The 72,089-nt window shown below is 35.2% G+C and overlaps 1 protein-coding gene across 1 annotated transcript; it reads right to left on the bottom strand.

The window, feature by feature from the left end:
* Window positions 1-28,037: 28,037 nt before the first annotated feature.
* Window positions 28,038-54,938, bottom strand: SLC6A15 (solute carrier family 6 member 15). Its single transcript, XM_060164752.1, has 11 exons — window positions 54,635-54,938; window positions 51,511-51,668; window positions 51,017-51,143; window positions 49,803-49,984; window positions 42,615-42,725; window positions 39,258-39,499; window positions 38,967-39,159; window positions 37,881-38,073; window positions 34,883-35,042; window positions 30,394-30,556; window positions 28,038-29,281 (listed from the first exon to the last, which is right to left on the bottom strand). The coding sequence occupies exons 1-11, from the start codon at window positions 54,921-54,923 to the stop codon at window positions 28,901-28,903; spliced, it is 2,199 nt and encodes a 732-aa protein (XP_060020735.1). The 5' UTR covers window positions 54,924-54,938; the 3' UTR covers window positions 28,038-28,900.
* Window positions 54,939-72,089: the final 17,151 nt, after the last annotated feature.

Raw genomic sequence — 72,089 nt, 5'->3', positions numbered from 1 at the left:
CCATGTGATGACTTTAGCCAGCTGTGTGAATTTTCCTTGGACTGAACCAGACTTTTGGCAATACCAATTCCTCATTAGTAGAACTCTGGGCATGCACCTTTTGGAGCCAAGAAAATGAGATGGGATGGGGGGAGGGAGACTCTGAGTACCTGGGAGCTTTTTGGCAAGCAAACCAGCTGGACACAATCATAATCTAAACTTTGCTTGGTCATAGCATAAATGTTGGGAATAAATGTCTAACTGATTTGTTTGCCCTTGCTTGCTTGAATAACAGAGCATTAAATCAGCCATGAACACCAGACAATGTTTCTCTATCCAGAGAAATGTAAAACAGCAATTATTCATTACATTATAGCAATGCAGAGAAGCTAACATATCTTTATACTCCCCCCTTTTTAAAAAGAGTCAACAAATATTTATTACCCATCTACTCTGTGCTAGGAGGTGTTATGTTTGCTAAGTACATACCTCTGAAATAATACCACTGTCCTTAAAAAATTTATGTTCTAATAATAAACTCAAAAACAAATAAAAATAATGTATGTGTATACATGTGGAGGGAGAGAGAGAAGGGGAGAGAGAGAGCCTAAGGAATATATAATAAGCTAGTGTAATAGGCTACTGTAATAAAGAGGGATGAAGATAGGACATTTGAAGGTGGGTACTTCTTTTACAGGGGCAGTCACAGAAGACCTCTCCGAAGTGACATCTGAGTTTATATGTTTTCATTCATTTATCAAACACATGCTATGGTATAGGAATTTCCTATCAGTTTGGCAATATCTGTGAACAAAGATCCCCTACATCACTACCTTCTAGTGATGGTAAAGAGGAGTGAGAACAGAAATTGATTAGTAAACGTAATAAATAATGTGATAGAATGTGATATGTGCTATAGAAAAAGTGATGCAAAAAAGGAAGATCAGAAGAGCTAGTGGCAAGTTGTCATTTGAATGGGGTGATCAGAAGGCTTACTGAGGAGACAATATTTGATCAAATACTTGAAAAAGTAAGAGATCTGCTAAGGGATATTTGGGGTAAAATTATTCCAGGCTGAAGAAACATTTAGTGCAAAATTTGGGGGTGGTTTGCTTAGGGATTTTCAGAAACAACAAGGAAGCCAGTTATGACCAGAGCAGAGTTGGGGAAGGGAAGAGAATTGAGAAATGATTTCAGAGGTCTCTGGGTTTAGTTCTGAATAATGACAATGTGTGACATTGTGTCAGATTTTTACGTCACCAATCGGTACTTCTCTGGGAGGAAAGAAACTTTGAGAGGAGGAGGTTCACCTGCTCAGAATAAAACTCTCCTCTTCTTTCTTATCCGTAAAAAACTTCCACCCTTAAACCCCATCCACATGCCTCCCCAACACACACCTATACCTGTGTGCACTCTCGGCAGAGAGAAACATTAGTCTAAGCCCGTGGTTTGCCACCTTAGCTGAGACTCAGAATCAGCGGTGCAGCTTATTAACTGCACACATGTCAGGGGCCCACTGGGTGATCCAGATTCAGATCTGTGTTATGGCACAGGCCTCTCTTTTGGTGTAGAATCTCCCCGAGGTGACTTTGATGGGGAGTCAGGCATAGAATCCAGTGCTCTACATGTACTTGCTGTGTGGTCTGAGCAATGTGAGTGTTATCTGGGAGCTTGTTACAAATGTAAAATCTCAGACCTCATCAGAGAACTGTGGAATCAGAATCTGTGTTTTAACAAACTCAAGAGATATGTATGCACATCCAAGTTTGAGACACACATCTCCACATCGTTGCCTTAATTCTCTAGTCTTTTATACCTAGTCTGTGTAGATATGCCCAAGTACTTCAGACCTGTTTCTTAGAGGGAAGTAAGCATAGCCCAACGAAATAGAATAATCTTCCCCCCAAGAGGAACTCTTCATGGGACTTCCTGTGTAAATCTGTTCTGCTCACAGTATTTTTATAACCTGGAAACAATTTGTAAAATAGTGTATGTGGCCAGAAATCCATGATGCTAATTATATGTAATTTGATATCATAATAATATAAGTATTCGTTAATTCATTGGTTAAACATTTTTTATAAAGTTTTTCAGAAGTATTCTTGAAATTGAAAATTTCTTTTCTCTCAGCTTGAAAGTATGAGTAGGCTCTTCTGAATGTGTGAAATTAGAAAATGATCACATTCATACGAAAAATTTATGGGGTACATTTTCAGGGTCTGGTAAACAATATGTTTTCTTTTTCAGTTTGTTTTTTTCCCTCTCTCTTTGCTTTTAATAAGTGGACATGAGTATTAAAGCTATGGGCTCAGAATTTCTTTATGTAAGTTTTTAAGAGTAAATAATAGCCTATAGATGAAATAAAATATTTTTAATTAAAAAATAAATCAAAAGTATTTAAGGTCCCTTCTTCATATATATGTGTATACATATATGTGTTAAATGCAATAACATATCCAACAGAAATAATAAACTTCAAAACCATATATAATTATGCCCACATAATTTCCACAGCTGTAAGAGTAATATCTCATGAACTCCAAAACCACCACCAAGGAACAAATAAATACATCAAAGGATATTTTTCTCTTTAGGTTCATGGTAAAGAAGATTTATGATTCTATTTGAACATCACATCTGAAAGTGAATATATTGCAGAAATAGGAACCTGCAATATCAGCTGTTGTTGACAATGAATTGAAGCCATTCCCAATGACTCATATCTTTTTTTCTGCACTGGCAGTCAGTTGAAAAACCGGGTAGTCTATTTAATATCTAATTTTGAAGCTAGATGTGTTTCCATCATTAAGGGTCCATGCTTTATGACATGGGAAAAACTTCATTTGGAAAAGGGCAAAGCTGATTTGTTAAGTGATATTTAGTCCAATTCTGTATGGTACACTAAAGAATATCAGCCTTTGGTAGGGTCACCTCTAAAGATGAAAGATCATTAATTGAGCCACAAATCAGCAAAACAAGTCATTTGTTCAGGACAGCAAAGTAAGTAATACTTTGCAAGGAACATCAAAACACTGTCACAAATTTTAACAACTAGCCTGTGTCTTCTAAATCTAAACTTGACTTAAAACTTTGTCAGATAAAATGTACCGCATATAAAAAGTGTTATTGGAAAACAATTCATAGATTTCATGTACAATATTTCATTTCAGCTACACTATAATTCTGTGAATTCAGAAGGACAGAAGTTTGATTGCTTCTCAGAAAACCATTTATTAACAAATCTTCCATCTAAATGTACACATTTCTGAAATAACTCCCTTCTCTGGTTCTTTCCACATCTTCTAAAGATCCAGTGGTATAGAAGGCATGGAAGGATGAGAGAAGGCATGATATCTGTAATATGATCTATTGGCGTACTGAGGATTCAAAAGGAAATGCCACTATTCCATTTTTAATACTACAGAAATTGTTCATTATAGTTAAATTAAATTACCCTTATTTTAACTAAAACCATCAGAACGTCTAAGACACAGTCATGATAGCATAAATTAGAAAAAATATGCAGTTTTCAATATGCTATTAAGGTAGTTTGGATAATTCAGGCAAAAAAAAAACTTTTACTGAATTATCTTGGTAAAAGAAAAATATGGGTTATATCTGTTTTCTTGAGTTGCCTGGAAATTGGAGAGATAAGAGACTAATTAAAGATGACTTATTTTTAGCAAATCTAAACAGTAATATCAAATCTTTCCTCAAAATGGAGCCACTGCAAGAGTAAAAATATATCAGTTTGAGTCAATTACAATCAAAAGGCTGTCATCTGGGGAACAAAATTCTGGAAAGAAGTTCAAATATTTTGAAAACTATTTTTAAAGGAAAACAACTTTTTAGGGACACCCTCATCTTTTTGTCCTATTTCAATCATTCCCAAACTTGGCCACACACTAGAGTTACTCGTGTTATTTAATAAAAATAAAGAATTCAGAGGTTAATCCCTGGAGATTCTGACTCAGTGGAGAGAGTTCTAGAAGTGAAAAAAATTTTAAAGACCTCAACAGACTTGGATGGGGCTAGTCTAGATACAAGGATTTAAGATCAATGCCAACAGATACAAATATAAAGGACCATGTTAAGGAAACTATAAACAAACCAATCAACAACAAAAACAAAAACAGGTAATAGGTAAGGATTGGCTAAAAGTATACCAGTATTGTATTTAAGTGCTGTTACTAGTCGGAGATTTAGATAAATCACACTTTTTTCTATAAACTATTAAATCTAACTTGCTTTAAGCATTTTATTGTCTCTGAGATCAACCATATCGACCACTAAGTGCAACTGGGCATCCCTACTAATGTCCTGTGGTAAACAGGATCATTTCAGGCAAGAAGAAAACCTCAAGTAAATGTCTCGGCTATTATTATATTCCACACTCTATTATGTCATGTTCATTCTTACTGGTCTTTCCTATGCGATTGCTTGGGAAATAAAGGAATAAAGTGATTGCTGTAGAGATATTAGGGTTGTAAATAAAGGAATAAAGTGATTGCTGTAGAGATTTTAGGGTTGTAAATAAAGGAATAAAGTGATTGCTGTAGAGATTTTAGGGTTGTAAATAAAGGAATAAAGTGATTGCTGTAGAGATTTTAGGGTTGTTGAGAAAAAGTTTATTAAAAACTTTTCCAGATTATTTTCTGGTTTGTGGTATTATGGGTGATTTTATTTACTTTTATAATTTTTCAGTATTTTCCAAGTTTATATACTGTATATAAATTACTTTCAAAATTAGAAAAAATAATATTTCAAAAATATACCAAATGGGAATTATAAGTGGAATGAATATTGTTATAATGATCAAAGATATCAATACCAGTAGATTTACTCAGTAGCATGATAATATATTGTGTTGATAATTTGTGCATTTTCATTCTTGTTAATTTCTTTTTATTAAGTCATGACTTTGGGCTCAAAAGCAAAGCAAAAGTTCCTTGCAGCCCTGCTATCCTACCCTTCTTTCACACAGAAATTTTAGTTCATGGAGGGTGTAGAGATTGAGGGCTTGAGGAGAAAGAAAGCAGAGAAAGTGTCTTTGCAAGGGGAGAGAATAAAAGAAAGCCTGTGTGGTGGATCTAAGGGAGCCAGATTGTTTCGACACAGGTGTTTCACAGTGTGCTGGAGCTAAGAGCATTTGTTAAAGTTTGAAATAATTTGTGCATCTGAGTTAGTGGAATATGACATCTATTCACTACACTGTTTGCTTCATATATTTACACCTGATGGTAGCATATTTCTCATAGTAAATGATGCAGATCTTTTGTATCCAGATCTGCAAAAATATCCATTAAAAATAATGTCAATCACTGAGTCCTTCCCAGACTTATTAAATCAGAATATCTGAGAACTAGAAAGTAGTAATTTAAATAAGCTTCCTAAGTCATTTTAATCACAGTAAAGCTTGAATACTATTATTTAAAGGCATAAATTAATATTTATTAAAGACTTTTATCTTTAGAAATTAGCATTTATCATATCATTACACATCTAATTTTAACACTGGGAACAAATCTCTCATATTTCCCTCAAACAGAAAGTCTCCTTTGGTCCACAACAAGATGGGGAAATGAGGATCAAGCAGTGAATATGTAACTGAGACACCATGCTTCTCCCTTCCCTCATTCTTGACCCACCAGAGAATTGATTCTGATGGACAGAAGGATAATAACTCCTTCTTTTACCCCGTTCACTGACATCCATTTGCTTCTGTCTAATCTAAGGTAAGTAAACATATTTTTTTCTTCCAAAAGGACTTTTTGTGGAAGCAGATACCCACAAAAGACAGATGCTTGGAAAATGCACAGCAATTAGCACTATTTTTCATTGGCCCATAGCCCTCTGAATATGGTTTTGGAATTGGGAAGAGGATCGTAGGCGTGACTGATAACACTTTGGTATCTACAGGATAGGCGAAGTAGCCTAGAGAGAATAAAGTGTGTTTAATGTGAATCTGGACCACACTCCCTCTGAATTATTATTTGTCAAGGTATATGTGCATGTAAACATTTTACACAAAATTTCCACTAACAACTACCCATCTCCAGTCCATCCTAGTAGAGAGTCCTCAGAGGATACTGAAAATTGGAGTACCAAAATCTGACCCAGACCTGTGAGCTATACCTAAATTCCCATGTCTCACCCACAACAGTTCTGTTAAAGCCTCTTCTTCTACACTTGCTATTCATAGGTTGTTTTAAACAGAAAAACAGACCCATGATATTTACTCAGGTTCTTTTATTGAGTCCCCCAGATTGCACTAGTGGAGGGGAAGAACTGATTCTAGAATAAGACTGGAATCTACAGTTTTGAGTGGAGTTTTCTAAGAGGGGGCTGGAGGGAATGGACCCTAAAAAGGAAAATCTCTCAGGAGATGGAGAAAGCAACAGGGTTTGACGTAGGGGAGCACGACTAGCTTCCAGGAGTCTGGCCATGGGAAATGGGATTCTTCTGAAAATCTCTTGGTTAAATAGTTTATAATAGCATGAAAGTTTCCCTAATACTCATCATAAAAAGACATTTTTCTCTTATTCTCACAGGGTAGAGGTGATATTAGGAACGTCTGATTATTAACAATTGACTTTAATATCTGTGTGAACTTCAGGGGGGGGCAGGAAGGGGGGAGATAAATTAACCATAATACAAGCAACATGTAATGATTCCTTGCTATTCTAATGTTGTTCTTAGAGAATAGAGAGGGACCACATGTTCATTGAATCCATCTCAATGAAGTGATAGAATTACGATTGCCTTTTATCACTACTCATTGTTTCTGCCCAAGAAGAAGTAATAAAAATGGCCAGAATCCCTCTCCCCTTTGCAAGTCACCCATTGTAAGCAAAACCCTCTGGGGACATTCAGAACAGCTCAGAGTTTTAGAAAAGAAAAGGAGTCATTTTAATTAGGACTAAGGGATGAAACCTATGGGGATAGAACCTAAATGTGTTTAATACTGTTTGAGGGTAAATAGTAAGAGGCACTGTGGATTCGTCTCTGCCTCTATGTAACCTCTGTTTATTTTAAAAGGACCAAATTAAAATTATACGCTGTCTGAGATTTGCTTTAAAATACTCCAGAAAAAAAAATAGCTGTGAAATAGATTAAACAAGATTGGCCAGTCCTTTAAAATTATTCAAGTTGGGTGAATGAAATACATGAGGATTTATTATATCTTTCTCTCTTTTTTGTGTATGTTTTAATATTATATAATAAAAAAATTAATTGTGTTTTAGCCCAGAAAATGGTGCTATCTCTGATTTTTCCACACTGAACTAGAAGAAACTATACTCGGTGTGCAGTTTTTGTATTTTTTCTTCTATGCTTTCATGGTTAAGTTTCCTAGTTAACCCTGATTTCTCAGTAAAGCCGTATTAACTCATAGTCTTTAATGGACAAATGCAGCACAGTAAAGTCTGACCTTTTGCATATCAACATTTCTGTTGAAAATATTGTAGCATTATCCTGGGAGGAAATGGTCCTGAAGCTTTAGGCCATAATCAGCAAAGAAGTTGCAGTGTGGCAGTCCATTTTAGAAGTGGGAGAAAGTAATTGGTAGACACACACACACACACACACACACACACACACACACACACACACACACACAACATGCTTAGGAAAACATGCATAACTGCTACAGCGCTTGTTTTTGTAATAAGCCATGAAGTCATAGTTGATGTCAGGCCCTGACTTGCAGCATTTGCTGATTTTTGTGCTGTACATGCTTCCAAAGGCTGATTTCCAGCTTCCAAGGTGATGTCACAGATGCAGAGCTGAGAAATGAACCACGTAGTTCTCAGGAGCCCACATGTGCCTTCTCTAGAACACCCCTGCTTTCATAGTACCGGAAGCTGAGACTGTACCTTTCTAGTTTGCACTGGGCCATTTTGCATTCCTCATGCCACTCAAACAAGAGGCAAATGGGAGGAGCTTCCCTGGTGGCGCAGTGGTTAAGAATCCACCTGCCAATGCGGGGGACACGGGTTCGATCCCTGGTCCGGGAAGATCCCACATGCTGCGGAGCAACTAAGCTCGTGAGCCATGGCCGCTGAGCCTGTGCTCTGGAGCCCATGGGCCACAGCTGCTGAGCCCACGTGCCACAACTGCTGAAGCCCACGTGCCTAGAGCCTGTGCTCTGCAACAAGAGAAGCCGCCGCGATGAGAAGCCCTGCGCAGCGCCAACGAAGAGTCGCTCGCCGCGACTAGAGAAAAGCCCTCGCACAGCAGCGAAGACCCAATGCAGCCAAAAATAAATAAATAAATAAATATTTTTTTAAAAAAAAGGCAAATGGGATAGTATCCTGGTGGGGGTGATAAATCCTAATTAACAAGGATAAACTGTGGTTGTTGCTACACATCGGGAACCTCTGGGATGCTCGTTACTTCCATCCCAATCAGCAAAGTTAATGGGAAATTAGGGCAAAACAAACATATGAACAAACAAGTCGGCAAACAGACAGATAAACGAGGCAGGTCCACACATGATTTAGACCCCTTAGGAACAAACCTTTAGATCACTAACAGGTAAAGAACTTCAAGTAGCTCAGATCCTGACAGTAAGCAAAGGGCAGTGGAATGCGCAGTGGATTAAGATCATTGACTATTAATTTTTGTGCCCCCCCCAAACCTAATAGAGTTTCTGACACATTTAAGTGCTCCATACGTATTTGGCAACTGAATAAAATTCATCTACCTGGTTAATTATGTAAATTGTCTTTAAACCAAGTGCTGTTTCTGAACTAAATTATCAAATATATTAATGACTTTGGATTTGAAATTCCATTGTTTGTTCCCCATAAATGTATACTGAAGCATAACAAAATTGACCTAGTTAACTTTGCCATCTTGATAAAAATCTTCTGGGTAATCCTGATTAGAGATTCCCAAATTCCTCACTTTATGTTTCATTATACTGATATAAGGAATTCTGGAGAAGTAAATAGCAACTGACTTTAATAACAGGTGCAGAGAAATAACAAACCGTTCATTTGGATACTGAGCTCAAAGAAAGAAAAACATCCATCTACCCGTGATAGATATGATTTGCTAGTTCTCAGTACCATCCCTGTCCTTCAAACCTCTCTCCAAGACTGCAGGGGAAGAAAACTAAAAACCATTTTTCCCAGACTCACTCACCATGTGGGAGGTGAAGAAGGACAGGAGGAGAAGTGAGTATCCCACAGCAGCTGCAGACAGATATGTGGGCACGAGCAGTCAAGCAGCAGATGAAGGGTATTGTCGGCAGCCACTGGAATTTCTCCTGAGTATATTCATTTCAGTGCTCTATGCCTTTAAGATCATTACTGGAAGCTTCCCAAGGCTTTCCCGAGCCATCCTGAAAAGAACCTACTGATACTGCAAGCAGCTAAGGTCACTCATGTTGATTTCCCTGATCCTTCACTTCTCCAATTCCTGAGGGTGTCTTTACTGACCGTCACATCCTCTGCCCTTGCAATGGTTTGGAAAGCCTCTAGTTACCCATTTAAATGCCTTTCCTGTCTCACACTAATGAGCATCACCTCTGAATAATACACCATCCTATCCCATACTTTTTTCTTCATAAATGGCATGATGGAGAAGGATGAAGCAGAAAGAAGAAACGAAAGAGAAGGAAGCAGAGATCAATATTTGTTGATCTGTCTTTGAAATTAATGCAAAGATTTCCTAGGCCCACGGATCCTTAGAGAAGGATTAGATGAACGTTTGTCAGAAAATACTGAAATAGCGTATTTCTTTAGGAGTCTAGTAGTCACTTCTAAAATTACTTTTAATGCTGCAATGTTGTCTAATAGTCACTTCTGAAGTTACTTTTAATGCTACAATACTGTAATTCTATGAACCATCAGGTAGCAGCCAAGGAATGGGAGTTCTGAATCACTATGGAATTATTATCAAATTATCTATAATGTGATAGAATAATAGCAGTAATCACATTGATAGCGCACATTATCACTTAAAAATGCTTCAAGGTACAAGGCTGCATAATTTCCTCATTAAAGCATTCATTATGGAAGCTTTATTCTGTAATTATGTCCACTTTTCTAATAATTTTCAAATGATATAAAAATTATCAATCAATATATATACAATATACATTGAATATATCATGTATGCCAGACCCTATGCTACGCATGTACTTTGGAACATACCAAAGAGCATAATTTATATGCTCCCTGATTTTACAGAGAACCTGAGTCATCCTTAATCCCTTCATTCAATCCATCAGCCTGTAGCTGTAGGTCCCGACTCCAAAATACATACCAAATCTATCTACTCCTTTTCATCTACATCAGAGTCGCATGCGCTAAGCAGTTTCTCCCAGGAAACTGCCTCTTCACTCCTGCTTCTGCATTTCCTCACCACCACCAATCCAATCGACACTCAGAACACACAGTGTAGTTTTTAAAACATAAATCAGGTCATGTCAGTTACCTGTTTTACAACTTTCAGGACTTTTTCTTTCTTTCACAATAAAAATTAAATGCCTTTGGACAGTGAAGCCCTGCAACATACAGCTCCTGCATCCTTTTCAAGCCTCATGTGATGCATACCACACCCCTTCCCTCACTGTGCTAAGCCACACAGCCATTCTGTCTCTGGCCCCCTTCTCTGTTTTAGTGCCTTAGCTTTTACTGTTTTCTCTCCCTGGTACACTCTTCCCTAGTGGGGTTTTTTTTTTTTTCACTTTTGATTTTAAAATAATTTCAAACATACATAAAAGTCATTGGATAGTATTAAGAGCTCCCATGTACCCTTTTTCCAGATTAGGACACTTGCTTTCATAACCCCAGGAAAATGATCACAATCAGGAAATTACTGTTGATCAAATATTGATTAAATATTACTATCTAATCCACAAACCTCATTCAAATTTCACTGACTGACCTAATGATATGCTGTAAAAGACTAAGATCCAATACAGAACTTTATGACGCACTTAATTGATATGTTTCATTAGCCTTTTTTAATCTAGAACAGGTCCTCAGCTTCTTCTTGTCTTTAATAGGTTTAAAGAATAGATTAGTTACTTCATAGAATGTTTTACATTAACTGTGTTCTCCTCAATACATTGTATTGGAAAGTACACCATAGATAATTGCTGTATTACTGGTGATATTGGCTGTCATCATTTGGTTAAGATGGTGCCAGTCTTCTTTACTGCAGTTAATTACTTAATGTATTTATTAATAATAACTTTAAAGTATTTTGTAGAAATATTCTTTGACTCTTCATGTTAACATTGTCATTAGCACTCTTCAGATTTATGTTCTTCAAGAATTTATGTATCCCCCAAATCATTAACTACCTGAAGATTTTTTAAAAATTATAAACTTACAGCACTGAAAAATATTGCATACTTGTGAGCAGATTATACGAAATGTGAGTAAGTTTATGTTAGTAGACTATTTCAAAAAAGTACTATTTATTTTCTTAAGTAATTCATGGAATTCTACACACACTAATACACACACATGTAAAAAATGTCTAAACAATGATGGAAAAATTGGCTAATATATTTTAACTGTTGTTATTTTAGTAAAAGAAAAATATTTTACTAAAGTCCAAAATTGTTACTGGACTATCAATATATAATTTTCTTGATAATTGCTTTAATTTAGGAAAACAAGATTTTTTTTTAACATCTTTATTGGAGTACAATTGCTTTACAATGGTGTGTTAGTTGCTGCTGTATAACAAAGTGAATCAGCTATACATATACATATATCCCCATATCTCCTCCCTTTTGTATCTCCCTCCCACCCTCCCTATCCCACCCCTCTAGGTGGTCACAAAGTGGTCACAAAGCACGGAGTTGATCTCCTTGTGTTATGTGGCTGCTCCCCACTAGCTATCTATTTTACATTTGGTAGCGTATATATGTCCATGCCACTCTCTCACTTCACCCCAGCTTACCCTTCCCACTCCCTGTGTCCTCGTCCTCGAGTCCATTCTCTACGTCTGTGTCTTTATTCCTGTCCTGCCCCTAGGTTCTTCAGAACCATTTTTTTTTTAAGATTCCATATATATGTTTTAGCATACGGTATTTGTTTTTCTCTTCCTGACTTACTTCACTCTGTATGACAGACTCTAAGTCCATCCACCTCACTACAAATAATTCAATTTCATTTCTTTTTATGGCTAATATTCTATTGTATATATGTGCCACATCTTCTTTATCCATTCATCTGTCAATGGACACTTAGGTTGTTTCCATGTCCTGGCTACTGCAAATAGAGCTTCATTGAACATTGTGGTACATGACTCTTTTTGAATTACGGTTTTCTCAGGGTATATGCCCAGTAGTAGGATTGCTGGGTCCTATGGTAGTTTCACCTCACACTGGTCAGAATGGCCATCATCAAAAAATCTACAAACAATAAATGCTGGAGAGGGTGTGGAGAAAAGGGAACCCTCTTGCACTGTTGGTGGGAATGTAAATTGATACAGCCACTATGGAGAGCAGTATGGAGGTTCCTTAAAAAACTGAAAACAAGATTTTTAATGATTGTTTATCTGTATTTTGTTTTGAAGAATCAATTATGTTGGTCTTTTTATATTCTTATAAAGGTTGTATTTCTATAAATTTTTTTTAATTTACATGGTAATAGAGGTATAAAAAAGAAAGCTTTAAGCCATAAAAACAAGATTTTAACATAAACATATGCCTTCCAAAGCACCAATTACTGTCAATTTACTGGAAATAATGTGAATGAAAATAGTTGAAAACCTTCTATTGATATAGAAATGTACTACTGCCCCCTTATGGAAAATACTTTAATGACACTCAGTGGTTTTACACATCTCTTTTGAAGTGGAGAGAAATAGTAACAAGATTTTAAAAATGATTCAGTTCACAAAACAACACAATTTTTTTTATTTGTATAATTTTTGCCTTAAACTAACCAATGTAGAATTTCTGCAAATTCCCTTCTCACATAGTGTCCTTTGAATTTGTATCAGAATGACCGTAGTAGTATATTTAATGGAAAACTGAAATATAATAATTGACCATTTAATTTGGAAGGTGGATAAAAATACTCATTTTAATATTTAAACTATTATTGGTTAACATGTCTGGCTAATCTAGATGGAAAAACTGAATAAGAAAATGTTGAAAATAATAGTTAACACTATGTAACATGTACTATTTAATATGCATTAGTCAAGGTACAGAGCATTCTACATATATTAACTCACTATATCCTCACATCAACTTTATGAGTTAGGTACTGTTATCATTCCTCATTTACAGATGAGAAAAAGGAGGTGTGGAGAAGTATGTGAATTACTCAGTCACTTGGATACTAAGTAGCAGAGCTGGTATTTGAACCAGGCAAACTGATTCCTTGTTTTTAACTACAAAACTCTACTGGTCTCAATGATCAAGATAATTTATTAAAAGATTTTATACATTTATCCATGATCCCTGAAAAAAACCTAGAAATTGCCAGCTCATTATTTGTTGGATCTTTTTAGCAAATGGAATGGGTAGACTAGTTTGATCCTATTTAGTAAAAGTGCAGATGTTTAGATATGACCCTGTTTATCCTCCTCTAATGCTTCTTCCTCCTTCACTATCTCCTTCTCACCTATTTCTCCTTCCTTAAAAAAAGAGGTGGGGGAAGGAAGAGGAGACAGAGAAGAAGGAGAGAAAGAAGAAGAAATTGCATGTCCATTCTGTGCCAAGCACTATGTTAAGCCCTGGAAATACAATTCTAAATAAAACTAAACATCTAACATTTGGGAGTGTATAAGCTAAGGTGGAAAACAGAGAATCTGATTATTGTGTGATGATGTTATTCCAAAGATGACAGAGCACATAAGCAGGGCAAACAACTCCACAAAGGAAAATACCTTCTAAACTGAGAAATGAAAGATATGTTGATTCTAGCCAAAGATAAAGAGGAAAATGGGGAGGGATGGAGAGCAATCCAGATACATAGAATGGTGTGTGGAAAGAAATGGATTAGGAGGGATTCAGAACATTTGAAGTATAAATACATCAGTTACATGTGGCTGGGGTGTAGAACGTGCCAGGAAAGAGATGAGCCAGAGGCGAGGCAGAGACGTATTGCAGAAAACCAGGTCTGTCTGCCATCGTGAGCAGTCTGAACTTTATCCTGAGGGAAATGCAGAGCCTTAGACAGATTTTTAAGAGAATAATCAGAGCAGAATTATGCTTTTAAGTGCTCTACTTATCTGCCTTTTTCTCTAGAAATGAAGGAAAGTAGTGAAGTCTCTACTTTGTTATTACTCTCAGCAGCATTAGATTTATATTCACCAGGGAAGCCGAACATAAATGAACACAGCTTCAGCCTCCTTCGTTGTGGGCTGAAGTGTGTTCTCCAAAAGTGTATGTTGAAGTCCTGATGCCTGGCACCTGTGAATGTGACATCTTCTAGAAACAGGGCTTCTGCAGATCAAATTAAGTTAAGATGAGATCATATTGGACCAAGGTGGGCTCTAATCCAATAAGACTGCTGTCCTTATAAAAAAAAAAGAAAAAGAAAAAAAGAAGAGACACAGACAGGTGAAGAGAGAACACCATGTGACCATGAAGGCAGAGATTGGAGTGAGAGGCATCTTTGCCCAGCACCACTGGAACTAACAAAAAGGCATGGAAAAGACACTCCTCTAGAACCTTCAGAGAGAGCATGGCTTGATTTCAGACTTGTAGCTTTCAGAACTGTGAGAGAATAGATTTCTGAGGTTTTAAGCCACCCAGTCTGTGGTACTTTGTTATGGGAGTCCTACTTAGTTCTGCCCTTAGGCCTCCGTAAGGAGGTCACTACAGAGCACTACAGAATCCACCAAGTGATAGGCAGTTGGCTCATGAGAAAAGGCCATCATTATATTTGGCAAGACATTTTTCCATATTTTCCTCTCTCTAAATTTTCTATATGGGTATGTCTTTAGGTAAATGCAATTGTCTAAGCACCCAAGAAGTTTCCTAAGTTAAGTGCAGTGTCTTCTCATTCACCCACCAAGATAATAGTGCATGAAGAAATACTCCCTGGGCAGGTGATTCCCAAGATTTTATATGGATGCCGTGATGGTAGTAAGAACAAATGAGTTAGTGCATGTGGATGTGGTAGCAGACTGGCAGCCTGTTAGCAGAATCTGGCTCTTAGAATGTGTTATTTCATTAGAACATATGTTTCTTAATTTTTTCAACAATCATTTTGAATGAATTTAGACGAGGAGCCCAGTTTCCAACATTCCCTCCTGCTCTCTAGATTCTCAAATACGTTTAACTTGAAGGATCTGAGTTTGTCACTATACACTGTCCATCTTGCTTTGCATATATGTACCTGCCATCTGACTATATTATGCTTATAGAGGGCAAGAAGGGTCTGCACTGATCTGGTTCTTCTAAGGCAATACAACAAACCATTGCTACCCCCATATGAAGGAGATTTGGGTATCCCTGTTCACAGTCAAATTTCTGGTCCCTCAGGCTTCATTCTTTCCTTTGCTTCTTAGTTCCCATTTCTTCCCTCAGTCCCTGACTCTTGACTTTTGGGCTACATTGTCTATATTCAGCCCTGCATTCATTGGTTGTATCTTATATTTGGCTGTAATCTACAAGAGGCATAAGTTTGGTAAATATATGTAGAATAGAACAGAAGTATATAATGTCTTGGCCATTTCTAAATCAAGAAGCGTAATTTGTCTTGGCATCTCAGGGCCAGTCTTACACACAGGAAATATAGGAAGTACTTGATTATAGGAAGGCTTGATTTTTGTGGGTTCTGGAAAGCCTCGAGCTGGTAAAGAATCATCTTCAGCTTCTGGAAAATGCCTGAATATAATGTCCACTTAATATGGGCCAGCAACTGTGCTGAGCATTTTATCTCATTATCTTCTTTAATTCTCATAATACCTCTATAGGGTAGATACTGTTATTAATCTCACTTTACAGATAAGGAAACTGAGCTCAGATTGGCTTGATAAATTATCTAGAGTCACATATTATTAAGGGTAGAGCTCATATGAAGAAAAAATTAAATCCAATTCCAGGACCAAAGTCTTCTTTTCTATATGTCAAAGAGAACATTTGCATATAGGTTCTTATAAACTTAGAATTCATTTTTTAATAAAATGTTACCCAACCTAAAAACGGAAAAAAGTGGTGCTGCTTTAGTTGAATAGAAAGGAGGGTGGAGTAAGTAAAAACCTGAAAAAAACCTAGAAATTGCCATTAAGGGTGGATTAAGGGTGGAATGGATTTAAGGCTGCACTCTCTATTAAATGGTGGCTGCCACAGAGAGTGGAGCTAAAGCCTAAAACTCCTACTAGTCATTCATTCCTTGACTAATGGATATGAATTAAGGAGAAGAGCACAGAAAAGAGCAGAACACTGCAGCCAGAAATGGGCAAGGAGGGAGGAAAGAGCTGAGAGAACCTGGTTGACCTAAAGCTTAAGGCTACCCAGGTAAAATTTATAAACACCTAGCTTAAAGGGTGTTAATAAAGAGCAGGGATGCAATAGATAAATTCTCTATACCTAGCTGCCCAGACCTCAGTATTGGAGCTCTTAACAGAAATGATTACATTTCACTGTTTCAAAAGTTTGGACTCTAATTTTCAGTAGCCGAGTCTCCAGATTTTCAAATCCTAAAACATACTGTGCTTCTTAAAACATGAATAATGTGCGGAAACTACTTTTCTTTTTTTTTTTTTTAATTAATTAATTAATTTTTTTGGCCACACTGTGAGTCATGTGGCATCTTAGTTCCCCAACCAGGGATCAAACCCTCACCCCCTGTACTGCAAGCACAGAGTCTCAACCACTGGACCACCAGGGAAGTCCCTGGAAGCTACTTTTCTAAAATTTCCATAGTTTATGCTAAGCAATGACCCTCTCCCAATTAGTTCCTTTGTGCTTTTTAAGATGCTGTTAGGGCTACATTCTAAGGTGAGAGTTCCTAGTATTTCCTTTGTGTGAAATCAACGAGACAAATCTGAAACCTGGACAGCACAAGGTTCCAAGTCAGCCTTGAGAGGTAATCAATAAGAGCAGGTGAGGCTGCCATGCCTGGCTGATCAGTGAAGGATATCACAACCTGGGAAAGGAACACAAGGTCCCACAGTCCACTCCTCTATCTAGTGCACACAAGTAAGCTCTTTCACCAGAAACATCTCCCTATTTTTTTCTGAACAGACCAGAATTGTTTTGCTTTCTTTAATGATATTACACAGGCAATGCTTTTTTTTTTTTCTGTTAAAAGACACAAACTCATTCACATATAAATTACTTTCCTTTCTGATGACTAGAATGATGATGTAAAGACAGAGATTTAGAATTTTATTCAGACTATTGTTAAATAATTATCGTCATCATTTTCATTCAGAAATAGGATCATTTAATGACAAAAATATTTTCTCTCTATCCCAAAAGCATTCTTAATGTCCTTGACATTACCTGAAATTATTTGGTCATAGTAAAGAAATACGTATGCCTTAATCATACACAACTATTGAATTCCTATGAAACAAACTACTTGTGAAAGTTCAGGTACTTTTTCATTTAATCATGACAAAATCAAGGCAAAATCTCTGAACTAGTGCTTGTCATCACTATATGCATTATAAAGTTTAGTTTTGTAATAAGAACACCAAAAAATGATGCTTCTATCTATCACCCCCATTCTAGAGGTTATGCTTACTCATCTGCCTGAAAATAGAGAACCAGTTTTAAAAGGCTTATTTGAAAAAGTTGGAAATGTGAAAAATTAAAAACTTTGAAAAATTCAAGTGTAGGATATGGACTACTGTATTTTTAAAAGAACACAGAAAGGTGTTCTGAAAGAACACCACAAAGTGATGACAAAAAGGGTGTGTTGTTTCTGCTATTGAAATTCAGCTGTAAAATTCAACAGGAAGGTAGCTTAATGTACTTGTTGGGGTTGGGATTTGTTTGAATATAAATCTTTTATGAAGAGTGGCAAAAAAATAAAAATGAAAAACTTTTGGATGAGAAAATGCTCTCTGTTTGGTGGATATGAGCTATGATTATGAGTTGAAAAGTAAAAATAAAATAGTAAATTTCATATAATGATACTACAGTGTATACTATGTAAATAAGTAGATTTATTCTACTGAATCTAAGTCCTAGAACCAGTTTATCAGTGACCTCACTTGGCTAAAGAAATGGGGAATAGCCGTTTCTATTTAGAATGGCTAGTTGGTTGTTCGTTTAGTTGTCTACATCAACATTGCTGTACTTCATACAGTAACTCAGAAAGAAGGATTGAGATGATTAAATCTCATAGGATTGTTTATAAAAGGGCTGAATAAACATAATTCTACTTAAAAGTGTATTAAGTGGGATTAGGAACCAAGATGGCGGAGTAGAAGGACGAGCTGTCACTCCCTCTTGCGAGAACACCAGAATCACAACTAGCTGCCTGACAATCATTGAGAGGAAGACACTAGAGCTCACCGAAAAACATACCCCACATCCAAAGGCAAAGGAGAACTCACAATGAGACAGTAGGAGGGGTGCAATCACAGTAAAATGAAATCCTATAACTGGTGGGTGGGTGACTCACAGACTAGAGAACACTTACACCACAGAAGTCCACCCACTGGAGTGAAGGTTCTGAGTCCCACGTCATGCTTCCCAACCTGGGCGTCCGGCAATGGGAGGAGGAATTCCTAGAGAATCAGACTTTGAAGTCTAGTGGGATTTCATTGCAGGACTTCGACAGGACTGGGGGAAATTGAAACTCCACTCTTGGAGGGCACACAAAAAGTAGTGTGAGCATCAGGACCCAGGGGAAGGAGCAGTGACCCCAGGGGAGACTGAACCAGACCAACCTGCTAGTCTTAGAGGGTCTCCTGCAGATGTGGGGGGTGGCTGTGGCTCATCCTGGGGACAAGGACGCTGGCAGCAGAAGTTCTGGGAAGCACTCCTTGGCCTGAGCCTTCCCAGAGTCGGCCATTAGCCCCACAAAAGAGCCCATGTAGGCTCCAGTGTTGGGTTGTCTCAGGCCAAACAAGCAACAGGGAGGGAACACAGCCCCACCCATCACCAGTCAAGCAGATTAAAGTTTTACTGAGCACTGCCCACCAGAGAAACAGTCAGCTCTACCCACCACCAGTCCCTCCCATCAGGAAACTTGCACAAGCCTCTAAGATAGCCTCATCCACCAGAGGGCAGACAGCAGAAGCAAGACGAACTACAATCCTAGAGCCTGTGGAACAAAAACCACATTCACAGAAAGATACACAAGATAAAAAGACAGAGGGCTATGTACCAGATGAAGGAATAAGATAAAACCCAAGAAAAACAACTAAATGAAGTGGAGATAGGCAACCTTCCAGAAAAAGAATTCAGAATAATGATAGTGAAGATGATCCAGGACCTTGGAAAAAGAATAGAGGCAAAGATCGAGAAGATGCAAGAAATGTTTAACAAAGACCTGGAAGAATTAAAGAACAAACAAACAGAGATGAACAATACAATAATTTTGAAATGAAAACTACACTAGAAGGAATCAATACCAGAATAACTGATGCAGAAGGACGGATAAGTGACCTGGAAGACAGAATGGTGGAATTCACTGCTGCAGAACAGAATAAAGAAAAAAGAATAAAAAGAAATGAAGACAGACTAAGAGACCTCTGGGACAACATTAAATGCAACAACATTCGCATTATAGGGGTCCCAGAAGGAGAAGAGAGAGAGAAAGGACCAGAGAAAATATTTGAAGAGATTATAGTCGAAACTTCCCTAACATGGGAAAGGAAATAGCCACCCAAGTCCAGAAAGCTCAGCGAGTCCCATACAGGATAAACCCAAGGAGAAACACACCAAGACACATAGTAATCAAATTGGCAAAAATTAAAGACAAAGAAAAATTATTGAAAGCAGCAAGGGAAAAATGACAACATACAAGGGAACTCCTGTAAGGTTAACAGCTGATTTCTCAACAGAAACCCTACAAGCCAGAAGGGAGTGGCATGATATGCTTAAAGTGAGGAAAGGGAAGAACCTACAACCAAGATTACTCTACCTGGCAAGGATCTCATTCAGATTGGACAGAGAAATCAAAAGCTTTACAGACAAGAAAAAGCTAAGAGAATTCAGCACCACCAAACCAGCTCTACAACAAATGATAAAGGAACTTCTCTAAGTGGGAAGCACAAGAGAAGAAAAGACCTACAAAAACAAAGCCAAAACAATTAAGAAAATGGTCATAGGAACATACATATCGATAATTACCTTAAAGTGAATGGATTAAATGCTCCAACCAAAAGACACAAGCTTGCTGAACGGGTACAAAAACAAGACCCATATATATGCTGTCTACAAGAGACCCACTTCAGATCTAGGGACACATACAGACGGAAAGTGAGGGGATGGAAAAAGATATCCCATGCAAATGGAAGTCAAAAGAAAGCTGGAGTAGCAATACTCATATCAGATAAAATAGACTTTAAAATAAAGAATGTTACAAGAGACAAGGAAGGACACTAAATAATGATCAAGGGATCAATCCAAGAAGAAGATATAGCAATTATAAATATATATGCACCCAACATAGGAGCACCTCAATACATAAGGCAACTGCTACCAGCTATAAAAGAGGAAATCGTCAGTAACACAACAATACTGGGGTACTTTAACACCTCACTTACACCAATGGACAGATCATCCAAAATGAAAATAAATAAGGAAACAGAAGCTTTAAATGACACAATAGACCAGATAGATTTCATTGATATTTATAGGACATTCCATCCAAAAACAGCAGATTACACTTTCTTGTCAAGTGCACATGCAACATTCTCCAGGAGAGATCACATCTTGGGTCACAAATCAAGCCTTAGTAAATTTAAGAAAATTGAAATCATATCAAGCATCTTTTCTGACCACAACGCTATGAGATTAGAAATGAATTACAGGGAAAACAACGTAAAAAACACAAACACTTGGAGGCTAAACAGTACGTTACTAAATAACCAAGAGATCACTGAAGAAATCAAAGAGGAAATCAAAAAATACCTGGAGACAAATGACAGTGAAAACACAATGATCCAAAACCTATGGGATGCAGCAAAAGCAGTTCTAAGAGGGAAGTTTATAGCTATACAAGCCTACCTCAAGAAACAACACAAATCTCAAATAAACAATCTAGCCTTACACCTAAAGGAACTAGTGAAAGAAGAAAAAACAAAACCCAAAGTTAGCAGAAGGAAAGAAATCATAAAGATCAGAGCAGAAATAAATGAAATAGAAACAAAGAAAACAATAGCAAATCTCAATAAAACTAAAAGCTGGTTCTTTGAGAAGATAAACAATAATTGATAAGCCATTAGCCAGACTCATCAAGAAAAAGAGGGAGAGGACTCAAATCAATAAATTTAGAAATGAAAAAGGAGAAGTTAAAACAGATACCACAGAAATACAAAGCATCCTAAAAGACTACAACAAGCAACTCTATGCCAATAAAATGGACAATCTGGAAGAAATGGACAAATTCTTAGAAAGTTATAACCTTCTGATACTGAACCAGGAAGAAATAGAAAATATGAAGACCAATCACAAGTAATGAAACTGTGATGAAAAATCTTCCAACAAACAAAAGTCCAGGCAGATAGCTTCACAGGTGAATTCTATCAAACATTTAGAGAAGAGTTAACACCCATTCTTCTCAAACTCTTCCAAAAAATTGCAGAGGAAGGAACACTCCCAAACTCATTCAATGAGGCCACCATCACCCTGTTACCAAAACCAGACAAAGAATACTACTAAAAAAGAAAACTACAGACCAATATCACTGATAAATATAGATGCAAAAATCCTCAACAAAATACTAGCAAACAGAATCCAACAACACATTAAAAGGATCATACACCATGATCAACTGGGATTTATCCCAGGGATGCAAGGATTCTTCAATATATGTAAATCAATCAATGTGATAAAACATATTAACAAACTGAAGAATAAAAACCATATGATCATCTCAATAGATGCAGAAAAAGCTTTTGACAAAATTCAACACCCATTTATGATAAAAACACTCCAAAAAGTGGGCATAGAGGGAACCTACCTCAACATAATAAAGGTCATATATGACAAACTCACAGCAAACATCATTCTCAATGGTGAAAAACTGAAAGCATTTCCTCTAAGATCAGGAACAAGACAAGGATGTCCACTCTCACCACTATTATTCAACATAGTTTTGGAAGTCCTAGCCACGGCAGTCAGAGAAGAAAAAGAAATAAAAGGAATACAAATTGGAAAAGAAGATGTAAAACTGTCACTGTTTGCAGATGACATGATACTATACAAAGAGAATCCTAAAGATGCCACCAGAAAACTACTAGAGCTAATCAATGAATTTGGTAAAGTTGCAGGATACAAAATTAATGCACAGAAATCTCTCGCATTCCTATACACCAACAACAAAAAACCTGAAAGAGAAATTAAGGAAACACTCCCATTTACCACTGCAACAAAAAGAATAAAATACCTAGGAATAAACCTACCTAGGGAGACAAAAGACCTGTATGCAGAAAACTATAAGACACTGATGAAAAAAGTTAAAGATGATACCAACAGATGGAGAGATGTACCATGTACTTGGATTGGAAGAATCAATATTGTGAAAATGACTATACTACCCAAAGCAATCTACAGAATCAATGCAATCCCTATCAAATTACCAATGGCATTTTTTACAGAACTAGAACAAAAAATCTTAAAATTTGTATGGAGACACAAAAGAGCCCAAATAGCCAAAGGAGTCTTGAGGGGAAAAAACGGAGCTGGAGGAATCAGACTCCTTGACTTCAGACTATACTACAAAGCTACAGTAATCAAGACAGTATGGTACTGGCACAAAAACAAACATAGATCAATGGAACAAGATAGAAAGCCAGGAGATAAACCCACACACCTATGGTCAATAAACTATGACAAAAGAGGCAAGGATATACAATGGAGAAAAGATGGTCTTTTTAATAAGTGGTTGAGAAAACTGGACAACTACATGTAAAAGAATGAAATTAGATCACTCCCTAACAGCATACACAAAAATAAACTCAAAATGGATTAGAGACCTAAATGTAAGACCAGACACTATAAAACTCTTAGAGGAAAACATAGGCAGAGCACTCTTTGACATAAATCACAGCAAGATCTTTTTTGATCCACCTCCTAGAGTAATGGAAATAAACACAAAAATAAACAAATGGGACCTAATGAAACTTAAAAGCTTTTGCACAGCAAAGGAAACCATAAACAAGATGAAAAGACAACTCTCAGAATGGGAGAAAGTATTTGCAAATGAACCAATGGACAAAGGATTAATCTCCAAAATATATAAACAGCTTATGCAGGTCAATATTATAAAAGGAAACAATCCAATCTAAAAATGGGCAGAAGACCTAAACTGACATTTCTCCAAAGAAGACATACAGATGGCCAAGAAGCACATGAAAAGCTGCTCAACATCACTAATTATTAGAGAAATGCAAATCAAAACTACAATGAGGTGTCACCTCACACCAGTTAGAATGGGCATCATCAGAAAATCCAAACAAATGCTGGAGAGGGTGTGGAGAAAAGGGAACCCTCTTGCACTGTTGGTGGGAATGTAAATTGATACAGCCACAATGGAGAACAGTATGGAGGTTCCTTAAAAAACTAAAAACAGAATTATCATATGATCCAGCAATCCCACTACTGGGCACATACCCAGATAAAACCATAATTCAAAAAGACACATGCACCCCAGTGTTCATTGCAGCACTATTTACAATAGCCAGGTCATGGAAGCAACCTAAATGCCCATCAACAGATGAATGCATAAAGGAGAAGTGGTGCATATATACAATGGAATATTACTCAGCCATTAAAAGGAACGAAATTGGGTCATTTGTAGAGACATGGATGCACACAGAGACTGTCATACAGAGTGAAGTAAGTCAGAAAGAGAAAAACAAATATCATATATTAACGCATATATGTGGAACCTAGAAAAATGGTACAGATGAACCAGTTTGCAGGGCAGAAATTGAGACACAGATGTAGAGAACAAAGGTATGGACACCAAGAAGGGAAAGCGGCAGGGAGGTGGGGGGTGGTGGGGGGGTGAATTGGGAGATTGGGATTGACATGTATACACTGATGTGTTTAAAACTGATGACTAATAAGGACCTGCTGTATAAAAAATAAATTAAATAAAATTCAAAAGTTAGAAAAAGAAAAAAGAACGTATATAGTGAAAATGAAGCATACAATGAAACTACCTGTGCTGAAATTTGGGGGATATTTAGGTCCTTTAAAAAAAACAAAAAGTATTAATAATCACTGACTACATCTATGATAAAAGTGCTTATTTTGGTTTACTTAGATAATGCTGCAGCTGGTGGAAATGATAAACGTTTAAAGTGTTAACACTCTGTGAATGTATTTGATTTAAGAGAATAAACATTTTACAAAAATAAAAGAAAAAAAGAAAGTACATAGTGAACAAACTTCTAATTGATTTATTTAGCAGAGAGATTGGGCCATCCAGATCTCCTCTTGCTCAGAGAAAATATCTTGTTTGTTCAATCCTACCAGATATTGATATAACTGATCTCAAATGATCCCCTATTAGTACTTTTAATATTTACTCAGATTCAAGCAAAGCTTTAAAATGAAAGGGAAAACAGGCATATTCCTGACAAAAGAGACAGAGAGTATTCTGGGGGAATGAATATAAGCCAGGCATCTGCATCTTTGAATTCTGCTGACCTCATCAATAATGTGGGTAAATGCCAGTGATGACCAGATCAAATAAATGCCACATTGCTACCATGCTTGAAAATTTTCAAGGTTTATTCAATCTTTTCAGATTGGAGTACAGTGCTGTATAGTGTTCTGCTTTGTTGGCTTTTTATAAGCATTCCTTTAAAGAACAGTGAAATGACTATTGTTGCAACTCTTTTAATGGCTTTTTCCTGAGTAAATTATATTCTCAGAAATGTAAATATCAATCTCTTCTAAAGAACCTGTATCTTCCTTACTATGCAGTTGACTATCCCCTGAAAAGTTAATAAATAGAAAAGGAATAGCAGATGAGATATCATCATTAATCTACAAGGCATGTTTTCTTTTACTTACATGGCACCAAATATAGTATTGCATAGGCACCACAGGGCATGTTTCTTTTGCTATTCATGTAGATCAAGTGTTTTTGTTTTTTTGTTGTTGTTGTTGTGGTGGTGGTGGTGGTGTGTGGGTGTGTGTGTGTGTTGATGGTGGTGCTGGGAATGACTGTGATGTTTTAAAGTAATAGTAGAATCCAAAGGGCTTTGGATTTAGGACAAGATACTGTCCCAGTTCCTTTTCTCTTTTTAACACCACATGATAGACATTCTTAAGGCAATGTTTTAGACGAGAATTATATTAGTACAACTAGAATTTTAGCCATTTTACAGTCAGTCATTTGAGGCAAAATAACATATGAAATATTTTACATCAGTCCCAACTTATGAAGGTAAAAATATTCTATACTCAATAATGGATAGCTTAGAGGAAATGTTATTTTTAATAGTTCCAATATTTACCTAGAGGTTTTTCCCTTTTTGTCAAAACTTTTTGTCTCAAAAAACCTACAACTAAAATTTATGGAAAAATCTATGTAATGGCTACAATTGATATTGATTTTATTCATATTTAGTTGACATAGATATGTATCTCTTTTGGAAGTGTTCAGAAAACACAGTGACCAGAAAAAATGTCAAAGGGATAAAGATATTTTACTTTTTAAGGAATTTTTTTTAAATTATGAATTCCAAAATCTATCTACCCAAATTATTTTCCTCCCTAGATATCACAGATACTGAACTTTAGTTTTTATTCTGTTTGATTAAAGACAATTAGAGTTCATATTTTACTTGATTTCCTCTTAATCTTCTTCATATTCATAGTTCCTAACCAAGAATGCATATTAGAATAAGTTTTAAAAGAAATACTCATGTCCTGCTTCCAATCCTAAAAGGATTCAGATTCATTAAGTTAGAAATAAGGTTACAAGTGACTCAAATTCATAATTATTGTTAAGAAGCACTATATCTTGATTTTAAACATTCTGGAATCACATACCCATTTGGAGAGCCAATGAAACAAATAACTTCTTCTTAAAATAATGCACATAAACACAAACATATGGAAATGAAAATGTACTTTCATAACATATACCCTAAAATGTCATTTCACCAAGATATTAGACTTCCTCATTATGACTCTAATACCTAAAAGTGAGTACATTTTCTCCCTCTTCCTTTTATTCCACTCTGAACACTTTACTAGCCCTCCTGTCACACTCCCCAGACTGCTTTCCACTTGAAGATAGACAGTCTTTGGTTATGTTACGTCTAGGTGCAAGTTTAGGCCAGAGTTTACAGAAATACTGGAAAGTAATACAAAGCAAATAGCCTCAAATTTTGGAGTATAGAGAAGGATACTTCATACTACTGTTTATTGATTAAATACTACACTGCCTGGGAAAAAAGCAGGTAAGGGCACTCCCAGACAAATGTGAGAAAGTTGGGAAAAGATGAATAGTTTACGCCTTAATTACAGTAGTGTCTGGGATAAGTGCTAAGAATAAGGCAGATTCTTGGTGAATAGATGCTGAAAGAATGGGTGAATAAATGAATGAACAGCTGAAGAACTGACTGAAAAAAGCAGAAAGGAAAGATTGTTCATTCCCTTTCACTTCTGTGGCCTTAGTTTCCTCATCTGCTACATGGGCGCATTAGAAGCTGTTCAGATTCTCTTCCATCTCAGACAATTCCTGTATTCTTCGTATTACTCTGTGAATGGAAGGGAGAAGACCTATTCCCTAGTGCAAGGCAGGTATCCAGACTGTAAATTAACAGCCCTCATGGCAAGAGAGGGAGTGTAGAGGGATGGTGCTATTTGGCAATGTATTATCATGTTAAGCTAAAAGCTGGCAGGTAAAGTAAGTAAGTATTTGCTACAAACTTTCTAACATTGAGTAGCTTATGGAAGAAAATACTGCTTCAATGCAAAAATAAACAAAATTTATATTACCTCAACTTCTGGAATAAAGAGGCAGATTTATGTGCCTTCGTGTGAAACATGGTCCAAAATCAATTATTCCTCGAAATAAGTAAGATTGAGGAGAGAATACCAAATGCTGTCATTATGTAATGTGTATACATGGAAATGGGTGGCTAGGAGAAATTTTGAAAGGAAAATTTAATTTACACTGAATTGGGATAATTTTTGAGTTTGTATAATGTGCATATATTGCCTATCTATAAAATATTCTTAAACTTTAAAATACTACAAAATATAATATTAATGAAGATGCAAAAAAAAAGAAAGCCTGAAAGTTTTAGTGGAATTATATTTTAAATGCTGTGATGCAGTCTGTTTAAACGTCCATAGCAGATGAAGAACATTTGGCCAAAAATAATCAATGGATACAGAGTGTATACTACCTCTCCTATTGTGCTGCTTTATCCACTATTATTTTTAAAGTGTGGCCAATATAGTGGTAGGACAGTTAAATGAAAGCTTTTTAACTAGGTGTCACTCAGTGGAGTTCTGCTTCATCCAATGTCATATATAGAACAGTTTCATAGAAATCATAATTTTTTACACTTCAGAGACAGTACTGACCCAGCAAGCAGTACACACGGTTTCCTGGGAGACGATAAGTATTTTTCCAAGAATTCTGGGACTACATTAGAACACCATTTAACCATAATACTATCTTTTTCCTTTGTCTCTAAAGTGGTGGTAACTCTATTAAGCAGCTTATTAATCCCTCTTGGAATATGACGATTAATTATTATGAAATGCCTAAGTGCTGACAGAAGTGCAAGATAATCTAGTTCAGGTGGCACAAGAAAAGTCAGTGAGAAAAACAAACATCATTTTTTAACTTTGTTTATTTGTAGCTTAAAATGTAATGCCATACAATTTTAACAGTCACTTAAAAAAGGATTTATATTTGCAGAAAACAGAAGCAAAACAGAAAGATATGAAATAAAATGCCATCTTGCTTCAAGTTTTCAAATCAGTACTTAGAGTACTAATATACATCTATATACATTGCAAGTATATTTTACAAATATACTATGAGTAATCTTGAAACTGCAATAAATACCAAGTAGGTTTTTAGGCACACGCATAAAAAAATGCGAAATCTGCATAATTCTTGAGAGTGCTGAGTGACTCATTGTTAGATCATTTTCACACATATATTTTACACAAAATATACAGCCATCACACACATGATCCCCAGTCACCTCAGAACCTCACCTTTCATCCCAGCATTAGTGCCTTCTTATTCTTTGATACTATTGCTCTATACAGCTATTACGTAAGAAAATATTTTGCAGTTTTCTTCAACTAATTGCCTAAGAAGGTATCAATGCTACCAAAATAAGTACAGCCTATCTACACAATATGTTCATGGAAGTGTGCTGAGTGGCACCAACTTACAGAACTGGTCATTGTAACCCTGGGGATTACCCTGAAGGCAAACTTATAGATTTTGAAGTATACCATTTTTGAGTTGCCCATACCATGACATCCAGAAATTATTAGAAACTGAGGTAACACCTGTGGTTTTTAGAGATAGGAATCCTTGAAAAAAACACCAAAGGTATTTTTGAAAATTCTGACCAACATGGACCTCAGTTATTGTACACTGTGTCTGTGGCTCTTTCTGTGCAAATGTAAACCAGAGAATCCAAAGGAATGCTCATGTTGAATTTACATACACTGCTAGGATTAAAGATCACAGCCATGGAGCACCTGAGATCGCCCTCTGATAAGCGAAGTCTATCGCTTCTCTTAGTAGAGCCAATGTTCATTGACAAAAATGAACCAGATAAAATCCCACTGATTTTTGCCCCCCAGCTACAAGTCAGATTCTGGCATATCTGGCATATCTGGCATATCTGCCATCAAGTACCCTATTCCATATCGTCCATTGGGAGCAGTATCCAGAGTTGGTGATCCACTCTGTTTTCTATAAATATTTTTACCAAAATTTGGAGAGGACATCTCGCTTGATATCTTTCCATGAATGAGGCTTGCATCATCTCCCTCTAAGTTTATAGGCTCCTTCAGAACCCGTCCTCTCTTATAGGTCACAGATGCTAAATTACCAGAACTATCGTCTATAAGGTTGCAGCGACGAATGATGAAGACAATTGGGACAGGCAATATTGCCAGGACCATCAGAGAGATACAGACAACCATTCCCCACGTTGGGTAGCTCAGAAATTCCTCTGATGCCTGTTAAAGCCAAAAAATAATTATTAATAATCTCTTTCTCTGCAGGGACATGAAAAAATATATATTTGTCTCAGGTTTATAAGAAAAGAATCTGGTCTAGTCTTATGATTTTGACTAATGAATTGCTGTGGGAGTGACAGTAAGCAACTTCCAGGGCAAAGCCTTAAAGGCCTTGCTGTTTCTGCCTTTGTGTCTTAGAATGCTACCCTGAGTCCATAATGCCTGGAAGAAAGCAAGAATGAAAGCTCACATAGAGCCCAGGTCTCCAAGTTTAATCAACTGTATGAGTTAGCTCACACAAGACCCAAAGAAGAATCATCCAGCTCATCCACAGAACCCTAAGAAATAATAAATCATCACTGCTTTCAGTCATTAAGTTTGGGGGTCATATGTTACTAAGCGATAGTTACCTGTTACATGTGCCACATTATCTTTCTAAAATCTGAAATTAAATTTTGAACTACATCTAGCCCCAAGGGTTTTGGTAAGGGATAACAGACTTATTTGTTTAGAATAGTCTTGAATTTAGTTGTTATTATATAGAATTACTGACCGTAGGATAAAGGTCAGAGGTATCTGAAAAATAAGCATTCTGATTTTCTAACTGCTAATATGTACTTTAAGATTGCATTACTATGTAGCTATAGCAACATGACATCAGAAATTGAAATAGTCGTGGCTAATATAAAACAGTTATAGCAAAACTTTACTTCAGTATTTACTTAAATTATGTATACATGGCTAATGAACAGTTTCATTGTTAGAGTATCTCAGATATAAGTTAGTAAATTTATACAGGAAAAAATATTTCTGGTGGTTTGATCAATATGTTTTCTAAAGTCAAAGGCCCAATTGGTTCATCTATGGTGACATGAATAAAATTACTTTAATGAGGACCAAGTCAGTACTTTTCATGTACTAAAAAAGTCTACAACATATAAAAAAATCGTACATATTTGGGGCCAAAAGAACATAAAAATCTCAAGATCCTCACATAAAAGCAACACCATTCATTTAACCGCAAACTATACTGTGAAAAAAGCAAAAAACAAAAACCTCTAAAATGACATTTTATGTATATTTTTATCTACCTTCCTTATTTTGCATTTTACCTTATCTTCAATCCATGCATTATAGCCAGGAGGACTTAATCCCATATTCACAATGCTAGCAATTAGCAGTGATAATAGCATTAGAGGAGAAATATATTTCCACATATAGTAGTAATATCTGTTGGGAGCAAAGCCCAGCATATCCTTTAAGTCTTCCATAAACCTAAATAGAACGAAGGAATTTAATTATTCCTCGAGTTAATATAGCTATATTAAAATATGGTAAATTACATGTCCTTTAAAATATGCATTATATCAATGGTTTGATGGGGGTTAACCATGATACCCTATGACATTTTACACTGAGTCTAAAAGTCATATTGGAAGGTGACTTATAAATTAAGAACATTTATAAAGTAAAATGGAACCAGTTTACTGTAATTTTCATTTGGAGAAGGTCCCTGTAAGTCAATTACTGGAAAGTCTCCTCCAACTGATGATTTCCACTCTATGAACACAATATTTGCAATACATTAAAATTTCCTTGTTTTTTTTTTTAATTAGCCATATGTAATATCATCCAATCCAATTGGTGTTTATATTATCTGACCTCTCATTTCTTTTGGTAGTCTGTTTTTTCAACTGAAAGAAGGTCCATACATTGCAGTTGATGTATGTGTTTCTCAGACCATTTTTCATCTCTAAGTTCCTCATACATGTCTTCACCGTTTCCTCTGATTTTTTGTTGAATCATCTGGTCACTTTGTCCCACAGTCTGTATTTGGCTGATTGCATTCCCACAGTTTTGCTTCACAAGAGCATTTGATCCTCCTATTTCCCATGAATTAACACTTAGACCTAGTAATGATTAGGCTTAACATGTTCTTTTTTTTAAGAGTCAGGTTACTGAGGTACTTTTTGCCTGAAGTAAAATTCACCCTTTTTAATTGTATGATGTTAACACTGTCAGGAACATGTAGCCATTTCATACTAGTCCACATCCCTTAATGTTTATCTCGAGATAAATATTTACTGCCCACCCACCAGCCCTTGTATTAATGTTTCTGCAGACTTCTTGGTTGTCTAAACCTAGTTCTCTCATAGATTCTTCAAAAAGAGATCGTAGTAACTATATTTCCTAATTTCTTGCATGTTTCTGATTGTTTGTCTGTGGTCACTATACCTGAATGTCAGTTCAGCTGAATTTAAAACCTGTGGCTTACGTTTTTTCCTTGAGAATCATACATATGTCTAATTACATAATATTGTTACAAAAATTTTGTTAACTATTAGATTTTTCTCTTATAAGTAATCTTCTTTGCTGTGTTTTGTTTTGTATTATTTTTGCCTGGATGCCCTTTTTCTTTGTCTTGTAGTAACAAGGCTATGTTAGCTAGGCTATGTCCTCGTGTTGGCCTTTATGTCTATTTCTCCAAGAATATTGTTTGCCCTTTCAACATTCAAATTAATTATTTCAGGCAAGTTTCTTCAATTATAGTTTTTAGCATTTGTTCTGGCTACTGTTTTTAGAGGCCTTCATTGTACATATGCTGAACCATCTTTGCTTAACTACTGTGTTTATTTATTTCTCTTAAATCCTTTGTTATTTCTCCTTGATTTTCAAAAGCATCCCTCCTTTCTAGCTTCTAATTCTTCTGAAATTAGGCACTGTGCTTATCATTTTTGTTTTCTTTTTAATTTGATCTTCATTTCTTAAGTGTTTTTCTTTTATTTACAATTATTTCCTGAGTTCTATCACCTCTGTTTTCAAATCTTCCTTTTCTCTAATTATTATAATTCTCAATTTTAAAATAACTGATTTCTGCTCTTCTTTGGTGGCTTCTATCATTTTTAAACATTTATTTCACCTCATTTTGAAGTATTGTTAGTTTTCCATCTATTTTGCATGTGTGCTTTTGTTGTCTGCAGAGATTTTACTCTTTTTTTAAAAAAAAAGATTTTACTCTTTTTTTTTAAAAAAGGAAACTTTTCTTAAGATTTGGCCACAGTTAAGTGAAATGAATTTTCCTGTGTGTTTTAGGAGGGAGGGATGGGCCTTTCCTCTCTGTTTTTGCAAAGTAATCAAAAAAGGTGGCCTCAGAATTTCTCAGTTCTGTTTACCTCTGCTCTCCTCCTCATACTGACCTGGACTTTCTTTTCCATGGACCCTACTACCTCTCTCCTACTCAACTCAGGTTTTGCTCCCACCACTTTTTCTTCAGTGAAGAGCTTTATCTTGGAAGAGAACTTTGGGTTATTCATTTCAAGAGTTTTTAGAGACCAGCACTGATGATCTTACTGTATTTTGGTCCCTCTGCACTCCGCAAAATGTGGGCAAAGATCCTATAGAATTTCTCCCAGTTTAGCTCACTGTCTTCCGATCAGCCTGCCACACATTGCAGGGAGGACCTGGGGGTGACTGGAAAGCTGTCAGAAGCCCAGCTGCATATCCTCTACCATCTCCCACACGGAAGTGATATCACACAGGTCCTGTGGCTGCCAGTGGTTTGCCCCAACCTTTCGTATTTGAGGGTTCACAGGAATATCTTCTTGCCCGTGTTTATGGGTATTTAGTTCTGCTTTCTAGTCATTCTTTTTCTCTTTTATTTTTAAAAGGAGACTCAGGAAAATACAATCTACGCAGCCATCACTTTCAGCTTTACAGGATCTTCCTTCTCGTTTCCTCTCGTTCATATTTCTTCCTAATCCCTAACTTGCTATGCTCCAATATTTCTTTTTCTGCATTTGAATTTACTGTCTCAAAGGTTTAGGTTTTGAAAGCCTTCTTTCTCTCAACTCTGTGTCTGGAAATGTAGGTAAATGTGGCAGAAGACAGAGAAGAGCTGAGCTCATGACACTGTTGAAGGTGAACAGGAAGAATATAAGGTTGCTACGACATTTAAAGGAGGGGAAAGTAAATAAATGAGAGCATTTTAGACAGGAGAATTCTAATTCTGCTCGGAGGACAAGATATGAGCTTTAGAAACCAACAGACCTGGTTGCGAATCATAGCTCCATCATCTTTTAATGTATATCTTAGTCCTTCTGAGCTTAATTTTTGGCATTTTTGAAAAAGATAATACCTGTCTTGGAGGATTATTGTTAGACTCATAGACAACATATGCAGAGCACACTACCTCACATACAGCAGAAATTTATAGATGCAAGTATTATTAGTAGTATTATTCTTCCTGTTGTTATAATGATTATTATTTAGGAACTACTAAAAAGAAATATTTACTACTCTGCCTATTGTAAATGTTGAACTGTCTAAATGGAAATCTAAATTATGATCTTATTGATCCATAGATCAGTCCAATAACAATGTCAAATTCCAACACAGTGCAGGTTAGGAGTTGGGGGTAGCTTGGTATAGAAATATCTGGTTTTGAAATTAAAGTCCTGGCTCTGCAACTAACACACTGTGTCCTGTACAAGTAGGGCCAATTTTCCATCTAGGATATGGGTAATATTAGTTACCACAGATTGTTATAATGACTAACATTAAATGCGTGTCATACAGCTATTACTACTATTGCTATATAGTACATGATCATTAAATGTAAGTTCCCCTATCTTTCCTTGCCTGGAGCTTTTGCCAGTAATAAAAACGTTCTTTAAGTTTTGTCGCAAAGCTCACTCAATACCAATAAAGTTCTTTATGTTGTTTAAGAGGACTCTGGTCCTCAATTAACTTATTCCTACTTCACAGAGACCTCTAATAAGCTTGATGGTCTTATTACCTTTAGTTAATCCATATATGTTAACTAAAGACCACAACTTTAAAAAATATTGGACAAGGCCTCCAGAAACTTTTTTTATTCTGAGACTACTCTAATGCTTCATTTCACGCCAAGTATATATACTTTTCAAACCGATCAGGTATATAATTCAAAGGTTTAAGCATCTCATGAAGTCATGACTCCACATAAATAAGAAGTTTATGTACAGCAAATGGCATATATATCCTGGAGCATCATATATATATGCCACTTCCCAAAATTGGCCTGCGACATAAAACATTGTGTAACATGATAAAATAAGGCATTTTATAGCATAGCAAAATAAAATTCCTCTTGTAAAACAGGTTAGCAACGTAATTAGAAGTATAGTCTTTAGAGTTAAGCAAACATGGCTATGAATCCCAGGTCTGCCTCTGTTCAGGTGTGTGACGAGCAAGTCACTTGGTGTCTCACGAAGCCCGCATTTTCTTATCTGTAACAATAGCTGAAAACAACTGAACGAGGTTCTTGGAACTTTGCCAACATGCTCTAAACCTTGGACGTTCCTATCTGATAACCAGAATTAAATCAAAGCTCCAAAATCCTAAACTACATTACCATCAACACCATTCTACCTAATCACCTAATAAGGGAATATACTTCATTAAAATTATCGAATGAAGAGGAGCCTGCAAAAGATTTGATTTTTGTGGCGAGGAATTTTTCCCTCTAGTCACTTCCCTCCTCTTCTAAATGAGATCTATATTAACAATTGGTCTTTCCAAGAGAGAGATGAAAAATGAATGCATAAGAGAGAATATACTTACTTATCTATGCCATAAACAAAGGATACAGCAATATTCTCCAAAATGACTACAATTAGCAGAGGCAGGGTAGCAGAATAATCATCAAACATTGTAACAAAGTAATTCCCAGAGCGCTGCACAAATATCAGGCCAATACAAAATGCCAGAAGACAACAGATAACTGGACCAAAGGAATAAATAACAAAATTAAGCCCTACTCAGAGTCAAGTCTTTTAAACTTCATTATAAGTTATTATACACAAACAATAATTTTGTTTCCACTTTTATAAGTTGTCAATGATACAAATAGGATACCTTTCCTGATACCATGGAATATAACATATTGGGAATTAGTTACTTGGATTTAGCCCCAGATTTAATATGAATTCATTGTAAGACAGTAACTCAACTCATCTCGAGTCTGTGGAAACGTGTTTACTAAACACAGATAACAAATGAGGCAAAACTGAGGATATATTAAAAGTATAACTCTCCATGCCCTTCTTCTCATTATTAATAGCAAAGTGACCTTTCCATGTAGCAAATGTTTGTGGGTCATTTCTACTTTTAAGGATGTTTTATAGTTTTGGAAGCAATACTGAATTTTGAAATTAATAATGAGATTAGTGTAGCTTATAATAAGACTATGATAACATGTATTTTTCTATCTGATTGAAATATGGTTATTGTTAAAGCATAACTGAAAAAAATCTGATGAGACCTTGCCTTAGCAGCAATCCATAGCTCTGTCCTGATAGTGCCCAAACAGATTAGTTGGGAATACATCTGTGACAGGGTTGGGCAACCTGATTCTCCAGGTAACTAAGAAGAACCATCTAAAAGGAGTTTCTGCAGCAGTACTGAAGAAAGATGCAGAAACTTCTAACCAGCTACCCTTAATATAGAAAGTTAGAATTCTGGAATCCATATGATATTCCCATATTTTTGTTAGACTCTTTATTCTCTCTTGCACGTTGGTAGAGAAGACCTCAAAAATAAAAGATGACTGTGTTCTCTTTCTCAAACAGCTTTTAGCAGAGGTGAGTAAAAGTGAAAGAAGTGGAGCAGGTAAGGGCAGTTCAGAAGGGGAGAAAAGACATCCTGGGGGTTCCATCTGATGGGGGTTCCCTAAAAATCTCAATAAGTATGGGTTAAATTAAGCCATTTCCTCCATCTTGTAAGCGCTATGCTAGTGGTATGAGTTACATCGTACATAAGTTCATATTATATATAAACACACCATGCAGAAAAGGAAAAGTAGCATTCACTTGGAGTCTAATGCATATTGAAATATTTGAATGCTTGTCACAGCAAATTGTACTCAAAGTCTCAGGATCCAAGTAACTAACAGAGCTTGGATTTGAACCACAGCCTGTGTCCCTCTCACTCTCTCCTAATTACATTATAGTATAAGGTAGATAGGAAGATAGTGTATTCCAGGTGGTAAAGACACTGAGAGTTTTGCTGATGATGTGAGAGGAACAGATAATGAGTAAGTCATTTATCTAAGTCCTACTGTGCTATCGGAGGAGATGAAAACATCTGACAAAGGTGATGGGGGAACATTTCATCTAAGTATATAAAACATGACTCAAAGTAGAAGTATGATCCCAGAATACAGGTAACAGGCGTAGAGAGTATATTCCTCTTTACTCTGACCTAAAGGTCTTCCGCTGGGAGTTACCAAATACTCACATGTGTGTTTCTCCCTCTACACTGTTGTTTTCCCTTTAATTTTGCAAACCCTCTTACCACAGGAGGGTTGGGATATGGGGCAAAGACGAGGAAAGCAGCAAAGATGACTGTTACTTAGTCTGCATGTCAGGCAGGGTATTGATAGCCTTAAAATAAATAGAAACTGCAGAAGTAGAGACTGCCTTTCAGGAAAAGACAGAGACATTTCTCATTTATGTTCAGCTGAATCAAAGATATTTAGATGTAAATATCTCACAAACTGCTGAAATTGTTTTATACACACACACTTAGCAGAACGTTGAGTGATAAAGATATATATGTATTTGAGAGTTATTTACACATAAATTATTACTAAATCTTTCAGAGCTAAAAACAGAGCCTTGGGGAGCTTGTGTACCACTGCCCAGCATTTAAGATCATCTATGTATTTTTTCCAATTAATTATTGCATCACTTACCAACACTGGTCTGGCTGGCTTCCTCGCTGCTTCCTTTGTCTCTACTTGGCTATGTTTATGAACACTATCCTCTGACCCCTGAGAAGACCCCTCCCCTTTCGAATTCAATTTCCATGCCTTTCGCTGACAGTTCCCTCATATATTTAGATGACCTCTGCTGCGTCTTAATTCGTAGAACAGGTAAAGTCCCTATCATGCTATCAGTATATTACATGGTACAAGTCTTATCTAGCCACCTTGATTTTAATTATCAGTCCTATTCTTTTTAGAGGAGAGGCTCTCCTATATCTCTGTATCTCTGTTGTAATTTCTCTTATATCCTGATATCCCTCAAATGTTAGGACCACGCAACACACAACCAGTACTTTAATAACTACTTGTAGATTGGACTTTTAACAACCATCAATATTGATAAATTGTGTTATTGTCTTTCCTACCTAGATGTATTAACTTCTATCAGGCTACAATTGCTCTTTTATATGAGAACTCAGTTTAGGTTTATCAATTTCAGCTATGCACTTTTGGAAAATCCAATGACCTGAACTACTATTTTTATAATTATCTGAGTTGAATACAAAATTATACATGAACATTCTGTGACTTTGTTCTAGCGTCAGTAATTCATGATAATGACATTATTACTAATAAAGAGTAATAGAATAAATGATCACTAATAATTAATAGAATCTGTATTAAGTATGTCATTTGCATATTATATAAATAAAGCCCTAAATAACAAATACTAGTATTATTAATAAGTAGACATTAATAATAAACACTTTTCCTATTTCCATCTCCGATCTCTCACCAAGGGTAAAACAGCCCGCCACATTAGTTCAATGAAAAGTCAAATACATAAAAACTAACCAGTGAGAATTTCTTTCCTCACTTTGAATGTGTCCACAATGGGTGTGATGATCCCTTCAATGGTTCCAAACATGCTGCCAAGCCCTAGATTTACCAGCATGAGGAAGAACATCACTGACCAGAAGGGAGATGCAGGGAAATGTGTCATTGCTTCTGTAAAGGCAATAAAAGCTAAGCCAGTCCCCTGAACAGCCTGTAAGATACACAAAACAGCCACGTTAATACAGAGCAATATGAAGTGCTGGCTATATATACATCAGTTGCAAAGGGCAGGAGAACTCTGAATAATGCATGGGAGTTACTGGAGATAAACACGCTGATACCATGTTGTCTCCTAAGAAACTGTGCCTCTAAATAAAATTCAAGGTGATCATGTTATCTCATAAAAACAGCAGGTAGACCAAAATTTTAAAAGAACTTTAAGAGTAAGTTAGTAATTAAATCTTTCCTTACAGAATTCGAGATTTTTATGTTAATGATGGCTTCATCCATAATTTCCTGCACGTGATTCTTTGTTTAGTCTCAAGTACAGTTAGCTATCTTAAAGCAAGTGATTAACAGCCAATTTCTCCATTATATTTTCCTTTTTGCCAATGTAAAGAGAGGGTGACAATTAATGCAAGGCTATTTATTCATGTTCACCTATGTCGTGTTTATTAAAATGTATGACAGTGGCTAGAAAAAGGACTTAATCATGACTTATTGAACACAATTATTAAGATGAACAAATATCATTCATGTGTCCAAACAACCATACAATATGTAAATGATAATTGCAATTCAAGTTTTGTATTAAATATTATACCAGGAAAGGTACCAGACTAATTTCATTTTCTGGGATGAAAATCACCTAATTTATACCCATATTTTAAATTATTGTGGCTTAATCAGTGAAACTGCTTTTCAAAGTAAAACAAACATTTTTGATTTAAGAAAATATGTTCTCTGAAATAAAGAATGTGAATTTTGAAACAGCATGATCTTCCACAGGTATTTTAAAGATCATTTTCCTAAAAGAAGTCTTCTGGGTAATGCATATTTTAAGTTAATAAGAATTATTTTATCGCATAAACATAGCCTACTAACTTTATTTAGCTCATCTTCAATTTGACAGGAATTGAGTTGAAGAGAAGGAAACTCTTCTTCTTTCACTTTTTGAATGATGTCATAAACTAAGTGATAATCTTCCGCAGTAACAGCTGAAAAGTTGATATGATGGGGAATAATATCTTGACTAATGTTGCCCATTTTCACAAGTTTGATGACCATTTCCAAATTTCTGAAAAGGAAAACAACATTAGTGAACACATGGGTTTGGGAAGGAGATTTTTTAATATAATTATGCCATCAAAAGCTAAAGGAAATCAACAACCATACTCTGCAATGCATTTCTCATTTATGACATTTGCTTTGAAGCCCAGAACTGCAAACACCACCAATGTTGCCAGGATAGAAGTAAAAAAATTGATGAAGGACACCAGGACGGCATCAAAGTGGCAGTTGTTGTCTCTCTTGTTGTAGCTTGAAAAGGCAATGACGCCACCAAATCCCAGACCTAAGGCAAAGAACACCTGAGCTGCAGCTTCTCTCCAGACCTTGGGCTCCAGCATTATTTCAAGCTGTTTAAAATTAAACAGAATATAAGTCAGCTGCAAAAAAATATTTCAGAATAATCTACAAGGAATTGGTTCTATTGTTTAAATATATCATTATGCACCCAAAGATTATTTAAAACAGGGGGATAGTCTGTTCTTAAGTAGAAAGAACAAATTTTTCACTTAGGAATAATACAAGGAATATGAATAAGAAAGGCTACAGACTATTGAAACTTTAGACGGAGATGTTACTTAAATACGCGGAGAAAATACGTATATGGGAATTTTTAACTATCTTTAAGACAAATCATCAAAGGAGTATTTGGGAGAGAAATGAACTATCTTCAGTTATTCTTATTTATATCTTTGTTTTCTTTCCAAAGCAAAATAAATCAGTTAGCCATAAAAGGTAAATAATTATTTAACAAATACCCTAAGTTTTGTGTTTTCTGAAGTCTAACAGCCAAAGCAGATAATAATTATAAGCTGGGTAGAGCTGAACTATTTGTACTTTGCATATTCAGATAGGTATTATTCATTCATTGAGTAGTTTCCTGAAAGCCTTTTCTTTGAAAACAGAAGAAATTCAACCATATCATCACTAAGACCTTTTCAGATCCAAAGTTCTAAAGTTTGGAATCTGTGCTGAACATATATTTCAAGTAACTGTGCTTCACTTCTTAAACAATTATCACTGTATATAACCAGACCTTTTAAATGGAACTATTAATATTAGCCATACCTGGCACAGACCTCAATAAACAGTTAAGTTTGATTTCAGTAGCAGTCGTGTTTAAATTGGTATTTTATCTCTTTTCACCATTGCAGTGAAATTGCCTTTATTGGGAACAATGCCAAATGTGGTTAAGAACATGAGTTACATAGACATTTTCAGATCCTGATTCTGCCATTTAATAATCTAAAAATAGTGCAACCTAGGGCAGGTGGCCTGTCCACTCTGAGCTCAAGCTTTCTCAACTGAAAGATGAGAGTAACAAGACATGTACTACTTATCACATTGCCTGCTACCCTCGAAGTCCTCAATAATTGCTAACATATGGACTATAGTGGCAGGCAGACTGATAAGCACTTTATATGGATGATCTCATTTAATATTCACAACAATCAATGAAATTGTGGCTAATATTATCTGCATCTTAGAAGAGTTAAGTAACCTGCCTCAGGTTACACAGCACTTCTGGGGTAGAGCTGACATATGAACACAGGTAGATTTCAAAATGCGTAAGCTCTCAAACATTAGGATATGTTGTTCAATTAATTTTAGTGATTATTACTGAAATTTATGCAATGTTATCATGAAACATAATCATGATTATATTTATAATTTATTTTCAATTAACTAAAATATGCATACTGTTTACTGACTATCGCTGCTACATTACCATTCTATGGTTGATACCCATCTAGTAAAATACACTCATTCAACTGTCTATCTCCACTTTGCCCACTAGATGGCAGACAACACCTATGTAATAAAGACATTCTGATTATTTCCAATTCAGGAATTAAATCTCCATTCACTGGGAATATTTCGTGTGCTTAGGTACTTTCTCCCTTACATAAATAATGTAAATTAAAAAGTTATTGACAACTTCTTATCGTTATTATATTAACTATCATCCTACAGTGGCCTAATACAGAATCTTATCAACAGTCCATGAAAAGTGAGCTGAAGAAATAATTAACTCTATTTTAATAGTTATCTCCAGTTCTGGTTTAAAATGTTAACAATGCTGCAGCTTTAAATACGGGGACCGTGTAAAAGCATCATATCAAAGTATTTAGAGTCTAAAGTATCTATTTAAATTAAATATTTAGAATTATGTCACAAACAATTGCCAACACAGAGAAAGGTGATATTCCAGGAATTCACAACAAAGCTAGTTGTTTTTAACTCAGAGAACTTTTTTTTTTGATATTGCAAATATAAATACTTTGGTCACTAAGTATGGCCCATCTGAGGCTGATTTAAATTATAATGCAGCTGAAATTCATAAATCTGAAGTAATTTTTCACTGAGGAGTTCCAACAACTCTAAATGATAAACAGAACTTTAGAACTATTCGAGAAAACCAGATCACAGTGTCAACATTTTTGCTACTCGAGAATGAACACCACGTTGGAACCAGATACACAAAGAACACAGCCTCTGTGACACAGTATCAAGGCAGCTGCCAGGAGTGACAATTCCAAGGAGGCTAAAATCTTCTGCCCACATCTCTCAGCACCATGCTTGGCTGCACAGTCATCATTCAGACAACTTCCAATTTCTGAGCTAATTTTGAAATTGTGTTTTTATAACTCATTGTCTGCCTATGATAGAGTTAGCAAACTAATGTGAAGTGTAATGTCAGTGTATAACCAAAATATATGTACACCTCAAACTTGATTTTTCCTGTCAAATCAATATAACAAGTCCACAAGGATTAATCAAGTCATCTCTAAGTTAAACAACGGAGTCTAAGTTCCGAGCCTTTTAGGAAACCTAATGAGAATTTTCCTAAAATGCATACGCATTTATAAAAGTTACAGAACTTCCCAAATGCACTAATGTTAAGTACTATTCTAGAAAATACAAAACTGCAAAACGAAACAAAGTAAGAAACCTTGAATTTCTCTGAGACAGGATTTAGAGGGCAATAGGGTTCTTAACCTGGGTCCATGGATTTTAGGTGATCTGTCAACCTCCTGAGACACTAACCAAATTAATATGTTCTCTATTTGCTCTGGTAAGAAGATTCCATTATCAGGTTTTTTTCAAAGGGGTCCATGTCAAAAGGTTAAGAACCACTGAAATAGAGGAGGAAGAGTAAAGACTGAAAAGTTCTAAAATATACCAGTGTAAAAATGGGAAGTTAATTTATTATAAAATAGGAATTTTTGAAGTTTAAATAGTGAAACTCACTAATGGGGCCTTTAAAATTGGAGAGAGATGGATATAATTATAGATGTCCAAAAGCTCCGGTTTTACTAGGCTGGTTAACATAACAGCTATAATTTAATAGTCTAGTGCACATAGGTTAGAACAATTATCCCTTAAATCTAACTGTGGGAACATTTTAACAATAAACATAAGGCTTTTGTGATCATAAGCCTTAACTAGAAATACAGTACATACCTCAGGGGTAAACATGTGACGGATGCCATCAATTGAACCATTTAAAAGGAGTGCTCTGATTAGGAAGCATATAAGTACCACATACGGGAACAGAGAACTAAAATACATGATCTGCAAAGTAAGAAAGATTTAAAAAAAGTGAGACATCCTAACGACTATTTTCTTTTTCATAGTTAAGATTATGTGTTCTGTTCTATACCGTGAAAGTGGCACTTTTTATAATATGATAAATAATACTTTTAATACCTTGCATAGCCATCATATCAGAGTGGCTTAATAGCCTTGATTCAATGTGACTAGTTAAGATTCTGAGATATAACAAAAAATAAGAAAATTTTCCTTATTTAAACCCCTTTTAAATAGCCCATAGGTATGGTGTAATTTGAATAGTGTTGATTCCTTACAGTTCACAAAACAAGCAATATTTAAGAGAAATGAATGGACACTAACTCATTAACAAATTTCTACTTTATTGTTTGAGGTAGCAAAAAAAAAGTCCTTTTTTTGTTTGTTTTTAATTAAGCAAAGTTCCATTATAATTCTATAAAGCTTCTGGAGTAGAGAGTGGTCCTGTTAAAGTTCCTACAGAACTTGAATAATAGTGTAGAGATTTTACGTTCTACTTCAGAAGTTTCATCATTAAAGTTAAGCAAATGTTTATCATAGAAAAGCAGTTGTCCTAACCAGACATGTACTGCCTCCTTGACATCTCCATGTGGTATCCAAAACTTTCCCGATTTTCCCCCAAAGCTGTCCCCACCCAACTCCATCTCCCACCACCCATCCATTTGCTAAAGTCAAACATCCAGAAGTAGTTCTGCACTATTTGTAATATTCTAGTTTCCAAGCTACCACTCAGGTTATCTCATTCCCTGCTTAACCCACTCCAGGGATCTCTAATGCAGTTGGAGTAAAAGGCGAATTTCTCCCTCTGTCCTGCAAAGCCTTAGACTAGGCTGCCTACCTGCCTGCCCCACCACTCTTCCCCCAGCTGAGCTTCAGCCCCGAGGGAAACCAAGCACTTTAGCTTCAGGGCCAGAGCAGGCAGTGCCCTCAGTCTGAGGTATTCATTTCCCTCATCTGTCCGAGACTCGCTCCTCTTTGTTATTTTACGTCATATCTTCATTTTCTCAAGACTACCTAGAACACCCAGAATAAGGTCATGCCTTTTTCTCATCCAGTATACCTCCATCTGCCCTCCTCTATGCCCCATGAACCGTCAATATTATTTTGTTTTGTCTTGAAAGCATTTAACACTGTTGAAATTATCTTGTTTATTTGTTAATTTTCAATCTCCCCTACTGGAATATAAGCTCTGTGAGGGCAAGGACTTCTTCTCTCCTGTTCACTACCAAATCTCAAATACCTAACAGAGTTCCTAACACATAGTACGTATATAATACTTATCTGAGGAGGAAGGAATGGAGGAAGGGTAGGAAGAATGGAGAAAAAAACTGCCATAGCAGAGGATGGCTCAGGCAGGTTAGAGATATGGAATCCTATAGTAACTGTAGACAAACAATAGGTAAGTCAACACAATAATTTGCCCCTCTTCTACTGTTCTGTATACCTTATAATTATATTAAGCATTCTAAGAAAAAAATTAATATTACAAATAAAATCTCAGCATAATTAGAAACCCATATTATTTCTAAAAATAATTATATTTTAATTAGTTGTAAAGAAATATAATTTTTTGATCATTTCAAAATGGTATAATTTTTTAAATTTTTATTTATAAAAATGGTATAATTTTTAAATTGCATCCATTCATCCACCTTTCTTGATTTCTTCTTATCAGAATGCTTTTAGATGGAGTACATTTTTTTCATTCTTTCTGCCTCCTTTTAGCATTCTTTAAATTTGTGGGTCTACTATATATCTATTCAAGTAGGCTTGATCTCACTTGATTACAGCTATTCCTTTTATGATTCTTCTTCACAAATCTTGGGGCTAACCAGAAGCATGGATTCACCTTTGCACAATTACTTTTTTTGTTGTTTTTTTTTTAACAGAACTCAAATTTGCTGCCTTATAAATGACTTAAAGGACTTCCATTAATGCATTTATTTTAAAAATGCAAATGGGGCTTCCCTGGTGGCGCAGTGGTTGAGAGTCCACCTGCCAATGCGGGGGACACGGGTTCGTGCCCCGGTCCGGGAAGATCCCACATGCCGCGAAGCGGCTGGGCCCGTGAGCCATGGTCACTGAGCCTGCGCGTCCGGAGCCTGTGCTCTGCAACGGGAGAGGCCACAACAGTGAGAGGCCCACGTACCGCAAAAAAAAAAAAAAAAAAAAAAGAAAATGAAGGCTGCACACTAAAATAATCTGGATAGTTTGATTATGATTTTTTCCAATAAATACAGTGTACCCTCAGTATATTTTTAATATAATTTCAAATTAGAAGCTAAAGGAAGAAATGATTCTTCCTGTATGTGTATTTGCCCAGGCTAAACAACTCTAACACACCTGAATATGGTTCTCTTCCCCACATCCCATAACAACTGACCAACAAGTCCAATTGACTCCAAATTTCATCTGTCCCTTCGTTTTCATCCTCGGTGATGTGTCACTTTTCACTATTAGCTTCCTCCTCATTTTGCCTCTTGATTTTCCCTGCCAGCTCTCCTCTTCATCCCTGAAATTCATCACCCACACTGCTACCAGAAAGATCTTTCTAAGGATCTGATGGTGTAATGAACTGCTAAAAATCTTCAAATATTTCACACCGTTTGTTAAGTAACAGCCAGTCATTTTACCACTGTCCATAGATACTTTAATACCTGCAGTCAACTTACATTTCCAGCCTCATTTCCCACAAGCTTCACAAATTGTATGTAAAAGTCACACGGGGTTACTCAGCAAACTTTGGGCTTTGCACATGCTGTTTTCCATGCCTCCAATGTCCTCTCTCTGAAGTTTCTGGTGAACTCTTCTTCAACTGTCAAACTCTAGCCCAAAAGTTACCTGCTTTGTGAAGCCCTCCCCCAATTCCAGATTAATTTCAGTGGCTGCCTCTATGCTCTATACTCTCATACACTTTTTATTTGTACATCTTACTGCATTTATTCTGCTGTCATTATTTGTCTCACCCATTAAATTATGGGTTCCATGAGGATAAAGATGGTGGCCTATTAACCTTTGCACATTCTTAGATACTCAAAAATATTGTACATTAAGAGAGAATTCATAGGAAGTTTTCCTTTCTGTACACATTCCCTAAAAAAAAAAAAAGAAACAAAAAACCCTCATCTTTATTTTACAGTATTTTAAAAATTAGGTACTAATTATATGATGAGACATTTCAAATTTCATTTATTAATTCAACACATATTTGAGTTCTTAATACTCATCTGGCTTCAGTGATAAGACTCTGATAAGATAAGGATAGCTTCGTCCAAAAAGGAACAGGAAAATTTCATGTTGGATGCAACATGGAGAAAAGTAATAGTCAAGATTTTAAACACTTAAAAACTTAAGTAGTAATAGGTAGTGTTCACATCTGAATTTTTTTTCTTCTGTGAGCAGGTAAAGGACAAATATTTAATCATTAAATTCTGAGATTTAAAGATGTGTCTTAGGTCAGCATTTTACAGAGGTATCCATGTTGTGCTTTTAAACACAAATTCATTTTATTTAATCATATGGGTCTCATAATAATAAAATTGTCAGTTGAATAATATTATTGAAAATAGTTTAAATTCTACCTGACTATATGTAAAATGCTACCCCAAACACTTTCTCCTTATTTTATATTTTGCATTGCTACCTGATATTATTTTATGATTTGTTTATTGTCTGCCTCTGCCACTAGAATGGACATTCCATGAAGACAGGTATTTTGTCTGCCTTGTTCACCACTGTACCTCCTGAGCTAGATCAGTGCCTGGCACATAGTAGGTGCTCAATAAATATGTGTTCAGTGAGTAGATGAATGACCCTTAAGTATTATTCTTAAGAACTTGGAAGTGAAACAATGAAATATGTTTCTCTGGCTGATTTTAAGACTCCCTGGGCCTTAAAAACTGACATGCCTTTCACAGTAAGTACATTCAGTAAGAGACATAAGTTTATCAATCAAAATGTTACATGAAAATATTTTCATTTTACTCAACTATTAAAAAAAAGAAAATATATGAAATCATTTAGTTGTTTTTCTCTCTTACATATTAAAATGTTTATTTTAAACATACCTTCAGAAAGAGTCATTCTCTTTGAGGATTTCATAGCCTAGTTCTAACTCTGCCACTTATCAGTTGTTTAATTCTGGCCAATTATTTATTTTCCCTAAGCTTAACTTTGCAGTAAAATGGGGATAAGAACATGCAAATCATCTTGCTGCTAGAAAGATTAAACAAGCTAATGTATGTAGAGTACTTACTTAGCACAGTAGTAGTACTAATGGCAAAGTAGTGCTAGTAGAAAATATTAGAGTTAGAAGAAAGCCTAGAGCTTCTCATTTCTATCTTTCCCCTGGGGGCAGGCATCCCTTGCATAGAGGCTCCAACAAAGGGACATGCAACCATACCACCTCTGTTGGACCACCTCCAGTAGTGCTGAGCTCTCTACCACTGTGCAACTGATTTCATTGTTACTAGGCTTGATTCCTGAAAGGTCTTCCTTTCCTTGAAGATTTACCACCATCCCGCCACTCTGCATAATTCCAAATATTTGATCATGGTCCTGTTCTCTGTGACCACACAGAATAAGGCTATTCCTCTTTTTATTCAACTATTGGAAGACTGTGATCACAAAGCTGAGATGGCTCTTTTCCATAACAAAGTAGTAAAGATTTCAGTAAAATCCAGTATTACAGGTGTGGTTCAACTGGCATGTGCCTACCTGACCTAAAGGAGAATGACACTGTCATACTCCTGTCTTAATTCATGCAGTTTCAAATTAGCATTGTGTGTGTGTGTGTGTGTGTGTGTGTGTGTGTGTGTGTGTTTTGGCTAGGGATATCACAAGTTGACTTTTCTTTCAGCTGCTAAATTCTCTAAGTTTTTTTTTCACATACTACCCTTAAACTTCATTACCCTTAAACCATATATCTCTATACTGCATTTGTGTGATTGTTTATTTGGAAGCTTTTTTGTTTGGCAGGCAAACAGAGCTTTACATTTATTCCTAATAAATTTCTTATTATATTTAGCTCATTGTCTCAGAATGAGGAATTGTCACAATTTAGATGTTCATAACTTTGTTCATATTACTTACAGCTTTCTCCCCATCTGTGCCTACTAAATTTTTTCTTCAAAGTCTGCTGAAAAGCTACCCTCTCCCTGAAGCCTTCTTGTTGAAATAATAAACTACATGTAGTCTATAAATTGTATTAAATTTTTCCAGATAAAGTTATATTACACGACATAAGAAAAACATCCCCAATGTTGTGATAGGAAAAGGATGAATAGTTCTTTAAATGATAAGACACATACTCAGGCAAAGAAGAAATAAAATGTGGTGGTAAGACTCGAGCAGAGGGATTTTTGGACTTCTTTGGCTGACCATAGTTGGTTCTCTTTCTATCAAATGACATCACCTTAGGAAGCACATAAATGTGGTTAGATTTGGCTTAGGAATCTAGTCCTTTATTTATAACTTGACTGTAATGGGGCCCTGACATAGTAGAAGACACACCAAATGGAACGAATTAATTGAACTTACTTAATCACAGAATACACTAACATTCACAGAATATGGTGTTATCTACCACATTCATTTCTACAAAGGAAAAATGGTATAGAAGTTCCATCAGGAAGGTAAATGTAAAATCAGCTGTGATTAACAAGTTTAAAAAAAATTGTCAAACATTTCTAATTAAATATGAAGTAACAGGAAGCAAAGATGAATTAGACAGACTTCGCCTAAAAGAGTTCACTTTTTGTGGGAAAAAATATACCACAGTGAGAGACGTTATAGTGTTGCAATTAAATAACATGGGCTTTAGATTTAGACAGAGCTGGGTTTGATCCAGGTACTAGCATTTACTAACTGTGATTCTTTGAGCAAGTTACCTGTTTTCTCAAACTTGTTCTTTTATCTGTAAAGCAGGTCTGAGAGTAGCAATTACTTCTTAGAGTTGGTTTTTGTTTTCTTTTTTTTTTTTAAGATTTAATTGAGATAAAGTATATATAGCATTTATCACAGTGCCTAGAACAAAGTAAACAGGTAATAAATTTTGCCTTCTGTTATTGTTCTTGTTCTCATCATTATCAGAATCATCTCCATCATCATCATTTATTACCACTACTACTGCTGCTGCTACTACTACTACTATTCCCACTCTTACTAGTATATCATGGTAAGTGGCAATATGTTAGCCTGGAAAGATATATGATCAGATCTATGCTTTGGAAAGAAAAAACAGTAGAGATGGGTTGTTAAAGGGCAGAGAGAAGATGAACCAAGATTAATTCTTGCTATGGTCCAAACAAAAGAAGTAGAGAGCTTTAAAACAATGGCAATAATGATGGGAAAAAAATGTAATATGGAAGCAAAATAGTGAATAACAATTACTTTCCTAATGCATCCTTTTAAAAAATTATCTGATTGACTTCCTGGGGTATCTAGAATTGACTTACTGTCTTTCTCAAGCACAGCCTTATAAAATTTTCCATTTGCCCTGGCAGGCATGCCCTTTAGTCTTTTATATTACTCTGAGTTCCTTGTTGAGATATATCATAACTACCTAATGTTCATATCTTTAAGAAACACTCCACACTAGACTATTTTAAAATCTTTTATGCAACTTTTCCCTAGAGCACCTGTAGTAGAGAAAAATGAATGATATAATACAAATAAACAAATTCTTTATTCTACCACTTTTCCCAATTTCCATGATTGGAACTAATCAGAGAACTAAAAACATTAAGGTCAGCTGAATACCAGCAACGAGAAAGGACTTTTAAGTATTGACAAAAAAGCTCAAAACAGATCTTGATAAAATAGGGAAAGATTATAAACAACTTTAGATTTCATTATAAAACACTTATATCTTTATTTATGTCCTTTCCTTGATTTAAATACATTTTTTAAAGCACCACTTTTTACCCATCTTTAATTAACTGCCGAGAGAGTAAAGTGCTACTTGCAGTTTGCCCACACAGGTTTATAGTGGGTGGGGGAGATAGTTCCCAGGAATGGTGATGAGGTGATTAGCAGAAGCAGGAGGGGCTCTAACATACTAACTTTTCCAGAAGACTGAATGCCTTTGATCATAGCCAAGCACACCACAACCCAGGCAGCCAGCAAGCAGACGGTCATCTTCCAGTTTAAGCCCCCACTTTCAGAAATGGAACTGGAAATATTCAGTGCTTCTCTGTACCAATAATAGGTAGTGGCAGAACTTTTTTCGCACTCTGGCTCTACGACTGTAGAAAGAAAGGTAACACAGTCATTTCAGACTATAAAGAATAATGAGGCCATTTCCCCCCCAGTAAGCCTGTAAATCAATTCTTAACTTTTCCTAGAAAAGTACTACTATTCTACAGAAGCATTTAAATCCACAATGAAACCTCAACTGTGCAAAAATGTGAAAAAGTCAACAGACATGAATCCTCTTTGACATTTGTTATTACACATTTCTAAAATAGGAATATGTGAGATTTTTATCAAGGTTATTAAAATGTATCAGGTTTATAGCCCCTTCTGCCCCCAGAATTATCTGATTGACTTCCTGGGGGCAGAGCTGTCAAAAATGCTAGCTTCTAGCCATGTGTGACTTTTGAAATGGAGCTGGTTTAGAGTGACTAGTGCTGTAAATATAAAGTACAAAGGGGCTTTTAGAGACTTAGTATGAGAAAAACAGTGTAAATTATTACATAACTAATTTTTATATTAATTATATGTTGGAATGTTAATATTTTGGATATATTGGATTAAATAAAATATTTCACCTGTCCCTTTTTACTTTCTGTAAATATGGCTACTAGGACATCTTAGACTACATATGTGTGTTGCATTCTATATTTACTGGACAGCGCTAGGGAATTGTTCTTTATATTCTAGGATATAAAAATAAATGATAAGAAAACCATAGAAAAACAACCCAAGACATAAAAACAATTCCTTCAATCTAAACTCTTTTTGTCCTCTTTTTTATTTTAATGAAACTGTAAGGCATCAATAAAGATACACAGAATAAAATATTGTCAAAATTTACAATTGAAGGCTTATAATTGTTTACCCTAACATCATGGGGCACAATAAAATTACTTGGAAAGAGCTAGATAAATTAAATGATGCCAGACATCTATCTTTCTGAGTATGTCAAGGAAAGTTTGTTATAGTAACAATTTTGAAAGATTTTTCCACATTATTTAAAAAGAAGAATCTTGAAAGCTCCTGCCTTTACCAACTGTATGATCTTTAGATACAAAAACACTACATGGTACATGTCTTACAAGTGTGTGAAGCATTTTTCACCAAAGGACACTGATCCCAAGGTAGAGGTTGCTGAAAAGACTGAGAAAAATAAAACAAACTCCAGCCAATGATGACATTGTAGTAAAGAGCCACAAAAAAGCATACCTGCAAAATAAAATAGTGTGATTATATTAAACCTCTCATGCCCCTTCCTTTGAAACAATGAGATGAAATGCATAAAACCCATTTAATACTTTAAAAAAAAACCTCCTTATTTTATTTTTATTTGAAAAACATTATCTTTTCTAAAACGATGACTCTCATAGACCTTAAGAACATGCGTTAACAAGATTGAACTACATTTAAATTTACAGCTTGTTTTGTGTATTAGTGCAAGCTCCAGTAGTGTTTTTTTAAAACATGATTAAAGAGTTGAGTAGAAATACACACTCAAAGGTTTCATTTAAATTCAAACTATATAATTACAAACCCTGTAAAAATTATAAGGCATATACCATACCAGGAAACTTACTACACAACTTGCAAATCCAATCCCTCCCAGTTTAGGGCTTATGTAATTCCACACACCAATGCTTCCTCGCCGAATTCTTTGACCCACGGAAAGTTCCAGGAAAAAAAGGGGAATACCTATTACCAGAAGCAGTATTAAGTATGGCAAAAGATAGGCACCTACAGAAACAAGAACAAATAAAATGGATTATATTTTCAACAGTCACAGGAGAGAATACACTAATTCTGATTATCTCATGAAAGATGATATTTAAACTTCCATATAGTATAACTACAAAGGACTTTAAAGAAAATGCAATTTCATTACTTTAAGCTTTCTGGTATTTGAAACTTGAATTTGACTGCTACAAAGAGTTTCTGATAAAAAATAATTATGAAAAAAGTAAGGATACCAATGAATAGTTTTAGTTTCATTTTATTGAAATGGTAAACCAGCTTTATTTTTTGTAAAAATAATTGCTTCCTTAAAATTAATTATTTTCTCAAATAGGTTTCACAAACTCCTGGAAATCTTATTCATACGACATTAATGAAGTCATTTATTAAATTTTATTCAAACTCATCTAAATCATGCATTTCAAATCTGATAAATCAAAATGAGTGAGATGTTATGGTATTAAAACTGACTCTTCCTAACTAACAACAGGGAAGAAGAAATGGCTGCTTAGACTGAAAGAGAAAAAAAAAAAAAGGAAAAAGAACTTCTACCACAGACAAATGTCATTTTTTCCCATATATATATATATATATATATATATATATATATATGTCATATAAAAAGTTCACTTCAGGAAACAAGTAATTTTTTGCTTTCCAAAATTCTGTTAAGGGGTAGGGAGTACTGACTAAACTGAGCTATTTAATAGCTATTGTAAAATATATGTGCTATTTTCCTTGTAGTAAAGTTTTCATACTTGAAAAATATATATATTATTTTACAGCTAAATTTCAATTTAAGACACATGATTAGTGACTTTAAAATGTACTGAACAGCTTGACAATGTTAATATTAGACTCTGTTAATTGATAAAGTCAAATGTGAAACCTGTACTCATTTCTACATGAGAATACATGTACAGGTGTGGGAATTCAGCCAGAAGAAATAAGTTAACCTGTGAATGGTCACCTGGATAATGTGGGAAAGAGCCAGGCTTTATAGTCAAACTGACTTCAAAATTTGAGCTGGTAGCTTCTACATTATAACACTTATTAAGCTTAACCATTGTGCTTTCAGTAATATCTTCAGACAAATCAACTTATATTGGTCTATTACTTTTTATTCTGTTATTCATAAAGTGCCTCAAATGATGAATAAGATTTAGGTAACCTGAGACTGTTTGACTAAACAGTCAAATACCTAGACAGCTCAATGCCATACTGCACGCTGAGTACTGCCTTTTGAACTCCAACAGCCATCTTGAAACGATAAAGCCCATTGGTGTTTTATAATGTCACTCTCTAGCATTTGTAATTAGAAGAGAGGAAACAATACTAGGAAGGGCATCTTGACTCTCTTTATATATGAAAGAAAGTAAAGAGGAGGAGCCATTTTTGCTAACAACTGATTACTATGAAATCCTTTAGAGCTCTCCACCAAGACAAATACTGTATTAAATGGAAAGCAACCTGAGTTTTCAGCCAAGATAGCGGTCTTCCTTAATAGTATTGCCAGTTAGGCTCATAAGGTGAAAGGTCTGAAAATCAGAATTCATCTTTTGCCAGTCTTGCAAATGGGGATGATTTGTGAGAAACAGAAAGCAGGGCAGTACATAGCTGCTTGTAGCTGATTTAATAAATAATTCATCTGTGATGTTAAAGACTAGCTAGAGGAGCTTGCTGTTTCAGTGGAGTGATGGGTAGTGCATCACCAACTTCATGTACTGATTCTTACCACTCTGGCAGATTTGTCAGACAGGCTACTTTTCCCCAAACCTGTAGTTTTGTCCCTGGTTGAATTAACTAAGCAAGACCTTAAACATATTTTGTCACCATGACACCTTAGCTTTTTATCTATTGGTGACTGAAAAGAAACCATTTCATATATGAATGGTTTTATTATTTCATCTGATATATAGGTTGTAACTACATCAAAAATAAAATAAAACCATGTTTTTTTCCAGTCAGCAAAACTATCACAAACTGGAATCAAAGACCAAAATATTCAGTCTTTCCTTTATGTGCTGAAATGCTGCTTACAGAATATTTAGTGTTTAATCACACTTGTTTGAACAGCTTCCATATATGTATATGGTAAAGATAGTAATGGTAAAGAAAGTAAAGCTTAATATTAAAGTTATTTTAATTTAATAACCCAAATGTTAGTTAACTTAATGTTCAGTTTGACTTTGGTGTACTATTGAGCTTGTATCCTACATGAACAATGTACTCTCTTGTATATGGTTTTATTTTCTTGATTTTAAGACAGTTTTCACTAAATAACACCTGGTAATTATATGCACAAATACAAAAAGCTAAATATCATGTTGATCTAGATAATATGTTTAAAATTAGGAATGGTAATTATCATCGTAAGGATGCTAATATCTGAGGATGAAGACTATCTGGCATTATATTAATTATCTGGTTAAATTCCTTCTACCAGGATATACAAAGTTCTGGTCAGCATTTGAAGACTACAATCGTTCTAAATTATATGAAATTTTTGCTTTTTTGAAGAGGAAAACAACTTAAAATTCAGAGTTAATAAATTGTGGACAGAAAATTCTCTCTTGTCTTGTTCACCAATATCGTCTCATATCAAAAACTTGAGGACTTTTCTCCAAAGTGAATAACTGATAGGCACAAGGGATGGAACACTGGTTAGAAAAGTCAGTAATTTAGAGATGTTAATAGCATCCACAGAAAGAATTTGAGAATTTATGACCTTAAGCAATCCTTGAGTGTTCATAGCAAGCCATCTGCTCCTATGGAAACCTAATCTGAAAACAGAGCTGAAATTCAGAGCTGAAATTACTTCCAGCAAAAGTGTCTCCCTAGTTTTACAGTGGAATTCATAGTTTCTAAAATAGTGAAACTACAGAAACAACAGGGGCTATTTGACATAATCAACTGCAATTTTCTCAGCAATGTATCACTCAAAAAAAAAGCAGAAAACAGAAACTTACCACCCCCATTCTTCTGACAGAGGTATGGGAATCTCCACACATTCCCTAATCCTACAGAAAATCCAACCTGGGCCAGGATGTATTGTAGTTTACTGTTCCAAGCTGGTCTTTCATCCTCGACTTCAGATCCTTCTTCAACATCTGTGTCTTTCTCTTCTTGGACGTCAACAATTAGTTCACTTTTCTTAAAGGCATCATCAGCTGAGTCTTCATTGGAAAGAAGGTCTTTGACAGACTCAATAACCTCATCGTCTAATTCTCTTTTTACCACCTTGCTATTCTTAGGCATTGGAAAGTGCGGCAGTGGTATTTTTTTTAATTCCCTTTTGGTAAGTTTGTTAATCCTTTTTAAAAATATGTTAGTTGATAGGAATAAAAGATGGAGGAGGATATCAAAGGAATCTTTGATTCAAGGTGATAAAGTCTTATGGATCCTGGATCTCTATGTCCAATATTCTGTGGGTACCTGTAAAATTTTAAGTTGAAAAACAATAATATTTAATAAGGAAAAATATTTAAAATACCAAAGACCCTTTCTTATTAATTTTTAAGGTGCAAACTCTTTCTACAGAGTGTAAAACATATGACTGTCCTTGACCTTTCAGAGCTTATTATTTCCAGAAGTATAAGAATTGTAAAGTACACAAGGGCTTCACACACATTTTCTTTTAGCTAACTTCTTCCTTCTTGCAAAAATCTACTTTGATCTCAGATATACCCCACTGCATAATGTTGACTCGGTTCATTCGTAATTTTGAGACCCTTTTTCTTAATTCTTCCTTTTTCCCCTCTCTGACTAAAGTACATCCCTTATTTTATTGCTTATAGAATTATATACACAATTGCATGCCATCCCTGTAAATTTGTCTTATACAGAATTTCATCTGTTGGCATGTTCATCTATTTATTCATTTGATATTAAGGGAAGAGACATTAAGGGATATATTGGGGGAGGGGAAATTTCGCCTCTTTCCCCTCTTAGTTCTTTTGGTTGGTGATTAAAATGACATAAGACAGATTCACAGGAGAAAAAAAGTTTATTATTTTCATACAGCAAATCCACATAAATATGAAGAATTCCAAAGACAACAAGGCAAGATGAGATATATATATATATAATTCTGGACTAAGAAGGAGGTAGGGATCTGAGGTTTTAAGGGGAAGTAAAATAATTCAAAGGAAGATAAAAGGAGTTGTTTGGTAAACAAATGTTTGCGGGTCATCCAAAGACAATAGGAGGCAGAGAGGACTTTGATCAAATGGGCTTGGCTAGGTTCCTTCCTGTCTACCACACCTAATACTTGACTATAGTTATCAGTGGTGATAGCTCCTTCCTGGGACAGGCCTCCTATCTTAAATTCTTTTAGGCAGTAAGGGAGGAATTCAAAGGTTCTTCCTGAGTCTTTTGGGCTTTCATTTTTTCAGCTCAAAGTAATCTGCATGCTGGAGTGGCACATCTTGTGGCAACCTACCCTGAATCCCATCAGACACAAACATTAATGAAACATACAATATCTGCTTTTAACGAGCTTATATCTACTATAGAGAAAGGTGCATCCCAAATAACTGCACCACGCTGCACAATGTAAATGACCCAACATCCTTACAATAGGAGAGACCAGGAATGTTGGATACAAGTGAACTTAGAGTTGAGCAGAAATGGAGTGGGCCACAACAAACATAAGGAAAAACATAAACAGATTCAGGAAGTGGTAAAAATTTGTGATATTTGTGTGTACATTCTCTCAAACAACTCAAGAACAACACTGCCATCACCTTGGCATTTTCCCCTTTCTCCATTTCTGTTTGCATTATATCTCATCTCCTTTCTCTATTCAGATACAGACCAAGTAAGTACACAAGGCATATCTACGAACCAATGAGACTATTCTTTTTTTTAATTGAAGTAGAGCTGATTTACAATATTGTTTTAGTTTTAGGTGTACAGCACAGTTGTTTGCTTTGTTTTGTTTTTGCAGATTATATTCCATTATGGGTTATTATAAGATATTGGGTGTAATTCCCTGTGCTATACAGTAGATCCTGATTGCTTATCTATTTTATGTATAGTAGTTTGTTAATCCCATATGCCTAATTTGTCCCTCCCCGACTCCCCTTTGGTAACCATAAGTTTGTTTTCTATGTTTGTGAGTTTGTTTCTCTTCTGTATTCATTTGTATTATTTTTCAGATTCCACATATAAGTCATATCATTTGGTGTTTGTCTTTCTCTGGCTGGCTTACTTCACTAAGCATAATATTTTCTAGGTCCATCCATGTTGCTGCAAATGGCAATATTTCATTCCTTTTTATAGCTGAGTAATGTAGTGTGTGTGTGTGTGTGTGTGTGTGTGTGTGTGTGTGTGTGTGTGTGTGTATACCACGTCTTCTTAAGCCAATTGTCTGTTGATGGGCACTTGGGTTTCTTCCATGTCTTGGCTACTGTAAATAGTACTGCTTTAAACATTGGGTTCATGTATCTTGTCAAAGTAGAGTTTTCCATTTTTCTGGATATATACCCAGGAGTAGAATTACTGGATCATATGTTAGCTCTATTTTTAGTTTTTTTAAGGAACGTCAATACTGTTTTCTACAGTGGCTGCACTAATTTACATTCCCACCAACAGAGTACAAGGGTTCCCTTTTTTTCCACATCCTCTGCAACATTTATTATTTGTAGACTTTTTGATAATAGCCATTGTGTCCAGTATGAAGTTGTCTATTTTAAAAAGTGACTAAACATATGAGAACTTCTCCTCAAAATTGGATCAGGAAGCTTTAAAAATGATATCCCAAGAATTCTATCATTCACTGCTAGAAAAAAAATGGAATTCTTTGACGGAACTGCTGTTAGATTTACATTAAAAGTCAGAGAAAGAGTCTGTCATACTTTATCTTATAATCTTAATGAAAAAGACAGGGTGCTGGGTAATGCAATGAAAAGAAAAATTCTTTAACTTAACCATATAACTATTCATCATTTTTAGGTTTGTATGTGTTTCATTGTTTCCAAAATTAAAATATATACTCTAAGAAAATACACTCATTAAGATCTGGTGAAGATTAACAGGAAGACTGTGAAGGAAATTCTGAAAGAGAAGCATTCCCAAAATATTCTGAATAGTAGACATATCTCTGGAATAACTGAAAAACTTCTCATGGTGACTATTTTGAAGAGGCCAACACGGGTTGGATACAGAAATAGTTTCATGCAGTTAGGGATTATGTATGTTTAATTTGTACTATTTCCCCCTAGAGCTCAGTAATTATTAGTTGAATAGATGAATAAATATAACCACTGAAAAACTGAAATAAGCTAATTTTCCAAATAGTTTTTGCTGGAAGAAAACAACCTGACATATAAGAAATTGTGATTTGTGAGACATGAATTATCTAAAGGTCTACATTTTTTGGATCATCTAATGATAAACTGTTTGCATAATAATTTTACTGATACATGGATAAGAGCATTTGTTTTAATCTGACAAGCTTGGAGTTATGCCATAGCTCTTTTACTTAGTTGTGTAACTTCTCATAGTTATATGACTCTTAACTTAGTTTCTTCAATAGACATTGGTCTGTTACTCCTTTTGCTTTTTTCCATGCAAATAGAAAGGTAAGGAATGTATTGAAGTTTAAAGATATTATTACAGTAAAATCACCCACCATTTCACGAAGAAAAAATTTAAAAGACAGTGTTATTCATGAGTCTCCCTCAAATTAATTATCTCAAAATTGTTGAATTTCTTCTACAGATTTCTAGTCTTTGCAGGAAAAAAATTAAAAATAACATCTTTGGCCACTGTTGCATATTTTTTACATATCCAATGAATAATCATACATAGGATATCTTTTGTCATAGTTTAGTTTAAAAATTCCTGTCAGACTACCCAAAGTTCACATTCTTATGAAAAAAAAAATCAATGTCTAATGGAAACAAAATTTAAATGCAACTTTGTATTTTAAATGCCTAAAATATACTTAACTACATATAGAGATTTATAATGCAATAATCTTAGGCAACGTTTACAAAATTTAAAACTTAAAAAGTGATGCTAAATATGTATTTGCATGCATTTAGAGTTCCTTTTCTATTATAAGCAAAAAAAAAGAAGTGATAGTACATTAATATTATCACAAGTTAAATAATTTACATTCTCTTATCTCACTTTGTTTCTCCCACCTCCTGCTCCTGTCTGGGATGGCTATAGGAAAATATTGGGTGGGGTTGCAGTTAACATTGAAGTTTCCGCAATAACACGTAAGTCTTGGGGGAAAATGTATATCTCTTCTTCAATAGGCCATAAGCTCTACTTGGAGAATGACATTATCTTACCAATCTCACATTCTCAATGTTTAAATTTGTCTGTCAAATAAATGAACTGAAGTACGACAGAATAATATTGTATAATAACTACAAGTATTTTACATTATTACACGTTTGGTTGTTTTTTTGTTTTTTGCCTTTTACCCCAAGTCCCTATATTTACTGAGTCAGAGGCATATCTTTCTTATATAGCTGCTGCATATAGCCAAAAGATATAAATTCAGTTTCTGAGTGGATTTGTAAAAACCTAGTATATGAGACAATTTGAAAGCCAAATTAATTTCAAAATTTTCAAGATCCAACTTTTCTGAAAGAGAAATTTTTTAGGAATGCCAAAAGCTTGCCTGAAGAACTTAGCCCGTAAAAGTATGCCATAAACAAAGATTTAAACGTGTAATTGACTATTGCCAAAAGTGTATTACTGTTACTACAAAGCAGGAATGTCCAGGGAGGATGTGAAGTAGTGGGTGATAAATTTTTCATATTCTACCGGTCACATGGGCAGTAGGATAATCAGAATCAATTAACTGCACAGTCCCTGCCAAGTTATCACCATCCACTCCTGGGAGAGTAAAGTTGGCAACAAGCTATCATATTGCTCTTCACCTGTACCTAGGAGTTGCGTTAGCTGTCCTCATCACTAACTGATAAGGGCCTCCTGTCTACAACGGAGTAACAGGTGAGAGCAGGGGTCAAGAAAATACTGCGCATGAATCTAATACAACCCACGGTCTGATTTTGTAAATAAAATTTTATTGGAACATAGTCATGGCCACACATTTACATATCTCCTATGGTTAATTTTGTGCTGCAACAACTGAATCACTTTGTATGGATTGCAAAGCCTAAAATATTTACTATTGAAAAAATTTGACAACCACTGTTCCAGAGATTAAATATGAATTGAAGATGCAGAGTGCCCCAGATCACTCCATCTATGTTTCATTTGCACGGCACTAATTTTTTTATTACATGGTGTGACAAGATAGACATCTCCCCATTCAAAAAGGAGATTATTTAGTAAGTAACTATGAGATTATGAGTAATTATGAGATTAATTGCTAAGAATGAAAAAGTTTTACATAGAAACAGGGAGATGGAGGGGTAGTAGTTGAGAGGGAAACAAAAGCAAAAGATAAATGTAGAATATATATCAGGAAACAGAATAGAATAAAACACAAAATACTAAAAGATAAAATAGCAGACTTTTGCTAAGACTTGTATTATTTAATAATAATAATAATGTAGAACGGTCAACACTGAGAAATTACTAGTATGGAGATTCCTAGGGATTTCAAGCAGAAGTAGAAAGGAGAAATAAGCCCAGGATATTCAATCACCTCTATAAAAACTAAGAGAAAAAATACTTGATCTTCAGTTTTTATACTCAAGTACTTTGTATTCCAATTATAAATGTCACAAATATTCTCATCCATAAAAGATCTGATGAGCCCTAATGGGGAGAAAGAGGGACAGGCTACATGATCATGAAATTTAGCCAATCGAGACAGAGACCCATGTTAAACGACAGAAGTGAACATTAATTTAAACAAGGAAATAAGGTTCAAAATCTATAAGAATTATGTTGAGGAGAAAAATATAAATTAAAATCCAAAAATAACCTAACAAAATCAGGAATTTAAATGGGAGAAAGAAAGAAAGAAAGGTATGAGAACGTTCTCATCTTTCATAGCAGAAAGATGAGGATTAAACTGTAATGATTAAATTGACAGTATCAATTTAGGATACAGTCTAAATATGAAACTCATAGTCCAAAAAAGGATAATGACCCCACTTCTTCATGTTTTTGTATAATCCTTCTTATTTACTTTTAATGAGATCTTGTAGGAATTAATATTTATTGCTGTGAAAAGATATGTGTTGGTGCCAAACATTTACTTATTTATTTATTTATTTGGCTGCATTGGGTCTTCATTGCTGCGCACGGGCTTTCTCTAGTTGTGGCGAGCAGGGGCTACTCTTTGTTGCAGTGCACTGGCTTCTCAATGCGGTGGCTTCTCTTGTTGCGGAGCATGGGCTCGAGGTGCGTGGGCTTCAGTAGTTGTGGCACGTGGGCTCAGTAGTTGTGGTTCGCAGGCTCTAGAGCACAGGCTCAGTAGTTGTGGCCCACGGACTTAGTTGCTCCGTGGCATGTGGGATCTTACCGGACTAGAGCTCGAACCCATGTCCCCTGCATTGACAGGTGGATTCTTAACCACTGTGCCACCAGGGAAGGCCATGGTGCCAAACATTTATATCTAGGTTCTAGAGACAGACTGAGTTCAAATCCAAACTCTATCACTTATGGTTTTATGACCTTGGCTAAATTACTTAGTTATCTAATAATAAAGTGCTTGGATAAACGCAAATACATTGAGAGTACTCAATATATGTTTTCTTTTTACTATGATTATCGCCCTCTTATATTTGTATTATATTACAACTTCATTCAATTAAGGATAATGTGAGTCCAGAGCCAATGCTACATGTTTCAGGTGTCTTAACACCACTTTTTTATAAAACCAGTTTTCTATCTCTGCATAATAAATTACCTCAAAATTTAATAGCTTAGCAAACAAAAACTGTCTTTGCTCATGATTTTGTGGATTAGCAATTTGAGCTAGGCTTAAATGGTCAGTTGTTTTGCCTCTCTTGACTTGGGTCACTTCTGCTCTGCAGTCACCTGTCAACTCGAGTGGAGGAGGATGGCCTAAGAGGGTCTCAAATCACATTCTGGCAGGGACAGCCTATCAGCCAGAGCACTTTGGTCCTCCTACACGTAGTCTCTCCAAAATGCTAGCTCCAGCTTGTTCACATTATAAGCTTAGAGTTCCAACTCTAGCCCAAAGGGGTAAGCCCAACACACAAGTGCTAGTAAAGCCTGTTTGTGTCACATTTGCTGATGTCTCACTAACCAAAGCAAGTCACACAGCTAAGTCCAGATGACCCAAGAGTAAATAAACTCCATGTTTTGATGGAAGGAACAACAAAGTCAATTTGCTAAAGGTATGAGTAGAGGGAAGAGAGAAATACTGCCACCATTTTTGAGAATAATCTGATTTGTCCAGTTAGATTTCCTCTCCCTGGATTTTGAACCTTGAGGAGAAGAACAAAGAGATCAAAAAGTTGGCATCTCATTTAATTCCAAATGGATTATGCCCAGGCTGTAACTACTACTATAGTTATGGATCCTGGATCCAGTTTTCAGAACTGTTTTCATTCTTGCCCTTTTCCATCTTATTGCCAAGCACCCCATTGTTTCTTTGAGTCCTTGCAACCCTGCCAATATTTCTTTTTTTTTTCCTCATAGCCAGCATCAGTTTCTGCAGCTTGCAAAGAACCTTATTATACACCTATTATAAATGTAAACCTATTATAAATATAAAACAATTGGTGTCTTCCCATTTATCTATTCTATATAGGGAGTTACATACATTAAAAATGTTGAAAATGTTACATTATTTAAATTTGGACTTACCTTTATATTTTTCTCATTCTCCCATTTTTGTATTGCTTTAATATCTTCATGAGTAACTTTTCAGAAAAAAAAATCTATTTTAAACACTTAAAGCTAGATTCAAAACCTTTTAAAATCAACATAATAAAATTTTAACTTGTGGTTCTCAAGCTTAACCATTTTTAATGTGTTTTTCCTTTTTTAAGATTGTTTCATTGCCTCTCCACATAAATTTTGAAATCAGCTTGTCAGTTTCTACCCAAAATAAAACAGTCTGCTGGAATTTTGAATGGGATTACATTGATTCTATAGACCCATTTGTGGAGCACTCACATCTTAAAAAATTGAGTTTTCCAATCTATGAACCTGGTATATCTTTCCATTTATTTGTATCTGCTTTAATTTCTCTCCAGAAAAAAGTGATTTTTTTTAAATACAAGCTATATACCCTGCAACAATGCTAAATCAAGTTGTTATTTTTAAAGATTCCTTAGGATTTTTATATAGACAATATGTCATTGGTAAATAAAGATAGTTTAGCTTTCTCTAATTGTTTGCCTTTAATTTCTTTTTCTTGAGTTATTTTCTGGCTAGGACATCCACCAAAATTTTGAACAGAAGTGTTAAGAACAGATTTCTTCATCTATGCCCCAATGTTAGTGGGGAAGTACTCAATATTTTACTGTTAGGTACATGTTAGTTATGGATTTTTTCATCAGGTCCTTTTATCTGTTCAGAAGTTTCTTTTATTCCTAGGTCAGTGATTTTTTTTTTTGAATCATGAATACCTGTTGAATTTTGTCACATAATTTCCTGCTTTTATTAAGATAATCACATAACTTCTTAATCTGTTAATATAGAGTATTATATTGATTGATTGGTTTTGTATCTTTTATTATGGGATAAACCCCACTTACTCTAGATGTATTACCGTTTTAATATATCACTGAATTTATTTGCTAATATTTTGGTAAGGATTTTTTTCAACTATATTCATGGGAACATGGATCTGTAAAAATTTTTTTCTTATATTTTACTTCTCTGGTTTTGGTGGACTCCTTAATAGAGTTCTGAAATGGCCTCTCTTTTATTTTCTGAGAGACTATATGTAGGATTGGTTTTATTTCTTCCTAAAATGTTTGGCAGCATTCACTAATAAAGCCATCCGGGCCTGGAGTTTTCTTTTATGGAATATTTTCAATTAAAAATTCAATTTATTTTATTGATATACAGCTACTTAGGTTTTCTTTTTCTTGCTGTGTTAGTTTTGGTAAGTTGTGCTTTTCAAGGAATTTATATCATCTAAATTGTCAAATTTATTGGCACAAAGTGATTCATTTAACACCTGCAGGATTTTTAGTCTTATCTCATTTTTTATCCCTGCTATTGGTAATAGGTGTTTTCTCTGCTTTTGTCTTGATTATTCTTGCTAAAAATTTCACTTTAGAGTTAACTCAAAATTGAAATAATTCACTCTAGAATTAACAGAGTTCTTACTCCATCCTTACAGACTTTTAAACTACTATTGTTACAACATCTTTTGAAATTATGTTATATTAGACATTAATAAATGTTTCCAGTGAAAATATGCAAAACCCTAAAATAGCAGGCAGGCACTTGCATCTTAGATATGAGAGATGATTCAAACAGACATGCCTGTGCTGGCTAATTACTAGCATTTTCCACAATCTTAATATTCTATAATAACGAACTAGAACAACAATAAATTATCTCCCTGAGTTGGACAAATTCAAATTTTACTGAATAAAGTTTTCTTTAAATATGAACCAATTCTGAACATTGAATCTGAAATTCATTGTGAATTCAAATGAAATATATTTTTCATAGTCTAATGTATAAGGTAAAAAGTAAAGACTATTTGAACAAAAATAAAATGTTGAACCATATTGAAATACCCAAGGAAAAAAAGGCACATGTTAAGAAGTTTATAGTTATGAAATAATCACCATAGAAAAAGACAAAATTTGGTAACATAATGAAATAATGATTTTAACAAATAATACAAAAAATATTCAACCATATAGAATTCCACCTAAGCATTTATTTTGCAAATTATATCTCTTTATATAAAATGTCTGCATTAAGCAAAAAGATAACAAAAAAAAATCACAGAATCAATCAAAAGGAGGAGAACATTTTTACAAGTGAAATACAAAGTCACAATTTACACTTGGTAACATACGTTTTGCCCAAAAATGTGGACTATAACACATCTATCAGAATGGCTAAAATAAATAGATAAATAAATAAATAAATAAATAATGACACCAAAAGTTGGTGAGGATGTGAAGAAACTAGATCAATCATACATTGCTGATAGAAATGTAAAATAGTATAGCCACTCTAAAAAATAGTTGGCAGTTACTTTTAACACTAATAATAGAGTTACCATTGTGACCATCATTTTGCACTCTTAGGCATATATCCCAGAGAAATAAAAACTTATTTTCAAGCAGAAACTTGTACATAAATGTTCATAAAAGCTTTATTCATAATAGCCCCAAACTGAAAACTACCCAAACGTCCTTCAATGGGTGAATGGTTAAACAAACCAGAGTACATCCATATCATGCAATATCAGCCATAAAAAGGAAAGAACTATTGATACATGCAACAACCTGGATAAACTTTAAGGGAATGATGCTAAATGGGGGAGAGAAAGCCAGTTTGAAAAGGATACATATTTCATGATTCCATTTATATTACATTTGTGAAATTAGATAATGACATAGATGAACCACAGAACAGTGGTTGCTAGGAGTTATGGTACAGAAGGACAGGTGGGTGTGCTATAAAAAGGTAGCACAGGAGAATCTTGTGAGATGGTTACCATTTAGTATCTTCATTGTGATAAGGGTTGCATGAGGCTATACATGTGATAAACTTGTAAAGAACAATACATACATACACACACATACAGAAAAAATGACTGCATAATCTGGAAAAGCTCTATGAATTTTGCCAATATCGATATGCTGGTTTTGATATTGTACTGTATTTTTATATAAGATTATAAAGTGGGGGAGGCTAAGCGAAGGTTACACAGGACCTCCCTTTGCACCTTCTTGTGAGCTTGCAATTATTTCAAAGTTAATTATAATTATACAGCAATTCCCAGAAATTGAAATGTATTTTTGTTGACTTCTATAAACCAAGGACAGATCTTAAATTTTATTTATCTAAGTCTTTCAAAAGGCCTTTTAAACATTTTGAAAATATACCAAAAGTCTTTTAAACATTTAAAATTTTATTGAGAACACCTCAGATTTAGGCACTGTATTCATTTCCTGAGGGTGCTGTAACAAATTCAGATTTAGTGGCTTGAAACAACAGAAATCTGATCTTTCAAAGCTCTGGAAGCCAGAGATTTGAAATCTGTTTCAGTGAACCAAAATCAAGGTGTTGTCAGGTCTGCAGTCCCTCAGGAGGCCCTAGGGGAAAGTCTGTTCTTCGCCTCTTCTAGCTTCTGGGGCTGCCGGTGTTCCTTCACTCATAGCCACATCACTCCAGTCCATACCTCCATAGTCACATTGCCTCCTCCTCTTCTATGTGTGTCTAATCTCCTCTGCCTCTTTCATATAAGGACATCTGAGATGGCATGGCATATAGGGCCCACCTGGACATTCTAGGATAACCTCTTCATCTGAAGATAATTTCTGCAACAAGTCTTTTTCCAACTAAGGTAACAGTCACAAGTGCCAGGAATTAAGAGGTAGACAAATCTTCAGGAGCTATTATTAGCCTCCTGCAGGCACATTCTATTGTATTACACTTATTTATATATTTGTATTATCATGCCTTATGGAAAAAATGAATTTGAAAGCATTCAACATGCTTCATTGTCATCATCATAGAATGTCAAGTATGATCTCTCTTAGATGTTTCCTATAATAGATAGCAAACACAAATGTTAACAATTCTTCCCAATGCTGTATTATTCCTGTTACTCATCTCATTAATAAGATGGAGTCTATTTCCCCTTCTTTTAATTCTGGTCTGGCCTTGAACTTCTTTGACCATTAGAATGCAGAAGTGACACTATGCAAATGTCACTAGGCCTCAGGAAGCCTGGCAGTTTCTGCTTTGACTCTTTTGGAAGCCAGACACAATATAAAAAATGTCCACCTGCCCTGTTAGAAATCCCACATGGAAAGTGAGAGAGACACTCTATCAGCCACCAGTTGTACCAGCCATCTGAGCTAAACCCACAGGAACAAGAACAAAGGTGTTGACATTCTAGCCCCAGTTGAATAGCCAGCTAATACCAACTAGAAATATCAACTAGAACAGATGAAGCACCTAGCTGAGCCCAACCAACACAGAGGATAATGAAAAATAATAAATCATTATTGTTTAAAGTCACTACAATCCCAGGAAGGTAACAGAGGGTGAATGCTTCAATATAACATTGTTTCAAACCTACTAAAAAAAAAACAAAAAATGGATAGTTTGTTCTGTAGCATATGTACTAACTGCCTAATGGGGGAGAGAAATTGAATAGTCACTGAATTTAACTGAAAGTAAAAATACTTAATTAAATTTGAAATATTGTCCAAGGAACCATTCACAGTGGGGCTAGACCTGTGTAAAAAAAGGTGTGGTTTAGGTTTTTAAATCCATGCAGTGATTCTCTTGTAACCACAAGATAAATATTAGCCTTGAAAGACACGTTTAGTTACCCTAATGTAAAGCTCCATAAGGTCGATTTTACGCTTTTGTATATCATTTTATATATCAGAAATGAAACAAGGATTATAAGAAAACCTGCAGACATCAAAATGACCATAAAGAAATACTAGCAAAAACTCTACACACGTAAATCTTGACAACTTAGTTGAAATAGGCTAATTCCTTGAAAAACACAAACTACCACAACTTACCCAACATAAAACAGGTCATTTAATATCCATATAACTATTTAGAAACATGAATGCATTATTTTAAAACTCTCACAAAAGAAATCTCCAGGCCCAGATGGTTTCACTGGAGAATCCCACCTAACATTTAAGAAACAATTAACACCAACTCTGCACAATCTCTTCCAGACAATAGAAGATGATAGAACACTTCACAGTTCATTTTATTAAGTCAGTATTACTCTGAATCCAAAACCATACAAAGATAGTACCAGAATAAAACAAACAAAAAACTATATATCTATATCTTTTGTGAATAAAGACAAAAACTTCCTTAACACAATATTAGAAAACAGAATTCAGTGCTATATAATAAGAATTGTACCCCATGACCAAGTGGGTCTTATTCTAGGTACACAGGCTTGTTCAATATTCAAAAACGAATAATGTAATATTTTCCCTGAAGCTCAGGAACAAGACAAGAATGTCTATTCACATACTTTTATTCAGTGTAGTACTGGAAATTCTAGCCAGGGCAGTAAGGCAAGAAAAGGAAATATAAGGCATATAGATTGGAAAGGAAGAAAGAAAATTTTCCATATGTGTAGACATCCTGATTGTCTATATTGAAAATACCAAGGAATCTACAAAATATGAACAGTACTTTTATATTGAATACTTCAACTGATGAAAGAAATCTAAGAAGATCTAAATATATGGACAGACATACCATGTTCACGGACTGAAAGACTCAACACAGTAAATATGTCAATTCTCCCTAAATTGGTATACAGGTTTAAGGCAATTCCTATAAAATCCCAGCAAAAATTTTTGTAGATATAGATTATTCTAAATTTACATAAAATGTCAAAAAACTAAGATAGCTACAACAATTTCAAAATGGAAGAATGAAGTAGGAGGAATCTTTCTACCTTATTTGAAGACTTATATAGCTACAGTGATAAAGACTGTGTGAGGTTGACAGAAGGACAGACAAATAGATCAATGAAACAGAAGAGAGTACCCATAAGTAGGTCCACACAAATACATCCAACTGATTTTTGACAAAGGTGCAAAAGCAATTTCAGTAGAGAAAGGATAGCCCTTTCAACAAATAGCTCTGGAACAATTGGGCATTCCCAAGCAAATATAGCCTGGACCTAAATTTCATACCTTATACAAAAACAACTCAAAATGAATCACGGACTTAAATGTAAAACATCAAACTATAAACCTTTTAAAAAGAAATCATCAGAAAATATTTTGAGATCTAGAGCTAAGCAAAGAATTCTTAGACATGAAACCAAAAGCAGAATCCATCAGAGCAAAAATTGGTAAAATGGACTTCAAAATTTAAAAATTTGCTCTGTGAAAGAACCTATCAAGTGGATGAAAAAAATAAGCTAAAGACTGGGAGAAAACATTTGCAGACCACAACCCCAAGAAAAAAAAAACAGTATTTAGGATCTATAAGAACTCATAAACATCATCAATTAAAAATAATTTAGAAAATGGACAAAGGACATAAAGGGACATTTCACTGAATATGATGTCTGGATGGCAAATGAGCACATGAAATGAGGTTTGACGTTATCAGCCATTAGCAATGGTAACTAAAACTACAATGCGATGTCACTACATACTTATTGGGATGGCTAAAGTAGAAAGACAACCAAATTCTGGCAAGGATATGGAGAAAACTGGATCATTCATACATTGCTGGTGAGAATGTAAAATGGTACAGCTCTCCAGAAAACAAAACATGCAACGACCATATAATCCAGCAATTGCCCTCCTGGGCATTTATGCTGTAGAAATGAAAATTTAGCTTCCATAAAACCTGTGAACAAGTTTCTATAGCAGCTTTATTCATAACAACCCTAAACTGGAAAGAACTCAGGTGTCATTCAATGGATGAATGGTTAAACAGACTCTGGTAAATCCATACCATGGAGTACTACTCAGAAATAAAAACAAACCACTAATACACACAACAGCTTAGATGAATCTATAGACAATTATGCTGAGTGGAAAAAACCAATTCCAAAAGGTTGCACATTATATGATTCTACTTACATAACATTCTTAAAAAGACAAAACAACAAACATGAATAATAGGTTAGTGGTCACCACGATTTAAGGAGAGGCTGGGGACAGGACTGAAGTGGTTGTGCTTATGAAAGGGCCACACAGGGATCCTTATAGTGATGGAACTCTGTAACTTTGCTTTATCAATGTCAGTATTCTGATTATGATGTCATAGTATAGATTTGCAAAAGGTTACACTTGCAGAAAACTGCATAGAGGGCATGCAAGAACTCTCTGTGTTATTTCTTATAATTATATATTATCTTATATAATTATTTCTTAACAACTTCATATGAATCTATAACCATCTCAATTTTTTTTTAAAACAAAACCTTAGTCAACTCACTAAAAAATGTGCATTTTTATGCTGATATAACCAGTTAATTTTAGTGAATCCACTAAATCTCATCTGCTGTTCTAATACAATTTTATTACTAAGAATATTCAATGTAGGAAACTTTCCTATAAATTCAGAAACTACAAAAATCATGGACCCAAAAGATCCATTGACTTTTTTTTTTTTTTTTTTCGGTATGTGGGCCTCTCACTGTTGTGGCCTCTCCCGTTGCGGAGCACAGGCTCTGTACGCGCAGGCTCAGCGGCCATGGCTCACAGGCCCAGCCGCTCCGCGGCATGTGGGATCTTCCCAGACCGGGGCACGAACCCGTGTCCCCTGCATCGGCAGGCGGACTCTCAACCACTGCGCCACCAGGGAAGCCCCTCCATTGACTTTTATACCTTACTCATTTGATGGCATCTGATGCCTGGCTACTGTTCTCCCAAGAGTACTTTTTATATACTACTGTTTTCACTTTAGAATATGTTTAAATTTATATTTAGAATAAATAATACAGTAATATGGTGGGTATAGAGTGAAAAATATCTTCCCACTCTTTTTCCCCCAGCACATCTAATCCCACCCCTATCTCTCTATAAGTCACCAAAGTCCTCCACAGATATTTGGTATATAGTCAAGTTAATAGGTATGTTCAGGGTAATATGTTTTCTTTCCACCTTCCCAACCTTTTTCTTTTTACACCACTGTTACTATATACTATATGATACATAATTCTGCATCTTGGTTTTTCACTTAAAAAATCCTTAAAACCTTTTGCTCTCAATACAATATTGTGTTTTTTAAAATGATTGTATGAGTATGTCATAGATCGGTCATTTCTGACACTTTGCTTCAATGTTCAAGCAACTCACTTTGTATATCTGACATTTACATATCTGTAGAATAAATTCCTAGAAGCGTAACTGCTTGATCAAAAGTTATGTGCTTTTATAATTTTGGTAAATATTGACAAATGACCCTTTATAAAAGCGGTCTCAATTTGTACTACCACAAGCAAAGTATGAAAGTGCCTGGTTCCCTCTGCCTTCTTCAATACAGTGAGCAATATATTTTTTTAACATCTTTATTGGAGTATAACTGCTTTACAATGTCGTGTTAGTTGCTGCTATATAACAAAGTGAACCAGCTATATGTATACATATATCCCCATATCCCTTCCCTCTTGCATCTCCCTCCCACCCTCCCTATTCCACCCCTCTAGGTGGACACAGAGCACTGAACTGATCTCCCTGTGCTATGCAGCTGCTTCCCACTAGCTATCTATTTTACATTTGGTAATGTATATATGTCCATGCCACTCTCTCACTTCGTCCCAGCTTACCCTTCCCCCTCCCCGTGTCCTCAAGTCCATTCTCTACGTCGTCTGCGTCTTTATCAGTGAGTAATATTTTTGGTCTTTGCCAATCTGATACGTGAAAAAGCTCCCAGGTTAAGCATTCTGTTCAAAGATAACAATCAATTAATCTTATGTGAAAGGATACCTTAGCGCGTCAATCACAAGGAAATAAACTGAACTTCGAGACTGAAAACAGCTCTCTCCTGTATCAAGTGGTACCGTGCATTTAATACCACCCTGTAGCCCAGTCTCTAGGGTTTGCTGTTCACCAAGAAATATGAGACAGTCATTACTGGTCAAAGTTAATGTATAAGCAGATAAATTTGTTTATTAAAAAATTATTTACTCAATATATCCAGAAGAGTAGTTACGACTTGTTTTAATTTATAGGGCAAACTGGAAATAAATCTAAAGATGCCTGCTGTGTAACCTTGAATGCTTTCACGCATCAGACATGGATTTTTGTTAATAATGCAATCTGCTCAGAAACTATTTTAAAATCGACTCTGCATAGGAATATATTATTACAGCCAATCATGCATATGTATGCAGTAATAAAGGGGTTAACACACTCTGCAAAGGAAGTTGAGAAGTAAATTGAGAAGTAAAAGCTTTCTGTGCTTTTGATCACCAACAGTCTCTTTCAGGTCTATCATTCTAAGTCAATGATTTTTTAATTACCTGGATGATAACCCCAGAGTTCAAAGGAATGCAAAATTCTTACCAATTAAAACAAAAGTTTTGTCACGACAGGACAAGCATATTTTCTAACATGTACAAAATAAAATTTGAACTGTGATCACTGGGTAAACTAACGCTTAACAAGTTTAGGTTTTGGTAATTATTCTAACTTATTTTAAAATTTCAACTACTGACAACTAAGCATCTCACCTGATTATTGGTATCTCAAACAGCTATGATCCAATTTAAAAATTCTTTACTATTTGCTATGGTTTGAATGTTTGTGTCCTCCCCCCATCCCATATATGTTGAAACTCTAACCCCAAAGTGAT

This window comes from Lagenorhynchus albirostris, chromosome 11 (assembly GCF_949774975.1).
Source record: "Lagenorhynchus albirostris chromosome 11, mLagAlb1.1, whole genome shotgun sequence".
NCBI lineage: Eukaryota > Metazoa > Chordata > Mammalia > Artiodactyla > Delphinidae > Lagenorhynchus > Lagenorhynchus albirostris.
The sequence above is the reverse complement of the archived record's forward strand: the minus strand, read 5'-3'. Positions and strand labels throughout refer to the sequence as shown.

Excerpts from the sequence above, each read along its gene's own strand:
- SLC6A15 (XM_060164752.1), bottom strand. The coding sequence starts at position 54,923 with ATGCCTAAGAATAGCAAGGTGGTAAAAAGAGAATTAGACGATGAGGTT. Across the intron at positions 38,074-38,966 it reads TTGAAGATGAGCTAAATAAA|GCTGTTCAGGGGACTGGCTT; the intron begins GTTAGTAGGCTA and ends TGTATCTTACAG. Across the intron at positions 30,557-34,882 it reads TTTGTTTATGGCATAGATAA|GTTTATGGAAGACTTAAAGG; the intron begins GTAAGTATATTC and ends CGTTCTATTTAG.